The sequence below is a fragment of the Sinohyriopsis cumingii genome, chromosome 15, assembly GCF_028554795.1.
Source record: "Sinohyriopsis cumingii isolate HCF-2022 chromosome 15, ASM2855479v2, whole genome shotgun sequence".
Taxonomy (NCBI): domain Eukaryota; kingdom Metazoa; phylum Mollusca; class Bivalvia; order Unionida; family Unionidae; genus Sinohyriopsis; species Sinohyriopsis cumingii.
This window is the reverse complement of record NC_142975.1, coordinates 128,652,684-128,724,772: the sequence shown is the minus strand read 5'-3', so window position 1 is coordinate 128,724,772 and position 72,089 is coordinate 128,652,684. Positions and strand designations below refer to the sequence as shown.

Here is a 72,089-nt window from a genome sequence, read left to right as displayed (position 1 = left end):
TTTGCTATGTAATTCTTGATGAAGCTGTTGTGGTAGTAATAGACATGGCTTGTGATATGGTGCAGTGATGAGATCCATAACTGAGCACACGAACGTCATCGTTTTCAGTAGTAGAACGGCATAATCGTGCTGCATTGTGAATATTGCATGGCACATTAGCAGTCTAGTCGTAAGGTACAACATCACACTCGAGTTCAATCAGACAGTTGTTGTGTTGAAGTTATAATTATCTGTAACAGCTTGTACTCAACATTAAACCTCATTATTCTAGGTCGGCCTCGGTATTCATAATGACCTTTCCTATCTTAAGACTATCCGCTTTTTATACTAAAAAACAGTACCGTCCGCTCGGAAAGGTATTGTTATCAGTGAATGAATAATAGTGATAGCACGGAGATAATCTGGCATGTTCTAGGAAAGCTGAATCTTTAAGCTGAGACAGATCGTTAAACCACCACTGAAACAATATACTTCGCTTCCCTGTCCAACGTAGAAAAATCTTGCTCTGGTGAAAGAGTTGGGAGTGGGTAACCCAGTCATATGTTTAGGCCAAATCCTTTTTTGAACGCGTTCAATCGGCTGGAGCAATCACAATAGTCAGGTAAGACCACGGGAAATTTGTATTAACTGAGCTTTAGATCTGCAGTGGCTCCATCACACGGTTTCTCTGTTGAAGTCATCATCAGTCTTGGCATTTGTACTCAGAATGATCTTGGAACGTTTTTCTACTGGCGATAGGTTGATACTAAAGGTAATATGTTGTAGTCGGGAAGTCGCACTCGTTTCTAGTATATAATCTGAGAGTGTTTTTTAAGTGTCCGATGACGAATATATATATATATATATATATATATATATATATATATATATATATATATATATATATATATATATATATATATATATAAAATTTGTTATTGATGATTTTTTTTACCATGCACTGATTATGATATATTTACTTAATTACTTTAATAAATGCTTTGTTTTAATTTCAAATACAACACATTCACTTCTTAAATGTATAAATCGGACGACTATTTTTATCATGTTGCGTGCTCGACTCTCATCCGGACTGAGGGCTGTGGAACATTTGCCCACCTGACGTTTGTCATGATATTAAGTAGTAAGTAAGATGTTTTCATATGAATTGAGTACAAGGGTTAGTGGAATAATTTTTCATGGAAATGATTTGTTTCCAGAGTAATGCATTGGTAATTTGAATTTGGTCAAGTGAAATATGTATAAATAGAGATTTGATAAAGAATTATTCATTCTTGCTTTATGCAGTCTATGGGATCTCTCTCAGTGGTGTTGTGATATAATTTGATGAGAATTATTTTTCTTCAATTGATCATTGGAATTGCAGAGTGCTAATTGACGTTTTAGGCTAAAACACTAGGTTGAGATTACTGAAAACTCTTTCAAAGACATTGTCTCATTATGGTACATCAGAGCATTCAAGACTATTACAAATCAGCTGCAAATTTCACTGCTGTAGAACTTGTTAAAAAAATAAATGAGATTAAACCTTATCACTATACACTTGAAAGTGCCTCTGCAATTTATTTTTCCCATAACGTGCCTAATGTTAATGTTGAATTCCCGCAACAACAAACTCCACTTTAATAACCACTGATTTGTGTTTTTTATCTTGCCATTGAAAGGAAGGGGGTTGTGATCACTAAACACAATAATCAGAGAAAGAGCTGAACTAACACACACTGTATGGGACAGGTACAACTAAGCTGATTGCATTATTAACCTGGCTATCTATATCAACATGCTTCCTGAACATATTTATATGGCAAAGTTGATTTCATTTTCGCCCCCCTCCCCCGGGGGTATTGATGATATAATTTAAATCGCTTACTTTCGTTTCCGCTGAGTAAGGACCACAGTACTTAGCCTGGAGGAGATTATATGGTCCGGGCAAGAGAGCCAGAACTCTATCACTAGGCTGACAACTTGTTTCTTTGTATCTTCTATCATGCCTTAATTTCATATTTGAGTAGAGTGCCGATTAGTTCTTGCAATCTCACAAGCCTTTGACAACTTGTATTCAAAATTGGAAACATATTCGAGAAGATTAATTATGCAGCTTCATTTGAAAGAAGTCTCTATGTTAACAAGGTCAATGGTCCACGGTCAATGTGTCCAATAACTAGTTCAAAGGAAGAAAGATTCTTGAACTGATTCCATAACAGCAAATGAACACCTTCGTTACAAACTTTTCTAGTATCAAACTAATATGACAGAATCGTATTTTTCAAAGTTTGATTAACTCTTTTTAAAGCCCCTTGGCTCACATGGTAATAAACTTGAATTGCAGAATGCCTGATTCATGCATAACTTGCTGGAAAATTCCACACATAAAAATTGACCCATGACCAGATTGCACAGATTTTGAAAGGCCAAATGGAGTAAGAGAAACTTTATCAAAGCATTTACTATTGTTGTTGTTTTAATATTCCTCAAAGGAATCACCTCTGGAAATCTTGTAGATGCACACATTATGGTCAACAAGCATTGGTTGCCTAATTTGGTCTTAGGTAAGGGACCAACAACGTCTACCATTATCCTGCTGATTGTTTCGTCCAGTGCAGGAGTAAGTTGTAGATGGGCCTTATGTATCCTTAGATTCGGCTTTCCTACCATTTTACAAGTGTTACAGGATGTACAGTATTTGCAGACATCACATTTAATTTTTGGCTAATAGAAGTGATTCAAGGTATTGTTACAAGTCTTATTGTAACAGTTTAGACCTGAATCGATGCTTGAATCAAATGACAACACAACACAATGTGATCAAAGATGGAAGTTTATGATATGAATTAATACAAATATATACACTACAAATAAAATGATTCTTTCACGCTCTAAACATACGTCTCATTCAATTACTTTCTCCAAACTGTCACAAATAAGAAAACAAAACATGATTCATATATTCAAATGTATGACGATAAGATTCGTATAATCTCACGTAATGGAATTGAGATTCGCCTAATCTCATGCAATTTCATGAAATGAAAGTGAGATTCAAGTAATCCAATGGAATGAAAATAAGATTCAAACAATGTCATGTAATGAAAGTGAGATTCAAATAATCTCATGGAATGAAAATAAGATTCAAATAATCTCACGTAATGAAAATAAGATTCAAATAATCTCACGTAATGAAAATAAGATTCAAATAAACTCGTGTAATGTTATGTAATGAAAGTGAGATTCAAATAATCTCATGGAATATAAATAAGATTCAGATAATCTCATGTAATCAAAATGACCCAAATGTACTCAATTGAAACAACAATCAAATGAAACAAACATATGACTCGGTCATTTGTACAGACGTATGATTCAGAAATATATGTAAAAATGCAAATGTGTCCACTGACAAACAACACAGTTCTCCCGAATTCGATTTCTTCACTTTCTCCTTCCTTATGCGTCTGTATGTCCCTCTCCTCTTTATCGTTTTGCAGTTGCATCTCTCTCTCTCTCTCTCTCTCTCTCTCTCTCTCTCTCTCTCTCTACAATTGCGATTCTCTTCCTTCTTTCTGTAACTACAATTGTCGCCCTTTTTCCTCTTTCTCTTTCTGTAGCTGTAGGTGTATTGTCTCTCTTGAACCTCAAGCTTTCTTAACTTAATTTCATATTTGTATTTTAATTGTGATTCCATAACTTGCATGTTTGAGCCAAATGGGGATTCACTAGTTAAGTCCAAAGCACTTTGTTCCAAACAATTCTTTCCCGCCAAATATTTGAAATAATTAATCACCTCGGATGACAATAAGCAGTTTCTGAAATAAAATATTACCTAATGGAGAATACCCTTCTAGAAACTTCTTAATGTTTACAAAATAAACTGTTATTAGTAGAAAGTCTGTTACTAACATTATACTTTATAACTTGGACTATGTCAGGGACGCCAGATAAATCGTATGGGAATTACAATAACCTAGACCCAGACACAAATAAACATGCTTTCTTCCATTAATAATTATCCTGATATTAAACCCATAGATATAGAGAATATTTTAGTTATCTATTAGTTGTTTGTGGTATTTAAATAAACGATAACTCAGGTCAAGTAAAAAATAAGCTTGATTTTGGACCAGATTAAGTCCAACATACAATGTTACATTGCAATAACATATAATGAAATTAAAAAAAAAATAACAATAGAACTTGTTGTTGTAGGATTTAACGCCAGTTTGCAGCACAAGATAGACTATATATGGCGGCCAGCATTACTGGTGGAGGAAGAACCCTCGAAAACCCCGGGAAGAACCACCGACCCACGAGAACCTACTTGAAAGCTTTCTCACGTACCCACGCTAGCCGAGCCTGAGACTCGAACCCACGCAGACAGACGTGAGATAGCAGTGATCCGTGACGGTGAGCGCTTTAGACCACTCGGCCTCTCAGGGCCGCGAAAACAGAACTAAAAATGTGAAACAAATATGCATAAAAAAGTCAGCAGAATTTTGTCAACCGGGAGATCCCGTCTATATTGCACCCAATACCTGTCGATCACAGCTACAGTTATTGCCAGCAAACCATTCTGAGGATCAGGGTGCTACAAAACCGAAGAGTAGGATAATTATTAATAGTGACACTGACAGTCGGTAGGAAGAACGAAACATGGACAGTCATGACATGGATGCAACGTATTATGGATTAATTTGTTTCATTAACCATCGTTAATACTTATAAGTTTCTTGTTTGAATCGACATGCAACTCGATGCAAATGGCCTTGCTGTCACAGTTGATGACATGGAACGATGTTACATTTACATTATCCAAAACACTTCATTATATTTATTAACAAAAAACTCGCAACCTATAATAATTAATATGAATATAGTGGATATCATTGAAATGTACAAATCCTTTTATTTATTAAATACATGTACTCGGGTTTCAGTTTATGTGTACATCGATACCCGAGGGTGATTAATGTATATTGTACAAAGATTTCGAAATAGTGAGTTCGGGTACATCGATACCCGAGGGTGATTAATGTATATTGTACAAAGATTTCGAAATAGTGAGTTCGGGTCATCCTATGCCGCACAAGTTCTTTCGATGGGAAGAACGATGCATTGCGGCATCGTCTGTGTATAAATACTTCACTGTAGGTCAAAATCTTTACATTACGGAACGTCTTGTCAGTGAGCGGTCTACTATAAGAACTTGCACATCTTCAGCTATAGAGGTATATGAGTTATTAATTTTTTGTGTATAAGTTATAAATTTTGTAATACCACGTTTATTTTTGTATCTTTTCTATGTAGCTTCGGCTTACGCAGTATCATGGAAATATTTTCTATTCTTGTTTGTGACTTAGCAAGATTTTTATATTCGTGATATATAAAGTTGCATTTTTAAGAAACGTTTAGTACCATAGGATTCTTGTCGGGCACGGTTAGGTTCACATCTGAACTTGTGTATTGTTTGTAATTATTGTGCCGATAATGTAATCTGTGTAGCTTACCGTATATAACGCCATTATGTTTTATCGTATATGTCCGTGTCATGCATAGTACACGGTGTTAGATGCATTTTCAGCTGGCCAGAGTGACCAGAGTGACCGGAGTCGCAGTTGTATAGCTGATTGAAGTTATCAGAGTGATCAGAGTTATTGGAGTCATCGTAGTCGACGTGGTATCAGCTGCAGAGCTAACCATAGACGTTGAGCTTAGCAGCTGTGAAGCTGAACCATAGCAGCAGTAGAGCTGAGTAAACAGTGTTGCTGGTCGAGTAGTAGGTGATCGAGTGATGCTGACCAAGATTGGTGGTCGCTGATTGCTTGATTGACCAACCTGGAATATTGACTGTTTGATTGATAGTGGTGTAGTGGGTACGCCTGGCGACAATGGAAAATCCAATGTAAAAGGTGTCGCGGCACTATAGCGACAAGATTAATAGTGACAATGGGAATTAGCATTACAAAACCCCTTGGGCCTGTATAGCGACAAGTACGTTAAAATACACCCTGGGCCTGTATAGCGACAAGGGAACGATTGCGTCTGACGTCACGGTAGGGGAGATTGGTAACACTGTTGCAACTAGGGAAGGTGACGTCACAGTACTGAGCAAAGGCATAGATTGATATAACACATATACAACAGACAAAACACTGATATAACATTTAAAATAATTGAGGCAAGAAAGTCAATTTCTCTTCGAGGCAAATGAGGGGCCCTGAAAAGGACCTTTGGTTTTATGTTAACATCATACCGTTAACATAGAGGGCATCGCTTAGGTCTCCTTCTTTTCCTCAAACTTTGTCTGACTTCTAGTCCGTAAATCAAAACTCTCTTTAAACATCATTGTCTCTCCACGTAAATTCTTCTTTTCCAAACGCTTGTATCCGTCATCTTGATGATGGTCCACGATGATCTGACATATATGGGTAAGTCCGTACGGAACAGCATTGAAGATACGAGAGTAGAGAATTCTACGTCAGTACACATCTTTGTGACGAGAACAGGCGAAGAAATGCAGTGAACTGCGGTCATTTATAGGGGAAGGGAGGATCGAAACGGATTGAGTTGGTTGACCAATCCAAAAACGCGTTACAAAATTCAGTCACCACACGGAGTCATTTGTCCAATCCGAAGAGATCAGTCTGTGACGTCACATCCCCTATATTGAGTCACTAGCGCTTGTGCGCAGTCAATCCATGCGACACAGTTTTCAATCATGACGGAAACTAAGAAGACAATGAATTGGGGTGCACCGGTCGTGGAGACGAAAAGCGATAGAATAGCAGGGACTACCCAAGTCAACATGGACCTACTTACAGAAGAGGCAAATTTTAATTGGGATTTGGTCGATTTTCTTTCGCAAGAATTTGGTCCGGAACCAGTACCTAACCCACTTTCTCCTTCTTTGCCACACGTGGAGAATTTTAAACAGAGACAGAAAGAAGAATTGGAGAAATTTATACAGCAGCAAAAGGAAGCAGAACAAGCTTTTCTTCTTCAACAACAGCAAGAAGAAGAAATAAGAAGGAAACGACAGGAAGAAGAAGCAGCTAAGAAACAAGTTAGTGAAAGTCAAACGGTCACGATACTTTTATACATTTTAGCAGAGTTAAGAAGTCTGAAACAAATGTATCAGACTTCTTTATTACGACCGAATAGAAAAAGACCTTCCCGAGCTAAACAACCCAACCCTGTGACTACGCCTGCCGTACCACCCTTAGTGATTTCTACCAAATCATCATCGACAGGAGTCAGTTCAGAAATAGGCCTTGGCCGTGGCAAAGGCTTAAGGCAATTAAAGTTGATTGGTTCCCATTCCTAAGTTTGTTATTTAAACAAACAAATACCCAAAGGCCCTTTTCAGAGCCACCCATTTCTCTCGAAAAGAGATAGTATTTCAATTGCCAACATCAATTAAAACTCAAAAATCCCTTTTTACCCCTATTTTATATGTGTGTGAGTGAGTGGGTGTAGGTTCTTATTCTAAAAATCAAAACCAAGAGACACTTAAGTTTTATGCCTGCTACAAATTTTACAATCCAATTCACAACACAGCATAACACTTTATAATGTTCTTAGGCTTCGTCTTTGTCTGTCTTCACTCTCTCTGTTTTTTTTTTTAATTTCTTCACTTTCACAGTTTTTTCCTCCACTTCATCGTCACTTTCTCCCCTTCTTCGTTTCTTCTCCTGTTTCTCTTTCTGCACGTGTCTAGGTTCTTCCTTGTGGGAGGCTACCTCTTCTTCCTCTTCATAATCCCTCTCTTCTTCTTCTTCCTTCTGTTGTTTCTTAGGGCATTCTGAAGACCATTCTCCTTTTTCTTGATAATGATAACAGGTATCTTGACGTTTGTCTCTTCTAGCACCTGTTTTGCTTTTTTGACGGTCTGAACACTCTGAAGACCAATGCCCTTTCTTCTTACAGATATAGCAAGTATGTTGACTTTTATCTCGAAAGGAGTGTGAGTAGTCCGTCGGCTGGTCTGAAGAAAATTTTCTGATGGCCCCTCGCAAAGCTCTGATCAAAAGTTCGATCTGTGTAGGTTCTTCCATCGTTCTCATCGGTTTGAGAGTGAAATGAATATGGGAAGGCAAGACACACACAAACTTTATATATATGCTGGTCCGACATGAATATAAAGTGACCTATGGCGTTTAAAATGTACTCATTTGACTTTTCGCAGTCAAGATGAAACGATCGCATCAATCCGAGAAGAAAGGAGAAGAACGTAAGAGGCAGCAACGTGATTTATCGTCTCGTACAATAGCTGAAGTCTTGACACAAATTCATGCCAGTGATTTTGAAGATGACATGAGTGAACCAGAATCCAGACCCAGCGATTCTACACTCAGTCAAAGGTAGTACCGTTGTCCAGGAAGAAAAAAAGGAAGACTTCCAAACCTAGACATAAAAAAGGAACGATCTACAAGCTTGAGACTTCATTGCGACTAGTATAAAAAGGGACATTGTGCAAGATCGATAGTTCATTGTGACTACCAAGACCAAGCGAACAAGATGAATACTTTCAGAGAAACACAAAACAATTTCAGACAGGCACAATTCAAGTTTAGGGCCTCTGAAGTGGATTGCGATCCTGAACCTTGCGATGTGAGCGATGCTGTACGCTGCGACCTCAGTGATGCAGTAAAGCATCATGGGAACTTTGTTCTCACTACTACTACCACTACCCCTATCATGGAAAGTGATGCTGTACGTGTCAAACCTGATGGATGCGAAAGCGATGCCACTCGTCGTCGTGGACACTTTACTGGGTTTCATTGTGAATGTGGATGTCAACCTTCACGTCCACCACCCTACGGATGTCATTCAGCCCTGAACAAACTCCTATCGATGTCACCCTACCCTCATCGAGAACCTCTGAAAGACGAATATTCGTTCCCTGTACGTTTGCCTGAATACTGCGACTTTGAAAATCGTCTTCAATCGTTCAAAGGAAAATGGCTTAAGTATCTGGGAGGACCAACCCCTGAAGAATTAGCAAGAGCCGGATTTTTCTACTTGTTGCGGTGTGTCACTACACCAGTGGGAACAACAAGATTCAGCCTACGTGGAACATGCTCGATGGTCTCCGAAATGTCACTACCTACCTTTAGTGGGACCGAGTCATTGAAGTAACCTACCATGTCGTTGAAGAAATCAGATTGGCTAGGAGTCAAAAGTTGGACACCACTGAGACCAGTATTTAAACTCCATTTAAAAAATGATATTGAATCAATACCTAAAGAACTGCAAGAGAAGATCTACAAGGAAGTTTGGAAGGGACTAGTCAGAGCGAAATCTCAATGGATGACTGTAGAACTTTTATGTCGAAAAATTCACAAGAGGAAAGTTAAAGAAGTCAACAAATGTGTTAGATTTCTTTGGATCAAGGGTGAGTTCATCCTATTATTCCGCTTTACACCGTTTACATCAGAAGATTTCATTGACATTCTTGGGCGTTACCCTGAATGGCAGCGGCCAGAAATTACTCACTATGTTGATTACCTTCGCTCTAGGAGAAGATTGTAAATTCAATAATGCTGACTAATATGATCGTGGATAGTTTACAAGAGAACATTCGTGGTTTGCCAGTGGAGTTGAGAGAACGCAATTACCGAGAACTGGTCAAAATACAAGTGAAACGTAAAGAACAATTGCATCCGTTACGTCACCGGTGTTTGAACCACTGGTACCTGAATGCTATAAGAGGACTGATTCATGAGAAATTGTTCCAGTGGTCATACCTTGCTAAACACTTCGAGGTCGCGAATGATCAACATGTTCATGATTTTGGTTACTTCGAGATTCACCTACTGCAACGAATTGAGGAAGAAGAGTTGAAGGATTACCAAAATCTTTTATGCAACATCTGCTTAGTGGAAGAGGAAACTTCTGAACGAACTCTGAACTGTAGGTTAGTGTCTGAAGCATTTAGATTCCTTACTGGAGAACGAATATCTCTGGGCAGAAAGTACAATTATTGCTTCCGATAAAAAGAGGGTATAAAAACAGACTGCCATGCCAAGGCTTTTATCAAAAGTGTTTCAATAGATTCCGTGGAAGGAACTCAATGACACTTTTCAAACCGTGGATGATTACCATCACTTATTACAAGAACTGTTTCCGTTGAAATGGGGTCGACGTGTGGTGTGTGTCTTAGTGACTTGTTTTCTGGGATTTCATTTACCAGCCGATTCCTTGTGGGCTCTTTACGAACATTACTAACCTCCCAAATGACTTTAAATGGTCACGAGAGACTCATTTTGCTCAAAGCCTTGCCTTTTTCATCTGGATACTTCTCGACCTCTACGGGTAAAAAAGATTCGTCAACTTTTAGCTACCGAAGACGTGTATGACGATGTGTGTGTGGCTTGTGACATACACCCCCCATTGGTCAGTTGTACGTGACTGGCAAAAAAATGGGGTTTTGAGGCTTGGACCCAAGAAGTGGCCCAGTATGCTCGAGAGTTGTAATCCTTCCTTCCAACGTCCAAGGAAAAATGTCACTTTTCAACCTGTGTTAGTGACAGTACAAGAAGAACCCGTCACCGAGAACAGGACTGTCATGGACATTCCTCAAAGGCCCTTTCGGGAGGACACTTGTGTGACATTACCCCTTGTAGAACTTGTAAGAACATTACCCAAAACATGTTGTACAGAGTCTTGTTTCTATTCCACTTTGATCGTTTTAATGTGCATTTTATAGTTGTACTTAAGCCTTTGGCTTTTATGTATTTTTGTCTTTCGTGTTTATTTTTGAAACATCAATAAACGTGTCCTGAAAAAAGTATAAAAATTATTGTCTTGTCTGTTTTCGTGTCACAAGTGACATTCCTGACACTATGGCTACCTCTGCTGTCTCTGCTCCCTCTTCCTCCACTTTCAAAGTCATCGACAAACACTTAGATCGTGCCAGTTGGGAGGCTTTGTATCTTCGCCATCCCTTTAACATGCTCATTGATGGACCTAGTGGTTCAGGCAAAACCGAATTTGTCAAACGTTTGATCGAACATAAACGTTCATTTGATCGATCGACCACCTCAACGCATCGTGTGGTGTTACAAATAGTGGGAATCGGCGTACAGTCCCTTGCGAGAAAGTCAAGGCGATTCCGTCGTGTTTGTGGAAGGCATTCCTAACGAAGACGATGGAATCGTGTCTGACCACCGTCAAACCCATTTGGTCATTTTCGACGACATGTTAGGAGAAGACGAAGAAGAAATTAAACTGTGCTTTACGCGCAAAGGGCATCACCGTAATGCCAGTGTCATTTACATTTAGTCAAAATTTGTTTTGAACAAAGTAAAGCCCATCGCACCATCTCAATGCTCATTACGTGGTCTTGTTTTAAAGCCCTCGAGATAAATCGCAAGTGTAAGTCTTAGCCAAACAGCTAGGAATGCCTTGGCTAACTCAGGCGTACGACGATGCCACTCAAACTCCACACGCCTATTTACTCGTCGATTTGAAACCCACTACTCCCGATTATTTGCGATTTCGTACCCATTTGTTTCACCACTGGTGTCAAGACGGAGGGCCTGTCCTGTACATGTCTCTGTCCTCGACTTAACCCAAAAAATCTATAAAAACATCGGACACTTTTCCTCTGTCTCACACAGCGTCAACATGACGTCCCTGCAGTCTCATCTTCCCGTCAAATTGATTCGTGCCTTGTATGGCATCAGTCGAGAAAAAAATCCACAAATACGTGCTCGTGTCTTAGTCTCAAAGAAGTCTTACGATGGTTCATGGTGACAGCATGTCAATTACTGCAAGGCATCATTCAGATTCCTCATCAAACCAAACGCTTTTTTGATGGAAACAAAGTAGCTTTGATCCAACTGGCCGATCCCCTCATCAACACTCAAACCAAAAAGCAAATCATTTTAAAACCTAGAGGGAGCGGTACTCTAGGAGGTGTCATCATTCGCTCCCTCTTAAGATGGGATCCTAATGCTCTCAAAGTTCTCCCCAAGAAAAAAACCACTCCCATAAAAGCCAAACGAAGCCCCAAGAAGAAAAAGAGCAACGGTGTCAAGACCAGGTCACAACCCCAGAAAAAGAAAAGCCCCCCCAGAACAAGAAACAGAGGAGTCCTCAGAAAAAGGAAAGCCCACAGAAAACAGCTTCTACTAGCAAGAGAGGCACTTCAGCCAGGACGCAACCTTCCATTCGCAAACCACGACCTGCAACGACGGTGACCGCGTCTCCGGTAGCCTCAGGTTCATCCACTTCTCCGTTGATGACACCATGGAAGCCCGTGTCGCTAAGACCTTCTCCTCCAGCGGTGACACCCTCCTCCTCTTTAGCTACAGTGGCAGCTGCTCACAAAGTACCTGCTCCCAAAATCAAAGTCCAAGAGAGATCGGGCATGTTACAGAGTTTACTGGATTTGTCCAAGCAAGAACTGGTTCGATTTAGTCCGTTGAGAACCCCTTCACAACGTGTGATGCCTGTCATCAAGTTGCTACGACGTAAAGACAATCAGTAGCGACGCGTTCCAGCATAAAAAAGGCCTGAGACAAAGTATGGGTATCAGTGTTTTTGTGCTCCTGAAGACCCAAAGATGTCACCCACCAGAAAACATCCCTCTTCTAAACCCAAAGGAAAGAAAACGAAAGGACTGCCTCCTCGTTTAGTTAAACATGGGGACATGTTGTCTGTCCTGTCCAAAGCTTCTCCACCCATGCGATAAAAACTCATTTAAACGGCCTCCAAAGATAGCATCGATACCGTGTGCGAATGCTGTTCGAACGTCTTGAAAGGTACGATCACTTTGTCGACACACCATAAACAATGCTTAGGCAAACATCGTTACGTTCTTCGCCAAATGGTTCAAAAGAAAATCCCCATTCGTCAAAAGAAGAAGATGTTGGTCCAACACGGAGGAATTTTGCCTCTATTGTTAGGAACTTTGCTGAAAGGAGTCCTGGGAACCATGCTGGAAGGACTCGTGGGAGCAAGATAACAAGGACCTCTGGAGTCCCAAGATCTCAGGCGTGACCCTTGACATCGAATGGAAGGACGAAAACGAACTTTAGTGTCTTACAAACGATGGATGAAATACCATCGTTGGCAAAAACAATGAACCCCGCATTTGCCTCCCAATCCCAATCTGAGCGAGATGTCCCAGTTACAACACGATTTCCAGTCGTTGATGGATCGCCACGATTTGTCCGAAACAGAAAAATCACAAAAGTACGGTCAACTCTTGTAACGACTGCAACTCTTTCACCAGAAAGCTTTAGACGAAACAGCTCTACCCACTCTGAAAGATATTAAGACCTTGATGAAAAGACCATCCCCCACACCACCGCCACCACCACTACCATTCCATCAGGTCATGAGAGGCGCTACCACACGAAAGCCTGAGGAAGAAGATATACGAGAAGTCTTTCAAACACCGTCAGCAGTAGTAAGATTGCAGCGTCCTTGTTGACCCCTTCCCCCACACCCCAAAGAGAAGAAATAAAAGCTTGGGTTAAAAAGATGATGTTCACTCCTCCTTCGACAGAAGTGAAAAAGAAAGAAGGGAAACCAGAAGTGAAAAAAGAAAAGAAGACCAAAGCCATTCCATTACCACCTCCACCACTAGCTTCGACTTCTACTCCCGTGGCCCATCGGACACCTAAATCCATTACCAAACCACCCTTTCGCCCCATTCAAAGTATCATCCTCGAAGAGTGGGTAACTTATTAACAAACAAAAAATGGAGAAGGTGTTAACCAGCATTTACTACGATCCCTCCCATCCTGCAGGTTACGGAGGAGTTCAAAAATTGTATCGGGCTGTCAAAACTCGACTGAAAAGTCTCCGTTTACCTCAAGTGCAACGATGGTTACAAGAACAAGCTACCTACACTTTACACAAACCCATTCGACGCAAGTTTTCCAGAAGTCGCACCCAAGTGGAAGGCATCGATCAGCAATGTCAAGCCGATTTAGCCGATGTCTCTCATTTGGCCAACTACAATCGCGGCTACAAATATTTGTTTTGTGTCATCGACGTCTTTTCCAAATTTGCCTGGGTCGTGCCATTGACTTCCAAATCGAGCAACGAATTAGTACGAGCCCTGCAACGGGTGTTGAAACAAAGTGGTCGTCACCCTCTTCGATGGCAAACGGACAAAGGTACCTAATTTCTGAACCAAGCTTTCCAAAAAGAATTAAAGAAGCGAGACATTCATTATTTTGCCACCGAGAATCCTGAAACCAAAGCCAGCATCATGGAACGTTTTCAACGCACTTTGAAAGAACGCATGTGGAAATATTTTACGCATCACCACACTCTCAAGTACATCGACATCTTACCGCACCTGGTTCAAGCGTACAACCAATCTTACCATCGAAGCATTGGACGTGCCCCGCAAGATCTGACTCCCGACAACGAAGTGCTGGTTTCTGATCGCCTGTTTGGTACGTCCCCGACGGTGGCTCTCCCCAAGAAAGGTGAAGTGTTGACCGTAGGAGATTGGGTGCGCATTTGCAAAACCAAACGCACTTTCGGAATTGTTTGACATGTTGGGCGGGAACATGGAGATGAGGAAGAAAGTAGAACAAAAACTCGAATTACCAGTCATTTCCGACAACGATTCTTTTGCCAAGTTTTTTCGTTCCCCAGTAGAACTGAACCAAGGACTGAATTTGATCTTTGTGTACTCTGATGTGGTGGAGTATAACGTGGTGGGACACACCTCCGTACCGTTACTGCGTGTCATTCCTTTCAAAGTGGATTCTGATACGAACGCTGACGAGGAAGGTGGAAACACTTATCACGTTCACCGCGAATTTGTACATCCTCACTATCTGCCTGTCAGCAAGTCGTATTTGGACACGGTCAACATTGCTATAAAAGGAGATCTGGGACAAAATATTTCATTCACCAAAGGGAAAGTCACGGTAAAACTCCATTTTCGAAAACGGTTCTCTAACGACTCGTAAGTCATGTATCCAGTGTACCGAGGCGTTGCTCGACAGCGAGGACACGGCTTAGGAGATATGTTGAAATCAGCCTTTCGTTCGGTGGCCCCCGTGTTGAAACCGATGGTGACACGAGGATTGTATGCCTTGAAAGATGCGGCATTGACACACGGTAAAGAATTTCTCCAAAATGTCATCATTGACAAACAAAACCCTAAAGAAGCATTCTTGAGAGCAGGCAAAAATGTCTTGCTGCAACCGGGCAAAGACATTTTGGGCCGACGAGAAACTCCTATAAATGCCCTGTACGCTACTGGGTCAGGCATTCCTGTTTCCCTGACGCCACAGCAAGGACAAGGCAGAAATAGACGACGAAGAAAACATCACTTTACAAGACGTCACACTTCTAAAGCTAGAAAGACTAAGAAAAGAAGAATCGTCCGAGACTTAGACGTTTTTGATTATTAAATTATTGAGAAACAGAAAAATGGTGCACCGAGAGTCTTGCGCCTGTTCCAAGTCGGAACTAGATCTGTTTGCCATGCCACCCATCATGATGACGATGCAAGAATCCCAATGGGTCGAATTCCATCCCGTCTCCTCTCTGACGGATTCAGCTCCCATCGAGTTTGAAATCAAAGGACAGCCCGAGGATTACATTGATCTGAACAGCAGTTACTTGTATTTCAAAGTCAAAATTACAAATAAGAATGGAGGTAGTGTAACGCTGACGAGAAAGTAGCTACCATCAACAATTTCATGCATTCCTTGTTCAGTGGAGTGGACTTGTACTTGAATAACAAACTAGTCAGTAGCAGCATGGATACTTACCCTTACCGTGCCTACCTGGAAAATCCGTTGACGTACGGAATAGACGCTAAGGACACTCATCCAGATGTCTGCGTGCTATGGAAACCAGACGATGCGGAAAAGTTCGACACAATAGGGGATGAGAATGTTGGATTTGAACATCGACGAAACAAAATCAAAGAGGGTCAGAGTTTAGAACTGATAGATCGTTTGCATTTGGACATGTGGTTGCAAGAGATTGCAAGAGAAGTATTTGTTGAACGGACTGGATGTCCGCCTGAGACTGAATCGTAGCAGTACCGGTTTCCATTTAATGGCTGATGGTGCCGATTATAAAACCATCATCCAAGAAGCCAGACTCTACGTACGACGCGTGGAAGTGTTACCTAAAGTGGGAAACGACATTAGTCACACTTTGAGCAGAACGACCGCCAAGTATCCAATACGACGTGTGGAAGTGGAAACCTTCACCATTCCCAAGGGTCAGCGATCCATGATCGAAGATCATCTGTTCCAAGGACAGTTACCCAAACGATTAATCCTTGGCATCGTCGAGAATGCAGCCTTCAACGGAGCTTTGGAAAAAAATCCTTTCAACTTTCATCACTTTGGCGTATCCAAACTCGAAGTCAGTCGCGATGGCAAGATCTTGTGCACCAGGCCTTTCGAACCTGACTTTCACAAGAAGAATTACTTGAGATCGTACTTGTCCCTGTACGAAGCCACGGGACAGTTAGGAACCATCACCAGTCATGGCATTACGTTCGAAGAATATGATGGAGGCTACGCTTTGTGGGCTTTTGATTTCACTCCCGACCAAGGCAGCGACGAGGGACATTTCCACCCTATAAAATCAGGCCAGATTCGAGTGGAACTTCAGTTTTAAAAAGGGCTGGAGGAGACAGTGAACGTAATCGTGTATGCCGAATTCGACAATACCATAGAAATCAACAGTTTGAGAGAAGTCATTCTAGACTATTAGAAGCCATGGAAGAGTGTTATCCCTCTTTGCACAGTGGAGAATCTTTGGACATAAAATGTGAGGAGACCATGGAAGGAGAACCCCAAGACAAAGACGTAAGAAGTCATAATGATGAAGCCCCGATGGCCAGAACAAGAACAGCATTTAGTCTCCTGTTTTGCTACATTCCTGTCAGAAAAAATTAATGAATTGATCAAGAAAGATTGCTATGGATGTCAAAACGATCATCCCAGTCAAATTCAACACGATAAATGTCTGATGCTGAGTCAAGAAGAAAAATTGGACGAGTGTCTGGAAAAAGCTTGGAGTCTCATCTAGGAAGAAGACGTGTTTCATCAGTGGTATAAAGGCTTGAGTAAATATTCTTATCCTCCATTAACGCCTCTGGAGATCCTCGCATAGAAACTCTCTTGGACCAGGGTACGAAGTCGGGGCAATACCCGTTTACTTCTCAGACATTTTCCAAGAGAAAGTCAGGATCGAATTGATCACTTATTATCACCTGTGGAAAAAAAAACAAGAAAAAGAAAAACAACACAAAAATGGATACCTGGGAACTTTATTATCTTTTGAACCACAGTTCATACACTGCTTCTTGGAATCCTGTCGTATGTGCAAAAGATGAACTACCTCATCGCAAACATCAAGACCATCAAGCTTATGTGATCAACACGGACGACAGTCATCTCCCAGGAACCCACTGGATAGCCGTCTACTTTCCTCAAGAAGGATGTGTTGAGTATTTTGATTCGTATGGATTGCCCCCTTTGGAAGACGATATCATTGACTTTATGAGAAGAAATGCTCAGACAACACGATTCAATAATGTGAAATTACAAGGCACAGATTCATTGATGTGTGGACAATATTGTGTGTATTTTCTGTATCATCGCAGTCTGGGATATTCTTTAGAACATTTAGTGACTTATTTTGATCGTCATTCTTCTAGAAACGATGAGAAAGTAGATCGATGGTTCTGTGACCATTATGCTTATCTTTTGTCTTTAGCTAGGAAACGTAGTGTACATCAATGGCCCAATGACTTCCAACAGTGGAAATCTCAATTTAATTCACAACGTTGTAAACAATGTCAAAAATAGATAGTTATTGAAAAAATGTTTGTTAGTTGATTGAATTGTTAATTTTTAAAAAAAATTGTTAATTATTAGTGGTGAGTTATTTGAAATAAAAATGTTGTGTTTTGAAAAAAATGCGTTTGTCGTTTGTTTTTGCTATGGATATCATGAACCGTGCTCTTTGACTTCTCTCTATCCCTCACATCAAACTATTTAAGCTTTCAGACTCGAAACCGTGTAGGGATGTTTTCCTTCGCCTCCGCGCTTTTACCATAAAGTGGGGTAGTCTCCAGTCTGGCCATCCATTGTTGACTCATCCTCCTACGAAGATGTGTTCAAGATTTGCCAAGCTGAATGAAGCCTACGTGAATTTGCATCGGGTCAGACAAAGTCTGATACCAAAGTCTGAAGAGACAGAGAATGTCAGAATGTCACAAGTCAATGAAGACCTAATAGTAGAGCTCTTCAGAGAGGAAATTAACAGGGAAAAAGAAGAATGGACGGAGAAATGCAGACTTCAGAAACAGCAAAAACAGCAGCAGCAACAAGAGCAGCAGGAACCAGATAAAGGTTTTGTCGACTGCCGTGTCGACACCAAAGAGTTCTCCTTCTCTTTCCGAAGAAGCAGACCCTATCCTGTGGGAAAGCCTGTCGCCAGACGAGGTCGCAATCTTAGATCATAAAAGATTGCCATAGCTCCTCGTTCACAAAAAAACAGCCCTTTTCAGGGCTACCCCATACTCTTGAAAAGGAATAATCATTCCATTGCCTATGATATGTTAGTCAGTTAAAAAAAAAAACAAAAGTGCGTCTATAAACACATGATTCCTTTATCTTGGTTAGAAAGTGTGACTCTAAGTCCATCGTTTCCGTCGCTTGTCAAACATTTTTAAAATATTGATTGTCAGTACAAAAAAGTGAGTGAGTGTTTCTTTTAGGCTCGCGCGTTTTTAGTGATAATATAGGTAATGTAAGATTACGGTGACAAGGGATGTTTTCCTTCACGTCCGTGCTTCGGTAATATATACAAAAAAACTCGTCAGTCTGGCTCGACACCTTTTACACTGGATTTTCCATTGTCGCCAGGCGTACCCACTACACTACTATTGACCAATGTGACTGGTAGCAAAGAGTACTGATGATGGAGTGTGTAACTGCATGCATGTAATCTATTAGCCGTGGGATAATCTTTGGGGTTTGTAATACCCAGTGTGTTTTTGTGACTGTAAAGATATTTTGCACATCTGTCCCTTTGTTTTTATCATTTTCACTATTTGAAAATATACATTTTTAGTATTTGAGTAAATACCACAGTTTTACTATTTGAGTAAAACACATCATTCTTTCATTGTGAAATCACTGTGAGTTTATCACCCATTGTCCTTGTACTGTGTAAGGTCATTTATTTGTATTTTCATTATTTAGGTTGTGCGGATTATGATAATTGATCCAATATTTGGATATTATACGCACGTATTAATCATAATTATTTTCTCATTCAAGTCATTCGTCATTAAACATTGTATTTGTATCACCATCAAAAGGGTTCCGTTGTAAATCCGAAATCCCACTCCGTTATCTTGTTACAGTGGAAACAAAATTAAGTGTCATTAAAGAAATTCTTTTTGGGCGCACATATACGAGAGGGTCATGAAGAGTTCACTTTCTTCACATTGCAACGTTCATGGCCGTCAGTTTTACCTCTGATTAAAAGTGCAAAATACAAGCATAACTTGCATGCACTGCATCTTTGATAAACCACTCGAGGTAGACGTTTCTCATCAAAAGAAAACTCGACAAACGTTTCGTTAACGTTTGCTTGAAGACTGGATGAAGGCTCTTGATGAAAACATGTAGCGGCAATTCCGATGGATTTATCCAAGGCCCTTGTCTGCCTCCCTCGTGATATGCTTATTCTCAAGTTATGATTTAATGTTTCAAACACAATAAATACAATCTTAGATAATCAAATATATTAGGTGTCCCAAGAAATTAAACCTCAACATTTGGCTAAAAAACGTTTAGATATGCAGTTACTATTATATCGCGTGAGCTACCAAATCACTTTCCAGAGCAATCAAATTGTAATTCATTTAGATCTTTAATTCTATCCTGGAATGGTGACGACAGTTAATGTTTGTGTTAGCGGCTTTTTTATTTATCTGCCCGTGTCTTACGTACAATCAACTGCCCTACAAGTAGCACCTTTCACTTCAAATGAGGCGTGCTTTTTATTCCTAATTGTGTGCTTCTGCATTTAATTTAAATTTAAATTTTTACCAATAGTTATTTTTTGGAGTGTGAAATTAGCAGAAACTGTGGTTTTAATATATCCAGATACAAAATTTTCTTGTAATCACCGCCTTTTGAAATATTTTGCTTGAACATGTTTCAAGTTCTGCACTGTGTGTTTTGCCCAATTGTATGAAAGTGTTTTGCTGTCTTTTGTATTTCTTGCAAAGCATGCCTGTTGTGATGATTAATTCATTTGATGTAATGTCAGTAAAAAGCTCATGAGAGCTTATGTTGAATTGTTGTTTTAAATCATGCTGACGTTAAGAAATCTTATCATATCCTATCCTTTAACTTTTCTGTCCCATGATAACTCTCTCTCTCTCTCTCTCTCTCTCTCTCTCTCTCTCTCTCTCTCTCTCTCATGTATAGTATGTACGCTGTATCTTTGACATACCACAAGTTGTATAATAGTTATTTATGTTGTTTTGTGTGTGATATTTAAAAACTGGGTAAATTATTTATCGTTGTACAGTGTATCATTTGTAAAGACACGAGGTGCTTATTTTAGAAAGCAAGATACAAGGAGGCAGATTAATGTGCTGGTGGTCAGTATAAATGGGACATATTAAACTAAACTATTACGTTTACTTCTCAAATTTTACCTTGAACTTATTGTGATGGTACCAAGAAAGTGGTCACTCGTTTTTAAACTCAAGATTCATTAGTTTATAAAGTATTCTCAACTGAATTACGAACTGTGGAAAAACAGATAGTTCAGCATGTACAGAAAGACGTGTAGCAAACAATATGAATATTCGAGACTCTTCATTTTGAGGATCATCATAATGTTTGGAACTAATATCATGTACTTATTACCAAAATTATTGTCTTTATCATAAAATGACAAGTATGGCCAATATAGGCATTCGTACCTTTTATGACAACTACCATAAGTTTATTCAGGACTTACTAGAATCCATTTTATTTACAAAAAGTATGTGCAGAGAACAGCTGATATTCAATTTCTCCAAGTTTTATGCAAAATCCGCTTCTCCGTGCCGACTAATTCATAAGTTCAGTAGCATTTTCATTTTCACTACATATAGACTCCACGGTGATGTTCAGGTCAGTGCTTTGGACAATAAGGTAAGAGTCATTTTGATTATATGTTATTCTTTCACACAATCACTTCTAAATGTTGCATGATACTTAACTGAATAAAAAGGGACGTCAACGTTACCATAATGTTAAGGCATTTCTTCACAATCAGAGTACCATTAACCATCCACTGATGCTAAAGTGTACATTACCAATAGTCTTTAAAAACCAATATCGAACTAAAATTGTCTCTTCTCAGCTTGATTGTGCAAAATCATATTTGATGCCTCATTGTCTTTATCTTTTGATGAACATTCGACATTTTATTTACTTCCTTCAAAAGGAAGAGTATTGATTTTCATTAAGCTGAAACATTGCAATTCACATGAATGAACACATAGAAGGTCCAGCGAAATGAAAAGATAACCAATTTCACACATGACAATAAACCAATTTCACACATGACAATAAAGTTTAATTTCTTGACTGAACCGATAGAAGGCCCTGTCAAAAGAAAACCTAATCAATTCAAACACATTAGTTTCTTGTATGAATCTTCGGAATAGAGTAATTTCGTGTTTGGTGCAAGAAGATGACATATTCATTGTCGAGGCGCCTTGGCGGAAGCTGGACATAGCTATTATTTCAAATGGGTTTCTCTATGAAATTAAACAGGAAAATAATAATAATAATATATATATATATATATATATATATATATATATATATATATATATATATATATATATATATATATATATATATATATATATATATATAAGTAAACAAACACCAGAATACTGAATGTTATTGGAGACCAAAAAAAATAAATAATTGTGTGTATAATTTTAATTGTTTTATTTGTTTCCATAAAAAAAATCCTAAACATGGCAGATTAACCCAGAGGCTAATAAGGATTTAGCCTTAGGCCTTCATATTTTGTAGGTCTTCTTTTAGGATCCCCGGTCAACATTGAAGTATTGTTTGATGAATTTACCTCGAGTCGAATAAATTTGTTAATTTTGTAAAGGTAAGTAAATAATGTGTTTCATTGCGTTTCATAATTTTTGTAATGTGCAATACGTGTTTTGGCACCTCCCTCCTATTTCCCTTTGGCCCCTCGTGACCTTAATCCGGATCTGATCCTAAATCAATCAAGTGATGACAAATCACGTAACTGGTTTATAAAACATTTATATTTGAAAGAAAGAAGGGAACTTACAATGATACATTTAGAACGGTATATACGCGAATATTTTGCATAATAGCGAAGGTAAATATAAAACTGAAAAAGAAAATGTTTCTCAAATAGCACAAAAAATTCGTTACAAAAGAGTTCACACTTCAAACGAATCGGAACCAATCTTTTTACATTAAGGATGTTTTCCTAAACTAGAGGAACTTTGGTTTTCACACATTGTTCTGTAATCGAAGGCTACATGTTTGACAGTAATTGATAATTAACATTTTGGGACTGTTTACCAATATTCCCAAGTGTGCCTGACCTCAGACCTTGGAGGGCATCGTGAAATTAACATTTAATTCACATTTGGCTGCAAGAATAAATAAATCTTGGCAGAATCATGCATCATTCTGTCCATGAACTCTTGTATTTAAATTAAAGGGACTCAACTCATGATTAATTGGTTGTAATCCGGCATTCACAATTAGAATTTGCTGAAAGCTCAAATAATGATGATCCTTGTATAAGTGCACAAATGTGATAAATAAGACAACGATCTGGAACAGAAATAGGACTCATCTATTGTGAATAGAATCTGCTGCTATTGCTTGTGGAATATAAAAATTACTGACATTTGTACCATTAACGACTAAACCTTTCAATACCTTTGGACTTTTAAGTCGCATATGCTTGTACATTTTTTTAAAAATCCCCCTCGGAACTCTCCCAGGAGATTATCACACTTTCTGTCTCAAAACACATTAGAACTCTTCCATCTATCCTCGTGTATAAGTCATTTCCAACTGCAGTTGCACAGACCCAGATATGCTGTCGCGTACCTCACCGGCAGATTTGGGTCAATGCAGTATGTTACGATTAATCTGGGTATTAAAAGCATGGACCTGATCTGACTGCGCATTGCAATGACTGCTCGCTGGTCTATATTGTTTGCAGTTAGACGAAAATTATACGCCAAGTTAGACGGTAATTGGCAGTCAATAATAGTATGCACATATTATATGAGACGAACAGCTTACTGAAGAGAAAAGACTTTTTTAAAATTCGTGTCAGAGGTAACCTTCAGAAGAAAATACCGTACAGGCAAATTATCATCACAAATCAAACATGATTTCAGGAAGCCGGGTAGTTTCGCTCGTTCGCACCCCAAGTAAATTTTTACCAGTCGAGTCTCTCCTGTTTTTTAAGTCCTAAGTTTCGTATGTCCGGGCTTGTTGTTTTTTGGGTTTTTTTTATATTTCTGACAATGTTAATTTTCCATGCTTCTATCTTTCTTTCTCCGTTTTTGTGATTCTATAATGCTATTATCTTGCTCAAATACGAGCACCAAGGTTGCTTTAATCAAACTCTACTCTGTTTTCCACAGCCTCCAGCATTAATGTTAAATTAAAATATGTCCACGGTATTCACAGAATAAGCAAGATCAGGCAACAAAACTAAAAAGATAACAATTATTTCAGTGCGAAAATGATCAAAGGTGCCAGTACCATTGCAACTGTATCGAGGTATCGTCACAATGTTTTGTAAATGCAACTGTACTGATTGCCATGGCAACGAAAACATTTGCATGTATTTGTAAATAGTTGTCGTTACAATAGTGTTTATAATAGTCGCAACGGTAATCAAATAATGGTGTTATAGGAGTTCCTTCTTCTTGTTACTGCCGCAAGAGGATATTTTATATTTGCCACGGTTTATTTTAACGTTCCAAAACTAATGTCACTAATGAAGCAGTAAGTTTTATGACTTCAACTCTATCAATTACTACGCCGTAATGTATCGGAGCAATCTTGAGTAGTGTCCAAAAATCAACACCTACTATCAGGAGAATCTGGCGTGATGTAAAGAGAGATTAAGGTGCACAAACATGCTATCCAATACATCACCTATACTATAAAAACGTACTTTTTATTTTGTACTTTTGAACACCAACGTTCTATATCCTGTCCAAAACCACTTTTTAGAGACTGTCCAATGTAGAATTTGTATTACTATCCAACACGCTGTGAGAGTGATCAAGACCTCTACATTTACTAATACATCGAAAGGGTATGAGTGTTTAACACACACCATACTTATATGCTCAAACACCTAATATCACATAAGAGAGGTAGAATGTAAAAGAAGGGGATGAAATATACACACACAAGGGTGAATGGCAAACCTCATTATATGTGATAAGCACACGGACGCGAAGGAAAACATCCCCTGAGTTGGTACGCGGACATGAAGAAAAGCATTACCATGATACAAGCATATTCATTCAATTTTTTTTTTCTTTTCTATAAAAAAAAACAAGACAACACCATTTCTTTTTTTCTTCTTCAAAAATCAAAAATTTTAATAAGAAAAAGAACCGTCTCTAACACAAATACAAATTAACAATCCAACAAACACTATTTTAATATGAATGCACTTGCAAGATTCACAACTTTATGGAGTCAAACTTGACTTCCGATAATATTAGGTACTATCATTTCGCCATCGATGTAAACTGCATTTCTGAGCTATAGACAAGAAATTAACATAATATTCACAAAACCATCATTTTAGTTTATCATCATTTCCAGAGTATTCACGACCAAAACAAGTGACTAAATACTCTAAGGGACATCCAAGACTGCATTGACAGCATTGTTCACACACCGTGGAATTTTATCCTTGTAATCTCACGTTATTGAATCGAGTCGATACAGCATTCTTTGCACAAAGTCAATGATGTTATCTTCCAGAGATAATCAACATGAATGAAGATATTCAGCACAGTCATCGTTGGGAAAGAGACAGCTATCCTATGGGATGCTGAACGATGGTTCTTGTCTGTGTAAGTGACAATAACTTAGATGACTTTAGGTTTGCGGTGGGGAAATTCATCTTTAGCGCAAACAATATGATTCCAAAATGCGGTGTACGAACTATGTGTCAGAAGGTGAGGATATTCCCGGGTATTCATTTTATGCTGTGCTGTTTTTTCTTCTTTTTAACGTAGGCGATGATAATAGATCAATTCACAACTGATATTTTCCTTGAAAATTTCTGTCGTGTACGTCGATGAAACACGGTCCGTCTTTGTACTCTATTACAAGAGCACATCGATGCGTTTGATCTCCAGAGAAGTCATTGATGGTAAGGAATAGTCACGCAATTCTTTAAACCACTTTCCCTTAATCTCATCTTTGGATATGAGACTCCAGGCCTCTTACAGATACTCTTCAATCCTTTTTCTTGACTGATCATACATTTCGTCGTGTTGATTCTGACTAGGATGATCGACTTGACATCTATAAGATTGTTCTCTGGTAAAACAGTAATTCTTTCACTCAGATGCAAAAAACAAAATAGGAGACAAAATGTTGTTCTTGTTCTGACCATCGCAACATCATGACCGTATTTTTGTTCTTCTTCTTCTTCTTCTGGCACAAAAATATCTTCGTCGTCTATCTTCATAGGTTCCTCGTGTTCCATATTTGTTTCTAAAGGTCTAGAATCATCCACTTTTACTGCTGAATTACAGAGTATTGTCAAATGTTGCATGCAAGATTACTTTCACCATGTTGGCTAGAGCAATTGATATTCGCCTGATTTTATGATATGTAAGTCCCCTTCGTCGCCTCCTTAGTTTGGAGTAAAATCAAAGCCAGAGAAAGCATATCCCTCTGCATTAATACTCGTATGAAATGCTTTGGCTCATGTTGGTACCTAACTGTCAAGTGGCTTCGAAGAGTATCAAGTAAGATCTCACGTAATTTTCTTGGCAAAGTTAGTTTAGAAAGTCATATCATCGCGATTGACTTCTATCTTCGGCATTTTAAAGTATTGAAACTCTTAAGGATGTGATCGCTGGCTCCGTTGATGGTCCGCATTCCTAACGATGTCAATGAGTAAACATTTTGAAAAACATGATCTTCGATCTTGCATGGGAGTCCAGAGGCAAAGGTAAAGGCTTTCACTTCTTCTCGTAGTAACGGGTGAAATGCTGTCATTCTGCTTAAAGTTTGCACGATGTCGTTTCCCACTTGTGGTAAAATTTCTACACGGTGCACGTAAGTCGGTCTTCTTCGATGATAGTTTTGTAATCATTATCATTGGCAACCAAATGGAACACGGCACCTCTTCAGTTCAATCTCAGGCGTGCATTCACTCCGTTCAGTAGATAACTGTCACGCAAACACATAAGCATTTGCAACGAACCATCATTTCTAAACCGCGTCATGTTTGATTTTATTTCGACGTTTGTTAAATCCACCATTGTGAGGATCATAACCTTCGTCAACTCTGTGCTGTTGAACTTGTCCAATGTGTCGGGTTTCCATACCTCGGAAGCATCCAGGTGTGTGTTCATGGCTACTTTTCCGTTCGTCAAGTTGCTTTCCGGGTACGCTTTGTAAGGTTAAGTATTTATTCTGCATCTGACTATTTTGTTATTCAAGTACAAATCCAGGTCGCAGAATAATGAATGCTTGAAATTGTTAACGGGAGCTCCATTTGGCATTGACGCCTGGATTGCATTTGTCCACACTGAGAAATTTAACTTTCAGTTATTACTGACTGTTATTCAGATCGATGTAATTTTCGGTATGTCCTTTGATTTCAAATTTGATAGGGACTGAGTTAGTCCAAGAGGATACAGGATGAAATTCTACCCATTGAGCTCTTTGCATCGTTATCATGGTGGATGTCATGGCAAACATATCGAGTTCTGACTTTGAACATTCGTAAGATTCTCGGTGTGTCGTTTTTCAGTTAGTAATCAAATAAGTACAGTTCTCTCATTGTTCATCGTTTCTTATTCATTGTCTGAACATTTTTATGAGATCTGAAGGTGTTTCGACATCTCTTTCTGTCTCGTCTTTGCTGTGGTTTAGAAGATGAAGTATGTCTTGGCCAGAAGTGTAAAGCGCACTTAAAGGGGAGTCTCGGTGACCTAAAAGGTCTTTTCCAGATTGAAGTAACATATTTAGGTCTGCTATCATGAAGGCTTCATTGGCATTTTGGTACTTTGGTTGTCTATGATGACGTTTTGAAGATTTTGTTCTTCCGTCAAAGTGGATAATTTCAAAGTATGCAATCTTTGAGTCACCATCAGTTTTAAGAGTGGGTGATACCGTACGAAAAGCTCATTTTATCATATTTCCTGAACCATGTCCTCGTTGTCAAGCCACTCTTTGGTACACATATTACATTAGTTACAATTCACAGAAGTGACTCCTTGGCACACAATTTACATTGGTTATTCACTGAGAGATTTGTTTTCGAAAATGTAGTTTCATCGTAAAGTTTCCTTTCGAGAATATATTAATTTGTTCCATTTCTCCTTTTATACTAATGTTGACTCTGTCAGAATACGATTACTGACAGGAAGATAGCGAGGATGTACAAATTCACGGTGAAACGTTAAACGTGTTTCCACCTTCCTTGTAGGCAGCAATGGCATAATCTACTTCGAAAGGATTAACTGTGAGTAACGGAGCAGCCATGTTTCCTACCACGTTGTACTCCACTACATTGGAGTACACATGTAATAAATTTAGCCCTTCATTTATTTGCACAGCGTAAAGAAAATTCTTGTAGAATCTCTCGTTGCAGCCTTTCGTGGGAGCCAGAGCAGTTTATCCACTCAAAATGGAAATCAAATCAGGAGAAGATGTAATGGACATTATCCCGTCATCCGAAAAATGAATTTTAAGACGACGAGTAATTGTATAGTATTCGGTCAATATACTTTTGCGAGTTTTGTCCAGAGCTTAACAAAACTGATCGTTGAAAAAGGCGGCAATCATTTCGACCAGATGTTGAACATTAAAAGAATACCCTATATGAATATTTATGCTATATGTATTCAAAGGAGGATTTATGTAATACTTTTTTGGATTCGTAAATTAGAGGATCTGTTTTCTCCGACTGCTCTTGATCTCGTTCGTTCATGATATCGACAGCTATTTTTATTCCATTTTTGTTGATATTTAACACGTGCGTGGGATCAATGATTTCTACCAAAGTTACTTCCCAACGAGCTTCGCAATCCAATGGTATGGTCTGAGATAATTTGGTCGCGAAACAAATAAATTCGTTGATGGAAAACCCATTCATAGAAGTGCCACTCAGTAAAGTTAAATAAACTTGGTTATTCATAATTTGATCGTTCTAGTTTTCGATGAGTCACTCGATATCAAAGGAAAATGGTTTTTCAGATGTTTCAAAACTGGGCTGCTGATAATGTTGCCTTGACTGACGTTGGTCGCAAGGCTACCGTTGTTACTATCCTTTGAATATTTCAAGGAAGTATTGAGAAGAAGATAACCAATACAACTAGTGCGTAAAATTGTCCACAATATTTTGTCTCCTTTTTGCAAACTCAGATTAGAAATAGCTGCTCCGATAACACAATATACCACGAATACTTGGCAGAAAATGACGATCTGAATTGAAGGCACACGTTCTCCACTCACAGGGGTTGCTTATGTAGTTGTCAAAGACAAGAACTATAAGACGAGGAGGTTGCTATTGTGTTTAACGGCATGATTATTATTACTTCTATTTATAGTCAATGACCTGCGAAGCGGCAATCCAAGAATCAGAGCTATGTGGATAGAATTTGCACTTTCACTTCTTCGAGTCGGCGTTTGCCCACCTTACATGTTTTTAGATCTCGAATTCTTTTGATATCGTAAACTTCGTTATGTTTTTGGGGTTACTCGTTCTAATTCAGGAGAGTAAAAGGTTGATTTTTAAAACTTCGCTGTTCATGTCTTCCAATTATAGACGGGAGGATCTCGGCCAGGTATTTATTCAGTGAGACTAAACTATTCAATTGTCCAATTTTGTTAAATCAAAGGTACATTTTGTTTTTCCAATCTCCCATCTTTAATATTCCTTGCTTGCTTGGTGCAATAGGTTACTCTCCAAACAATCGATCAAACACCATCGTTAAGTTTTCTGGTGTAATTTAGTCGGATGCATATTCAATGCTACGATTGTACGATCGATTGTAAGCTTGTCGAGACGTGGTAACACGTTGATGTACATGAGAGTGTGTTCATGTGTAAAATATTTTCAATACATTCTAATTTATTCCATTCTAATTTATACTAGAATAGGTATTCACTGATTGTCGGCCTTAGTATCAACCTAATGATGGGCAGCACTGGACGGTGCTGCCATTGGACTAAATCGTGACAGTTCTGGTTTTCCTGGATATATCCAGTAAACTTTGCAGCACTCATGTTCTGTCTTTGACTTTCGTCTGGGAAATGCCACGTCTTTATGTGGAACAGCGATTAAAGAAAAAGAACAACTCGCCGTTGCTTCCACCGAAGACGTTCCTTCAGGAATGGATTACCATTTTTGTTTTCATCAAATTAGGAAATACTAGCGTTGAGTCAAGTTTGGCAGGCATCATGATGTACGACAAAATAGAAGTTGTTAGAGAAGGAAACACTGTCACCGAGCAAAGTGGTTTTCTGGAGTACGTTCGCGTTTTATAAGCAGTTTCCCTTCTCTTTCTAACAGGAAATATCTTTTCCTTGGGACATTTCTCTTCTTCCTGGGACTTTGGTTTTTTGTGTGAACTTTGTGTGGCACTACACTACTTCTTTTAACGCCTTATGGGAAGGTTTCGAATTTTATCTTTGATTTAACAAAACTGACACATACTAGAAAACCACTTCCATCGGGTTATAAAATGATTTGATAGTTTTTTTTGCTATGAGTATAGATTTGTGGATCTGCCACTTGTGCCACTTATGTTTTTCAAATTGGCATTTGGTTTGATGGGGTGTTTAAATGATGCTTTGAAGAAATTTACGTGTTGTAAAAGCAGTGTGAGTCATTGTACTTTACATTTGGAATGAATTTCTCCCTGTCTGTCTTGGTACTGGTATCCATAATTTTGTGGGCCACCTGTAGCAAAACTGATGATAGTGTAATATGGATGCTCGTCGGTCCATGCCTTCGATATTTTGGGCGATGATTGTACATACATCTGACGGTGTCAAAGTAAAACACTCGATCTGCTAAACGTTCCAAGACTTCGTACAATTTTAAACTGGCATTGGCTGTCACGTACGCAATCATGACATTTCCAAACGCGCAGTAGCTTCTTTGTAATTGACCAAGATCAAATCTTCACGGATAATTTTTTTATGTTCATGAGCTTCCCTTTGTCATCCACCAGTTGAAAGTTCCCTTCTCTGATCTCCCAAGTATTTCGTTTTAGGGAATGTAAAACGTTGTGGCAATTTTCCCAACAAACGATTTAACATGATTTTAGCAAGTGACATTCTTCCTTCGTTCTTTTCCACGTGCTCCAAAGTCTTGTCTTCAAAGGATCGGTACCGTTCCTTGAATTTGCCTTTGTCTTCTGGAGTCTGACATGAAGAGGAATATCCACTCTTTTTCTTGTTTTAGTTTAGGAAATGCGTTGAAGAAGCCGGAGAAACTTCCTGGACGCACGTCGTTGTCATTTTGGTATTGTTCTGCGGTAGGAAAGGACAATTTTCTAAAAATTGTAACAGTCGGTATTCAAGATCGAGATCACGAAACAATCTGACACCTTCGTTCGTTCAAAGCGCGCTTTTCCGCCTTGTACCAAACATGTTGGCCTGGATTATGTATTGCAGCACACGTACAGCATAAAGAAAAAGTCTGGTTTCCTTTGCAATCATGTGGTAAGACAGTTTGGTACAAATGAGTTGGAGGCAAGACTTTTTCTCTGATCAAATGTGTTCACGTTGATGTAAGCTGACAATATTTCAGGGTGTCCTGTGGGAAATCGAGCATATTTACAAATGCATGGATGTAATGAACACACATAGATGTATTTGATTTCTTCTCTACAATATTCGTCTACGTCGTACAGCAAGCGTGTCGCATTGGTTCGTCCTCCTAATAAGCTGTGTCGTGGTTTCCAAGGTTCGATGTCCACTACTTCATAATTTTATGCAATGCGTCTAGATTCGGGATCGGTTTTGTAACGTCAGTCGTACTCATGCTCCCATATTAACAACTCTTGGTATCTTTATTTTTCTTACCTCGGGAGTCACTGCTATGTTTGCTCGCACAACTCTTTCGTGGTGAACTCTGAGAAAGGAATGTTCAGGTTTCGTTGAGGGATACACTTTGGGGAGCCTTGAAAAACACTTTCCTGGAGTACGTAGATTTTTCTAAACCCCAACCATCCACAGAAAGGCATCCAAATTTCTTTTCTCCCCGGTTTATAGCATGTTGCATCCATATGTCTTCACTTTTGTACAAGTAAAGCAGCCAACGCAAAGATTTGGAAGAGTATCGACGGCTAATAGAAATGTAAATTGAAGTGGTATGATAACTAATTTGTTCTAGTGCATGGAGTCTTTCGGTACACTAATCCACTCTTTAGCGACGATAGACGCTTCCTTACAAGGATTGAGAAACTAAGTGATCCAGAAATAATTGCTGAAATTTTCCACAGCAAGTGCGTAAAATGTCCACATTGTATCGGAATTACTTTAACATTTCTTCCTTAGAGTTTGATTTGTAAGTTTTGTACCAAGTGTAGATTTTTTCGTTATTCACTGCACGTTATCGTAGTCGTAATAGTTCATGTCACAAAAATATGAGAGCACAACTTGTTGATTAGCTTCGCTATTTGAAATGGTGTGGAAAATAATCTTTGACCATTTCAGACATTCCAAACATTTTAGGCATTCTACTCAAAAGCATGGCCAAATAACTCACGGAATCTTTCAACTGATATTTGTCACTTTCTTGTAGATGAGTTTAGCTCCGTTCGTGGCGACTGTGGGATAGTCTGTGCCTTGGTCTGGATAATATTTCAGAAAAAAGTATCCGTCATATCCAGAGAAAATGTGTCTACACTGTAGCAAATCGATAGCAGTCTCCGTAATGCTGGATGTCCACTTCGCTCCAAGTGTCGTCGGCAGGTCTAAGATCGATTCAGCAAAATCGAGGAAGAGTGCGGGATCCCCAAAGATTTTTCACGGCCTCCTGGAATCTTGCTACAATAGGGACAATGATAAAATATAAATTATAATATATACTTCTCCCAAGCTCTATGAACTACGTAGAAATTAGGGACCTGAATGCCTTTCAAAGTCATAAAAGATATATCCGCTTGTTTCGGTATATTTTGTGCTGGTCTTTCTTCAAGTTTTCGTCAAGGTCATTCTCATATTTTTGGAGTAACACTGATGATTAAAGTCCACGATTTCGCGACAAAAACTGCATATTTTCTTTCCTGGACCAATGCTTTCCTTGGCGATATTAGTTCGAATATGATGTCAACAAGTGGAATACAATCTCAATAATTTGTAAACACTTTTATGCTACTGTTCAACTTGTTTTCATGAGATGTTCGTAACACGTAGGTCATACAAAGGTTCGCTTTCAGGTTAAGCAATGAATTCGTTCTTGCTCGTCAGGAATGCATGGTTTGGATTCTAAACCGCTCCGGCATCTCTCTCCGCAATAAATGTGTTGCTCGCTAGTGGTAAGTCCTCTGTGGAATTTCTCACAATAATAAGTGTATCCAAGAAATCCTGTGATAATGTAATGATGATATCGAAATGCTCTTGTTGATGATACACGTGAATGAACTTTCCGGCTGGCAAATCGGGTGTTCGAAACACGAAACTACTCCAACGACTTGAGAATACACTTTTAACGTATAGTGAGGAGCCAAGACGTCTTGAAGTTTTTGCATTTCAGGAATGCAACACACCGTCTCTTTAGATACGCCTGTATGCACTTACATGAGTTCTGATTCTCTTCGTTCTTTGGTTCTGTCCTATTTTCGAATTCTTTCCCACACTGTTTTCCAGTCTGCGGTCTCCTTCTTCTCGGCATACATTTAACCTACGAATATCGCCCGGGACTAAGCACATCTGGTCTTGTGAATTTCGGACGATAATGCGTTTGGTACTGCGAATGTCGTGCACCAACATTTTTCTGCGTGTTCAAGTACAACAAGTGAACGTGAGCCATGTGAAATGTAGCTTTTTCATCGGTCATGTTAAACTCGCAATTAGATTGTTGGATTTGTTGAATTTAGTCTATTACTTTAGACGGTGTTAATTCTGCGTGTGTACTAAACTCAACCCAGACAGGAGATTACAAACTGTCGTGAGTAATGTAGAGTCTACAATGATGTCCTCTTTAGCTTGGTATTGTCGTTTTCGTATCTCCAACAGGGAATCCCATAAATCTGTCATGAAACATTCTGTTTTCTTGAGTGGAATTTTTACGGTGTAGGTTGAAAGCCGTGGTTCTAAATTTTATGGAAGTTATATTTTGCGTCTCTCGAATGTGTTAAAATTTTCGGGAGCTACTGAACGGCTTTCCTGTTTCGTCGATCTGGACTGTCTCAGTCTTGTGGTAGAAGGTGAGGGTCTTGGTTCAGGCTCACTCATATCCTCTTGGAAATCACTATCATGTACTTGGGCTAACACTTCAGCTAGCACACAGAATGTCGTCGTTACTTCTTGTCTTTCTCAACTTCTTCTGCTTTCTGACTGGAACATTATGATCGTTTCATCTTGATCCCCAAAAATGTCATATGACTTTTACACATACTTGCTCCCCATACATAAAGCGAGCTTCTTACAAGAAGAGTAAATAGCATTCATTCAGCTTTCAAACTGTGAAGATGGAAACATGCGTGTAATGCATCATTTACTACTATGTTGCATCCTAATGCACAACTGATTCTATAGAGATTTGTGTTAGAACTGTACCTGATTATCAGTATATGAACATATAGTCAATGTTGGACTTATGCACACGTATGTGTCTTTTATAACTCATTGGATGGAAAATGCATATGATTGCTATTGATGATGATCGTTTACTATATGGAGGAGTGAAGAATTAGATAAATGCCTATCTTGTGCTAAATTCCCATAGATCCCTATAAGTGTTTTGATAGTAATCAAATTACGCGAGCTAAATTGTGTATTCTGTATGGTTGGATAGTAATCAAAAAGCGGACGCTGGATTGTGTATCTGATGAGTAATGTGTAATCAAAAGTGGGTATTGGACTGTATATGTTGGTTTTTTTTGGATTGTAATACATTTTCCTTTGCTGGATTTTAAGGCGTGTGCTTTGATTCTAATCAATAAGTGGGTATTGGATTATGTATGTGGTGTGCTGGATTGTAGTAAAACATCAGGTGTTGGATTGTATATGTGATATGTTGGATTGTAATAAAAAAAACTGTGTTGTACTATATATGTGGTGTGCTGGATTGTAATATTAGGGCGGGTGTTGCTTTTGTAAGGCGTGTGTTGGATTGTAATCAATAATTGGGTGTTTGGATTGTGGGCTGGATTGTAATAATGAGGCGGGTGCTGATTTTGTAAGGCGTGTGTTGGATTGTAATAAATAATTGGGTATTTGGATTGTGTGCTGGATTGTAATAATAAAGCGGGTGCTGGATTTGCAATGCGTGTATTGGATTGTAATCTAAAAGTGGGTGTTTGGATTGTATATGAAGTGTGCTAGATTGTAATACTGAAGCTGGTGCTGGATTGTAATGCGTGTGTTTGTATTGTAATAAAATAACGGGTGCTGAATAGTATTCTAAAAACATGTACTATACAGTGTGTAAAAAAATGTTTACATTTTCCGTAAGTCATCAGAAACGGCCTATAAATATTACAAAGTTATTATTACGTTTTCCCTTGCTGCTATAAACACCTTTGTCTCTATAAATAGTTTTGTCCCTATAATACCATTCCCTTGTTAAACCTATGGACAAATGTAACGTAGGATTTCCCTTCCGTACCCATAGTGGTAGATACTGAGGTCAACTGTTGCTATGTAACCCAAATTAAGTTTAGCCACTTGTAACAATAGTATCGTTTGTCCCCATCAACAAGTTTGTCCCTGTAAATATCTGTATCCCTATAATACAATTCCAATGTTAAACCTACAATCTGTGTAATTATTAGTTATTCCCCACAATGTCCCTGTATGTTAACCTTCGAGTGTCTGTATAAGTATGATATGTCCTTGAAGTGGCTCATACAACTACTGACTCGACCACTAAACTACGCACTTATAAAATTAATTTGTAAAATAAAAGAGTAGAATTGGATTAGCCACTAATGTCTGCAGAGCGCTAATATCTGTATAGATCTGAGAGAGAGAGAGAGAGAGAGAGAGAGAGAGAGCAGACGAGTACTGTATTTGTGTCAGCCATGAATCACACTAATATAAAAGTGTGTGTGTGTGTGTTTAAAACACAGCAACACTTGAAGGTTTTATCGTGCTGAGGCAAGCCGAGTCGAGTTCCTTGCCCAAGGACAAAATTCGGTAACAGGTGGTGGTAATAGAGCCCGCACTCTTTAAATTGTGGTAATGGAACCCGCACCCTTCAGGTCACGAGTCCAGCGTCTTATCCACTTTATACCCAATACTGAATAGAGGCGAAACGACTCGAGGCAAAGCTACTTCTGCCCGAGACCTGCACATAGGCACGATGTTTCAATACACACTTTACTTGGCTAATCCCTTCTTGGTCACGACTCACCTACCAGTTATTTCCTATCTACCTATCGGTCCATTGGGTTTGGAACAAAGGTCGCTTGCTTTTGCATACGTCTGAAGTTGAGGGTAAACAATCATATTCTTAGATGTTTCTTTCTTATTTATAGCAAGGAATTAAAGAAGGTATGGGAAATTAGAAAAATTCTTTGTTTTAATCGTTGGACATAATCGATAGTAATGAAGTGAATGTTTGAAACTTTTATTTTGGTGGCGTTGCTGAGATTCCTGAAAAGTTCTGAATTATCCAAGTCAAATAACATTTTATATAACGACGACGATCTGTCTTGAACGTGAAAATTGACAGCAGACGACTTGCAAGGTTAAATGTCATCTATTGTTTGATATAGACATTTTTGAGAATTCACATTTCATTAGGCAGATGTCCGCAAGTGTATTTGTCCCAATGAGATAAAATAATTTGCCAAAGAGGAAACTAGGAAGGTCATTGATTATTTGTTTTCTTGATTTAGTTAACGAGCATTTACCACAATTCCAAAGGAGGCAAGTCAAAACGTACCCAAGCCAAAACGTACCCAAGTCAAAACGTACCCAAGCCAAAACGTACCCAAACCAAAACATACTGAAGTCAAAACCTAACCAACTCCGCATGAGTCTGATGTTTTATCAATAAAGTAAGACGAAATGTCTGACAACATGAATTCACCTTATCGGTACTATAAATGAACATTCATTTTTAGTACCGATAAGGTGATTTCGTGTTGTAAGAGATTTCGTCGTACGTTATTGATAAAACGTCAGACTCCTGTGCCAACTCACAGTCAACACGTACCTAAATCAAAACGAACCCAAATTCACGCAAGTCCCAACACACTGAGGTTCGGTGATATACTGTTTTAGTTTTATATATTGAAAATTCTATATATAGTAGATACTACTTTTCCGTAAGTTGTGAATAGGCATGGCTGATTTTTTCGATTGATTTTGTTTGCTATTGTAGAAAAGATACATTGCATAGTGTAACAATATCTTAGCCTTTGAAATTTCCTTTGAAACTGGAGGCCCTTAAATAATTTAATTTGGAATAACTCTGCATCTCATTCTAAGATTTTTATTTTACAGATCAAATCAGTCCGTAAGGGATGCAAAAATTTAACAAGCCAAATTGGATAGACAGGTAGATAGATAAAACTTCGGCAATTTTACTTGGAAATTAGATCAGACTTATGAAAAGGTAAATTCAAATCAAAACTTTTATTGCATGAAACAGAAAAAGTGAATTTACAGCACAACGCAAACTACAACAATTCGGATTTGTACGAAAATGTACTTAATATAACACCAAAGGGTAAACAACTTTGACGGACACGTCATTTTGCTGTGAGTAATGAGTACGTTTTGACTTGGGCACGTTTCGGCATTCAAAGGTGCATTTTGACTCGAGTACGTTTTTACTTGGGGTACGTTTCGAGCTAGTCATGCTTTGCTGTTGATGTCGAGAGAAGTGTACGCTCTGAATTGTGGGACACATTTCGGAAATATGCTTTTCTTGCACGTCAAAGTGTATTCATGAAGGTTATGCTTACAAGATAAACAGCTATTGCAGCATATATGAAAATAACACCCGATTACAACAAGTCAAAACTTAGGTCGAACTGGAGGATTAAGGAAGTAAATAAGAGTCGGAATAAACAATATGGCGGCACAGGTTAGATTGTTGTCTCTGTCTCGTACTGTAATACAAGTTAATTACGTACATCTTAATTTCCTAACGATATCTGTTTGTATGTTAGGCCCAACAGTTTTTATATAAAATGTTTGAATTGATGCAGATCTGTGAAAAGGGTATTATTGTATCGTTTTTCCTTGTAAAGACTTGAATCTAAAAGTTGTCTGTGCACATTAAACCATACACGTCTATGTATGTATGTATGTATGTATGTATATATATGTATATATACATATATATATATATATATATATATATATATATATATATATAGATAGATAGATAGATAGATAGATAGATAGATATTCGTTCAGCAAATGTTTAAATGTCGCCGCTAACACGTTCACGTTGTAAAACTGTAAATGGTTTACGTGGTTATCTTACACGACGCTTGGTATTTTCTACCCGTTCCCCAAAGATACCAGTACATGTATATTCTTGTAGCCAAACATTCATGTTGTTTTTAACTAGTCCATCATTTGATCGATTAGCCGATAAATGGACTCTGTATGGACGTATATTTAATTTCACATTATCTAACCCTTAATTTCCTTTTTTATTGTCGATCTGACGATAGCATATATATATATATATATATATATATATATATATATATATATATGCATTGTGAAAATCCAGGAGAGCCCAGGTTGGCAGCAGTTGTGTTTCTGACCACTAAACAGTCTATCTTTCTTTATTAAATACCAACTAATCAGTTCAAAGAACAAGTCCAAATGTGTTCATGGAACACAGATGCCCCACCACAGTATCATGAATGACAAAATACTCAACCAATGTGTATCATATGCAAATACTGTAAGACTGAAATGTCACTAAATGATTATGTTGTTTTAGGGTTTACCATTTCTCAGCAAAAGATAGGCTGTATGTGGCACTCAGGATATATGAAGGTGGAAGAACCTGTGAAACCCCCAGTAAGAACTACTGACCCACAAAAAGATATAGGCAGCTTTCACACATACCCACATAGGCTGAGCCTGAGACTTGGTGAGATGGCAGTGATCAGTAAAGGCGAGTGCTTTAGACCACTCAGCCACCTGGGACCCCCAATGCTTTTGTAGTGGGGTATTAAAAAAATATGTCCATAACAACATTACTTCCTTAATGTGATCTTTCTAAGAGTGCATCAGGACTATTTAAAAGTTACTTTCTGTGTAAGAAACTCTTGTAAGAATTCAAGGTTTATAAAAAACATGAACAATTTCACATATATTTAACAGTGGCTTGTTTGGAGAAGTATAATGAAACTTGACCAAATTCTAATGTTCATAAGACAATTTATTTATAGTCTTATATTCAATAATCACTATCACCAATGTGATGAAAAATATAACTCTTCAAAGCCATGAGGATTGGAATCCATGGCCTATTATAGTCAATTTGATTACTATTCTAACGGTCTTTCCACTTTTTCTTATGATCTGCTAAGTGTATCTGTGACTTAATTCCAGGTGTGGTTGGTGTTTTAGGTGCATCTAACTACACAAAAATTAGGAATTTTTTCATATATTTAATTTGGGATTGGCCACCTGTATGTGTCAAAAAGTGTTTCATATAGATATAAGACAAGTCCACTTAAAAAAAAAATGCACCAAGTTAGATTTAATGCACATATCACTGTGTACTGTTCTGCATCTTTAACTTGTCTGTAAACTATTAAGGATATGCAACACTACCCTTGAACTTGTCCATCAGTACACACAATACATGGGTTGTATCAAAGGCAAATAAACTGCTGCAAATTTTAATTTGAATAGTGTTTCTTCTCCATCATAATCAAAAATGTACCTTAGTCCAATACACTAATTAAGGATCAGCCCAGAGCATAGGATATATCTGTATGAATTCCATACCTGTCACGCAACAGGACTCTATATATTTTTGTCATTATGTGTGGTCATACGTAACTCTGTGGATGCATTTACTTTGCAGGCTACTGCCATGAAAACTTCCAACAGCCATTCCACAACAAATACTGCTCCCAAAGTCATGAATCAGGACTGCATGGTCCATGGAGATAAACGGCATGTCTGCCAGTTCATTGTCAACAAACTGGCCCATAAGGGGCTTCTAAAGGGAAGTTCAAGAGTCAAGTTTTCCAATGACATTTGTGCTTGTAACGAACAGTTTGGTAAGGATGCTGATGTTGTCATCTTATCTTTTTTCCTTAAGCAGGTGCCTTATATAACTTGTTCAAGGAAACAGGACGACTTCATCGATTTTCTTCCACATTATAAAGATTTTGTCCTTGTTGCATGTGGATGCTTTAATATTCAGAATTACATCAATAGCTTCATATTGTCAAATCATGCAGTAATGGCTTAAACTTTCATTTCAGGATATATATATATAGCAACATATCATATTGCAATGTATTCACACAAACACACACACACACACACACACACACACACACACACACATATATATATATATATATATATATATATATATATATATATATACATACATACATGTATGCACTTGACTTTTTGTATTATTTCCACAAAAAAGTGGGGGGCTAATGGTTGTAATCTGTGTGATCAATCTGATGGGGAAAAAAATCGACAGAACCCTGATCCTTATATTGTACAATTTTAGTGAATAAAAAACATAACTTTCTTTTAACATGGTTAATACAGTGGAGATACAGAAACCTGAAAAAATATATTAAACACTTCACAAACGAAACACTGCTGAAAATAAAATGTTTGTCCTTGAGATCATGTCACACAAGTTATATGCTCCTAAACAGTGAGAACAGAAATTTCAGGAAAAGAAGCTTGAATACTCGAATGCACATTTGTTTTTGAAAACGACAAAATATTTTTTTAAACATTCTCATGTGCTGTTGATTTGTATAATGAGGTAGCAAAAAATACAACCTGCTCATCCTTATCACAATTAATTTAAGGTGACATTGGATGTTGTGCTTTTTCAGATCGCAGCCAGCTTTTTCAGGATGACGATGCTGTTAAGAACTATGTTGATGCAGCTAAACATGCAATTAACATATGGGAGGGCAAACCAAATACTATGAACAAAGTCCTTGCTGAGTTGGATAAAGACAAAAACAGAAGTGAAGCCATTCTTAGATTTGTGTATTATTTTAAAAAGGCATGTGATGGTGATTTTAAATCCAGTGCTTCTAGCACACAATCCCGTAAGGTCCGTAAAGCAAATGCAGCAAAAAAGGGAAATGAATGTTGAATGTTCTGCAACTTAAACTTATGAAAAACTTATTGATGAAAACTTTTGTTTCCTGTAGAGTTTTACAATGGTGTACAGGTACTAAACTGGGTCAAGAAAAGAGGACACAGTTCTGTCAAAACAGTGGGATAGTGCACATTCTTTTTTTTAAATGCACAGCTTTTATTGTGACTTCACAGCATGTGGCATTCAGTCTGATTTGTACTGGATCACACCTTTAGGTTGACTTCATAAATGTCCAAATACTTTAACATTAATTTTTGCCTTATGTATTTCGCAAGGATGTAAATATTGACCTTCCAAAGGAATATGGATGTATGACGATACTAATAAAGTGAATAATATCATTTTAAAGGTATGTCTAATTAAATTCTAGGAAATGGCACCTACAGAAATAGTCTGTACTGAATACCTATGTGACCTCTATGACTTGTAATATAATAATATCTTACCATAATGATGCAGATAGGTGCATTACATTAAAAAGCATAAGGTCAAACTTTAAAGTATATTGTACTTTGAAGTTTTAAGGTAGGCATATTATACCTTCGGAGTAGTATTTCTTTCAAAAGTACTTTGAAAGTATAACTTAGCTTTCTGAATCCTCTGAATGTTACATGTACCTTTGTAACTTCCTGACTCCTTTGAATGTATAATGTACCTACTTGAAGAGCAACCAAGCAAAAGCACTGGAAGAAAAAAATAATAGATATACTATGTCACATGACTAGCCGATAACTCCTGTTACTTAAAAGGTCAGCAAATAAAATTTTGTATCCTGATATCAACACTGTTGATTACTACATGTTCTGCTAGCTTTGAAAATTATCTTCAGTATAATGTGCTGTCTTGAAGAGCTTTACACAATTTTCATTCACCACACTCACTGAATAAGTAAAAAATCTTTGCTGTTGACAATCGAATAACAGTCCAGAATGAATATTTATCAACCAGACATTCTGGATGGTCAGGTTTGATTTATAAAGTTACAGTTTCAGAAGTTAACTTAAAAAACTTGTTTTATATTTTTTGTTTCACTTGTGTTTGATTTATGCCTCTTATGTTGTGGTACTTTTGACATTCTGTTGGAAGATATAATCATCAAGTCATTGTATTCAATTTGTTTATCCAAGCATACTCAATTTGTATAAATAGTAAGTAATATATTTCTTCTATCTGTAAAAAAAATACCATTGTAATTATACAAATATTTTACTCTTAGGAGTTCCAAAATAAACATTTTATAAATTGCATATATAGTTATCTTTGTTTTTCAACGAACCTTTGATCCAGCTTTATAAACTAAAAACATAAACAGCAAGCAGATTGAGTGTGAAGATCAAACACTGCTGTACATTGGTTTTTAATGGCTTTTCATCTATGGCAATTCATTGGACCATTGTATCAATAGGTCACAGAGACTATGTTATTATGTGCCATTCAATTTATGGTTCAGGATAGGCCACAGTATTATTTTTTTTTACATCTTGTTAAAGAGAACAAGAACCCTTGAAGGCTCTGACACTCAAAACAAATTTCCAAGTGATGAATATTGAAACCATCTCTGATATTTTTGAGCAACAGCAAGTTTCAAAGTATCCACTGTGGTAGCTATATAGTATTTAAGATAGGCACTATTTTCAAGTAGGAACAATTGGACATCATGAGAAGTCTTTTGGTGAAAATAGTATGTGAATATCACCATCATTTCAGAAGTGGTAGTGATAACAAAATATTTTTCGAGATGGCTGCTGTAGTTGCCAAATTGGCTGTGATATCATAATCATTTTCATTTAGGACCAAGTAAACATAAAAAGTTTGTTGATGAAAATCACACATCAATATCACCAGCCATCTAAATGGAGTAACTAACAAGATTTTCAAGGTGGTCATATCAGCACCCTTTTTTATTTGGGATCAACTGGACATCATATGAAATTGTTATTTGAAAATTCCATGTCAATATGACTTTCCATTCAGAAGGAGTAGGAGTAACAAGATTTTTAAGATGGCTGCTTTTGTGGCCATATTGGATATCAGACTGGTGCCATTTTCATTAAGAACTTAGAACCAACTCAACATCATAACAAGTCTTTCAGCGAAAATGCCATGGTGATATGACCATCCATTCAGGAAAAGTAGCAATGACAAGGTTTTCAAGCTGGCTTCTTTGATGGCCATATTGGATGTCTCAGAAGAACTATTTTCATTTAGGACCAACTAGACCTTGAGCTGAATGTGTGTGTAAAGTTTCAAAACAGTCCTCCAAGTAGTCTAGAAGAAGTATTGACAAAAATCATTTCCTAATTTACAGACATAGATGATGGACAAAAGGCCATCCCAAAAGCCATCTTTGTCTATGACGAGCAGAGCTAAAGTATAAAAGCATTCCTTTTCATCTGAGAGTCAGTGAAATTTTAAGACTGTACATATATGCATTGTAACATGATCCAGATCATGCCATTTCAGTCTTATTAAGAAACAAAAGTTGTTTTTCCAGCGCTGGAACAGTAGATATTTCCAATGTCACTTATTTTGTTAACACAAAATAAGCTGGACTTGAAGCTGGAGAAGAGGCTGTGGACAAAGATTCAAAAGTTTGATATGATAGAAGAAACAGTTCAATTCAACAACTGAAAATGAAGCATGACATTCTAAAACAAGTCTCCATTAGCTGATGGAAAATCTGCTAACTCGTTGTCTTAAAATCATCTATTTGTCAGGTATGGTGAAAGTGGAAAATAACCCCAAACCTTCAAACGAAACATTCATTTTTTACAATACATTTTATTGCTCTAAAGATTGACAATAATTGTTATCAACTAAATAATGAATATGTTCATTCAAAAGAAAGTTCAAGATAGGATCATTTAAAAGTCTACAAGTGGCCATTAAATTCATACTGTATGTATAACTTTGGGTACATCAAGGAGTCTCCTCAAAACTGAACCCTAAATATACAGGAATCCCTTCCAAGTTACAATTTATGTGGTGGTCATACCATCATTTTCCCTACATTAAAATCATTTTTTTCCAGTGAGCCCAAACCCACCAAAACATCTGAACCCAAATTTCATCTGTACACTAAAAAAATTCCCATAAAACCAAAGCTCACTTAAAATTCAGAAATATTTTTTGGCTGCTAAATTTCTGCCATACATGGTACCAGATAATTTATGGTTCACAAACACCAGTAGGCTTATCGTTTACAAAAATGTCTCATGGGCATGCAAGGTTAAAACAATAACTGACATGTACCAACACATGTTAGTTCTGACAATATGCTAATCTGAAATCATTACACCATAAAAAAGAGCCACTTCTTATTAATAACTAAATGTCTGTAAATTATCATTGGACTATAATCAGTTTGCAGTTAAATTATAAAAGTATCAAATTCTTTAAATGTTTCATGAGATGAGGACTGTATTCCTATGTGAAACAAGCCTTATTTATTAATGTGAAAGAATGATTTTTGGAAGGACGATACATTTTTCATCTCAGCTAATTTCAATTCAATGATAAAAAAATCCCCCAAAACAGCTTAATTTGTGCACTCTAAATTATGCATATTCAGATGTTCTCATAATTGCACAATCATCTCAAAATTGCTTATAAAATAGTATTGTTTTCACATCCATGAAGCACAATGTTAACAAAAGCCCAAAATCTCGTCCAAGGAAGCTTTCATTTTGAGGGGTTTCACTGTATAAGGTCATGCCACTAAACAGAAAACAGTAGTTTTCACATCTGTGAAACACAATGTTAACAAAACCCCAAAATCTCTTCCAAGGAAGCTTTCATTTTGATGGGTTTCACTGTATAAGGTCATGCCACTAAACAGAAAACAGTATTGTTTTCACATCTGTGAAACACAATGTTAACAAAACCCCAAAATCTCTTCCAAGGAAGCTTTCATTTTGAGGGGTTTCACTGTATAAGGTCATGCCACTAAACAGAAAACAGTATTGTTTTCACATCTGTGAAACACAATGTTAACAAAAACCCAAAATCTCTTCCAAGGAAGCTTTCATTTTCAGGGGTTTCATTGTATAAAGGTCATGCCAACAAACAGATACTATACATATATGCAGTCATGCTACTAAACAGGTACTCTAGTAGTTCAGGCCACTAAATGGGTACTAATATATATATATATATATATATATATATATATATATATATATATATATATATATATATATATATATATATATACATGTATATATATTCAGCCAAGTAAGACAATTACAGCAATGATTTTAAATTAAATTCAAACTTAGCAAAGATAATGTACATCCAGTCAAAAATGTATAAAGAAAAGATTATCTTGTATCTTACAAAATAAGTTCTCAAGTTAAATACTGCAGTTCTAACAAGATTCCCTCTGGAAAAGAAAATGTTACATTCACAAAAGAAAAGTTTGCAGTGAATACTACATCTTGATGCAACATTTTTCAGATTAATACATTTATGTAAATAAATGAAATATATATATATATATATATATATATATATATATATATATATATATATATATATATATATATATATATCGAGAGACAGATTTTTTGGAAGATTTGTTTTTGTTGGTTTTAATGTCACTTAAACATGCCATTGGCTATATCCTGCCAAGGAAATGGGAGATGGGCATCTTTTCCAAGGACACTTCAAGACAGCTGACCCTGGCTGGCCTGGATAGGTACTAAACTGATGTATTAACAATTCTTTATGACATACACTATAATCTGAACTGATCTGACCCTGCCTTTATTATACATGGTATAGTCTGAACAGTGTATCTGACCTTTTTCTGTGATATACAGCATAGTCTGAACAGTGTATTGGACTATGTTTTTAATGAAAGGCTGATCTATATTTTTATGATATATATAATCATCAGAACTGATGTATTTGACCTATAGTGTGATATACAGTGTAGTCCGTACTGACGTATTTGACTGTTAGTGTGATATACAGTGTAGTCCGTACTGATGCATTTGACCTTTAGTGTGATATACAGTGTAGTCTGTACTGATGCATTTGACCTTTAGTGTGATGTACAGTGTAGTCCGTACTGATGCATTTGACCTTTAGTGTGATGTACAGTGTAGTCCATACTGATGCATTTGACCTTTAGTGTGATGTACAGTGTAGTCCGTACTGATGCATTTGACCTTTAGTGTGATATACAGTGTAGTCCGTACTGATGCATTTGACCTTTAGAGTGATATACAGTGTAGTCCGTACTGATGCATTTGACCTTTAGTGTGATATACAGTGTAGTCTGTACTGATGCATTTGACCTTTAGTGTGATACACAGTGTAGTCCGTACTGATGCATTTGACCTTTAGTGTGATGTACAGTGTAGTCCGTACTGATGCATTTGACCTTTAGTGTGATGTACAGTGTAGTCCGTACTGATGCATTTGACCTTTAGTGTGATATACAGTGTAGTCTGTACTGATGCATTTGACCCTGTTTTTATGATTTACAGTATAGCAGGGCTCTAAACTGACCTGCTAATCATGGTTAGTGATTTTACTAATCAGTAAAACCCACCACTAATCAATTCGGGCAGCGAGAATTTGCACCATAAGAAATGGTTGTTAGTGGGCATGTCCTTTAATGGTTAATCGGTCTGTTTATTGCGCTAAATGTGTACCTAACAACTTCCTATAATTGATAAGGCACAATAAATGCTCGCAGCACAAATGAACAGGTGTTAAAGTCACTATCAGGTAATTTAGTGTGATTATTGTTAAAACTGTCTCGATGAACATGGAACTATGGTGTACTGTCCCTAGGCACTGATTTCATTACTTACGATAATAAAAGGTGCAGAATCGTGACCAATCAGAAAAGGCTGTGTGTGTTCAATGACTAGATAAATAGTCCAGAATATAGTGAACACTGTTTAATATTTATATTGTTGCTGATAAACATATGCTGTGACAACTGTAAACATGTGGAAGTATTTGCAAGATGTACAGCTGCAAGAGAAGCAGGTAGATAATGACAAGAGGAAGCACAATTACAAATATGATTAAAGGAAGAGATTATGTACTAAAAATGTTAAGAAACTGAATAAAAATAGCTTAATTATTACCCAGAAGAGGCTGAGGTGTTGTGCACATTTTGCGCTGAGAATGTGGAGAAATACTTAAGTGTGCTGGTTGCTTCATTCACTAGTCTTGCTGGTGAAATTACGTTGTTTTGGGGCTTTTTATGTTTAAGTTAATGTTAATGAATAATAGGTTTTGAAGTAGAAACTCAACTGGCTTCTGTTTGATATTAGCAGGATCAGTGAAATCTGGGCAGAATCAGTAAACATCTTATTTTGGCAATCCTATGGTTTAAAACAAAAAAATCCTTCTTTTCAGCCCTAGTATAGACTGGACTAATTTATTAGACTTTATAATATACAGCAAAGTTAAAAATACATATTTATCTCTCTTTTTTATGATACAGAACACAGTCTGAATTGATGCATTTCACCATGCTTTATTGCCTACACTGTAATCTGAACTGAAAATGCTTTTATTATATATACAGTAGTGCCCCTCTTATAAAGCCACCCCTAGTGCAGCAAGGAAGTGGCCTTATAATGAGAATGGCCTTTCTAGAGGGGGATGACAAATGTGAATAGTAAATACATATGAAAAAGTCACAACTAATTTAATTCTAAAACATTTAATATTTTCATTTAAAAATCACATGCATGTTGTGAAATCAATGTGAAAAAAACTTTTATCATTTTCAAAAGAATGTTATGAATAATCATTGATATAGATTTAAAATTACCTTTATAATAATGTTACAGATCACATCATCTGTCTCCAGTAGACACTTCAATACAATACATGTATATATGTTCCTATGATATATTAGGCTTGAAAACTTTATCCAGTGTCATTTGTCCCATGCTTTCTACAGCTTTTCTTTTATCTTTTTTAAGAATATCTCGTGTTTTCATAATTGTGTCCACAAGTTCAACATTGTTTGTTGCGAGGCCATAATCCATCAATTCTGTGGAATGTAACCATGCTGTATGCAGTATAATGCACTGTTTGCCTGGGTTTGGATTGTCACACGTGTCACTGTCACAGTCACTTTCCTCATTCTGGCATGTTTCACTAGAACTTCTGGCACCTTCTGTCATTAATGACTCCCAGTCATCACTAATTGTGTTCTCTGTAGCTAATGCATCATCACACTGAATACAATCCTTAAGGGTTGTTCCAGGTGGTATAAGGGAAAGATAGTCCTCTTCATCCCAGTGTTCCTCCTCTGCCTCTGCCACATTTCCGAAAGCACTTTTGAACCATCTCAGCTGTCAGGACATCTGATGCTGATGTCAGCCATTGGATTGCATCCAGCAGATTCACTTTTTGTGCTATCTCTGATGCAGCTGTTATATTATCCATCAGGAACAAAACATGTCTCAGCAGCTTTTTCCTGTAATTCAATTTGACCGTCTGGATTATCCCTGCACCCAGGGGCTCAAGTTTTGAAGTTGTATTTGGAAGAAAGTATGAAACCTTGACATTTGACAAATTCAGTTTTGGGTGTGTAACACAGTTGTCGAGAAAAATCAGGATCTTCCTGTTCTGCACTTTCATCTGCTGATTAAGTTTTTTGATCCAGGGCTCAAATATCTGTCCTGTCATCCATACTTTTCATTTGCCTCATATGTAACTCTCAAATGTGTCCGGCTATATCCCTTAAAGCACCTTGGATTTTGCACTTTTCCAATCACCAGTGGCTTCAGTTTCTCACCTGAACAACTGGTGCAGAGAAAAACTGTAAATCTCTCCTTTGCTTTTTTCCCACCTTTACATGCATCCGCTTTTTGTACGAGCGACTTTTGTTGGTAACAGTTGTAAAAAAACAAACCAGTCTCGTCACAATTAAAAATATCCTTGCTGTCATATCTCCTGCATATATCGTTCAGTCTTTTGTTCCAATCTTCGACAACTTCAATATTAACATCAGCAGATTCTCCACTAAGGACAGAACACTTAATATTGTGTCGGACTTGAAATCTGTGCAACCAACCGTTACTTGCGGTAAAGTCGTCATATCTCATTTCAACTGATAAAATTATTGCCTTTTCTTGGATCATTCAACCAGTGAGTGGAATTTTCTTAACACGCGCAGTGCAAAACCATTCAAAAATCTTGCCATTCAAATCAGGATACAAACATCTCCTGGCTCGAACAATCTTCCTTTCTCCATCCATTCCACATTCGCATTTCCGCAGAATTGTTTCCCTATCTTTCACAATGTTTTTTATCTGAGTCTTTCTGACATCAAATTTTTCTGCCAGGATTCTCGAACTCTCCCCCTTTTAGGTCAGTTGAATTACTTTTACTTTCTCTTCTAAACTGAGAATTTTTCTTTTCCTCAATGGCATGTTGAACTTTTTTTTAGCATTAACTTATTCCAATGTTGCCAACTACAAGACTGATAAAACAATTTTTCTGCATTTAAACAAATTGCCATGTGTTTTTAAAGGAAGTAATCGTGTCACGTGATTCGTTAGTCACAGTCTGGTACCCTATTGTTTTTATACATTTCTTTACACAATGCAAGAGAAACCAAAATGGCTTTGATATGTACCATTAATTAACATCACACAGATTTGACCTCGAGGCCATTAGGAGTTGTGATCTTGATTACTAATTATCAAAGGTGAACAAGCTCAACATCTTACTAAGGGAAGCCATAAAGGCTATCAAACTATCTTCCTGCTTACTTGTGTATGTACAGCGATACTGCCACTTCTCAACTATTACTACTGTTCAATAATTGTAATCTTAACAATTATTAGAGTGATTAAACTGGACATCTCATAATAACACAGCAGTATGGCTAATCGGTTGACATGTACTTACCCTTTTATATGGATTAAAATTTGAGTCTTTCTCGGTTTTATGGAATAAATGTGGCTTCTGGTGAGGCGTAAATGATATATTAACCATTAACCATAGCGGTACAGAAACAAAAACCTGACATCAGGAAACAGAAATCGGACTACTTAACACAAGTTATGAATAAAATACTGGTTCTGGATACATATTAAAATAAAATGCATCCGCTTGTGAGGGGTAAATTTTATATTATTGCACTAATATGCTGGCTACTGGTTGCGTTAGCCGTGTGGCCTTTCGTGAGGGGTACTATTGAACACAAAATCATTGGTGCTAACGGATTCCGGCCGTAAGGAGCGGGTGGCTGCTGGTCAGGGGGGTCGTTCAAGAGGGGACTACTGTGTGTGTGTGTGTGTGTGTATATATATATATATATATATATATATATATATATATATATATATATGTGCTGAACAGTCTGAACTAATGCATTTCACCATGCTTTAATGCCTACACTAATCTAAACAGTGTACTTGACCTGTTGTTAATGACATAGTGTAGGATGAACTTTTGTATGTTTCTTTGTGAGATATAGATAGGATCATCAGAACTGATGCATTCAACCCATATTATGATATACTGTACTGTCTGGTCCTTTTTTAATGATACACAGTATATTCAGAACTTCTGTATTTGAACCTGTTTTTCAGTCATATTCTGAACCAATGGTGATACTGATATCATTTCCAACATTAAGTGTTGCATGGAACCAGCTGTTTGTGTCCAGGACAACTGAAATTTACAGAGAAAAAATTTATTAAGTATATTTTATTGGTATAGTAGTGATATAATTTTGCAGATTCTGATCAGTAAAAGGTCACACATTTTTTAAAGTTATTTACTGGGACTGCACACAATCTTTATAGGTTACTGCATTTGTATGGGAAAATATGAACAAGTTTTTCAGATGGAATACTGCATGACCTTGGGAGCGTAGTATATCCATCCAACAAAATGAGTTCATATTTCTCCATACAAATGTAGTAAACTTTTTATTATATGCTCATTTTCTTATTCTACCTAATGCTTAATCAGATTAACAAAATACACTACAAGAAACAAAGTAACTGAATGTACGCCGTATTCCAAACTAAATACAAAGCGCAGATTCATCATTACACAACAAAAACATTATTAATGCACACATAACTCCACCCAGATAAGTTTGAACTTAGTCGCGCGCTAGACATAACTTTCGAAAGAAAATGGCATGTCTAGTTGAAATTTGGAGTCATATTGTGAATGAATGCGCATTGCAACAACATTTCTTTTTGATCTGGAATCAACAGTGAAAACAAGACTTCAATCAGGAGCTATAAACATATTGAAATGTATGCTTCATCAACTTCATTTCCATCAATGTAATATGACACTGCATGCTACAAAACTTAATTATATCTCAGCAGGTTTTTTATCCTCCATGATGGAAATGATTTATGACTAAATAAACATATGTGCTACACATACTGTAATTTATCCTATAGTTCAATGACTTCTACTCCGTTCACTTCTTTCAGTGTTCTGCAAGAACCTTGCAAATCACAAACTAACGATTTACATTTGCAATTAACATTCTGATTTAAACTTTTCAAATACTGTTTTTACATTGTAATTATATTTTTAAAACATTGAATTCATCTAGCTCTGGTCAAATATTCACCAAATCATTCAATGAATGTGTGAATTTCTGTATTAAAGTAAACTTATTTCTAAATGTTACATATCTGATGATGAGATTTAGGTCTAACTTACGCCTTGGGTCTAACGCAACAAGTTTATATAACATTGAACGAGGTCAACAGTGTGGAGCTTGATGATGAGGCCAAAATCTTAAGTCTAACACAACACAGTCTGTATGACACTAAATGAGCTGAACAGGGATGGTGATGATGAGGCCAAAATGTTAGATATAACATTACACAGTCTGTGTGACACTGAAAGAGGTAAACAGAGTGGAGCATGAAGAACTTAGGTGGTGGTGGTGTAATTACTTTTAATTTGTCTCTAATCTAGTTTTTTTTTCTTCTCATAAGTGAGTTCCTCTGCTATATACTAGTGTACTCACTTATCTCTCCTGGATATACAGTAGCTTGAATCCTTGCTGCACACTCAAAGTAGCATTCTGGTGGTGGTTCCAGTGTCCACTGCTTGGTACCTGTAATCTGTGCCTGCCATGAGGGGTGACCTACATTGTCAATCTGAAACATATGGCAAGTTTTTCTTTTGTTGGATCTTGATGACAATTTTGTGTGTGTCTGTGTGTGTGTGTGTGTGTGTGATTTGGATTTTTTGTATGTAGCTTTAACAATTTTACAGTCATATCTCTACGACGTCTGCAGGTTGGCATTATATAATGATATCTAGCACTGGAGCATCATGCCACAGACATGTAGCATGATGTCCCACCCAGTCGCATTATTCTGACACCAGGCCAACCAATCCTACTACTAAGCTCTTAATGCTAAGCGCCAGCTGTTAGTACCATTTGTATAAGTCTTTCGTATTACTCTGCTGGGGTTTGAACCTGCAACCTCCCGTATCTGTGGCAGATGCTCTAACCACAAGGCCACCAGAGTGGTGATGACAATTGTAACACTATATTGGCTATATCATACCAAAGAAATGGGATCTAAGTGCTTTTCTCAGGCACACAGGGGCAGGCAAAAAGGACTGACTTGGGTGGGTACTGAACCTGCAACCCTTGGACTACAAGTTCATTGCTCACCACATGAGCTACTGAGCCTCCCTGTAACATGTAACAAAAAGTGCAATAGAGTAAGACATGCAAAGGCTAAAAACAGCAGTACTATGTATAACTTTCTATGTGGGCACTAGTAAAGTATTAATATGTCTGGAGATTGTTGACCAACAGTTTCAATGGTCATTTGGTCAAGGTATACCACTTCGAACTAAACTTAATGTGTAGCAATCATTATGTTCTTATTAGACTTGTAACAGACATGACGTCTTACATTTAGACCCCAAAATCTATCGATTTCTTTATTACTCTTAAGTGTAAGGCATCCACAACCTTTGCTCAGGAAACTTCTTCTAGAAAATAAAGTAATCCTGCAAAACCCCATTTTTTCCAACTATATTAACCTCAACCATTGACCTTTTTGTCCTCCAAATCAATATACATCTTAAATACATTTAATGCAAGCCCTCCACAAACTTCAGTCAAGATAGGTAATATGGCACCAAAATTATTATGCAGAAACCAATTTTCTTCTTGTAGTCACAGTGACCTTGATGACTGACCTCCAAATCAACAAAGTGCAAGTAAATTTTTTGAAGAAACCATTTTTGCTCTTGCAGTCACAGTGAGTTTTAACTCTTCAACTGTCTTCTTCCTTTCCACTGCATGCCATCCACAAAGTTTGATCCAGGCTTTGATACAGAATTAATGTTTGTGTGTGGAAAAAAACATTTTTCTTATTTCAGTCAGAGTTGGGGCCCGGAGTGGCCGAGTGGTCTAAAGCACTCTCCATTATGAATCACTGCCATCTCACCTCTGTCTGCATGGGTTCGAGTCTCAGATTCGGCTAATGTGGGTATGTAAGAAAGCTTGCCAGTAGCTTCTCGTGAGTCGGTGGTTCTTTCCGGGGTTTTCCAGGGTTCTTCCTCCACCAATAATACTGGCCGCCATGTATAGCCTATCGTGTGCTGAAAAATGGCGTTAAACTATACAACAACAACATCAGTCAGAGTGGATTTTACCCATGACCTTTTGATCCCAAAATTGATAGGTTTATCCCTTACTATAAGTGCAAGTCATACAAATGGATTAGTAACTAAAGATGATGAAGAGATCAATTTATTATGTGGAACCGTTGTTCTTCTTTCAGTCATAGTGACCTTGACATTTGACATTTTGACCCTAAACTAAAGCCATTTACAAAGTTTGGCAACTGTAGATGATGGAGAATTTGTGCAGAAACAACACTGGTAACAGTTGGACAAATGGGTGGATAGCAGAATGATGAATGAAAATCATAGCAAATATGGCAGACATATACAAAAGTGGGAAGTAAAAAAATAACTTGTCGTGTTTGTTTTTTTTCTTTGCTGATACATTGTTACATATTCTCAAACGTGCTTTCCAATAACTTCAAGAAGTAATTTAAACTGCAAGAAATACTACACCAACTTGTTGATACCTTAGTAAATAAATACTCTTTATATTTTTAGACACTTTTTCCCTTTTGAAAATGAACAATTTAACATCTATAAATGTTTTATTAAAAAATGTTCTTCTGTCCCACTGACCAAATCAGCAGCCAAGCAGCATGTCCTCACATTTTTCTCTCTTCTTTCCCTCCACTACCTGCTGATGCTAACACCTAACCTGCCATTATAAGGTGGATCAAAACTGACTCTCTAATCCACAGCTATACTGGACAGAGGTATCATACGTTTGTGTAAATCTGCCAAAATGCATCCCAAGTTATGCATGGTAAAGAAGCTGCACACCAGTAAAAAAGGCATATAAGCACCAATAAGATTTTGTACATGCTTTTGTTTGTAACCTGCAGGAAACTGATGGCTTCTACCGTTGTGCAGAAGAAAGGCAATTTTTTGCAGATTGTTCTTCTCGACAAAGATTGTTCTGCCATTTTTAAAAATGCCTGAAACATTTCATTCTGTTGCCCTAGATTCTTTTCAATATTTATAACAATTATTTCTTTTTCATTTCTCCTGTAACCTGGCTTTGTTGTAGGGGTGCCACTGATGACTTTCTGACCATCTCTCTCTCTCTCCATTTTGGCCTGTTCACTACTACTCTTTGGGGCTTTGCAAAGTTCATACCTGTCCACTCTTTGATGTCATCTTCCCATCTCGTATTCTGTTTGCCTTGTTTTCTCATTCCTCTCACTGTGCCCTGTAGGATTGTCTGTGACATGCCAGATGAGCATAAAATGTGACCATACCATCTTAGCTTGTATTTCTTGATGGTGGTGAACAGATCTTCATATGGTCCAAGTGCACCTTGGATTCTAATGGGCACCTCCTCATTAGAGACATGGTCAAAGTTTGAGATTTTCAGGATCATTCGCTAACATCATGTCTCTAATGGATGAATTCCTCTCCCTAATTCTACTGTATGGGTCCATGTCTCAAATTCATACAGGAATATGGACATGAACATGAAATAAATAAGTGTAATATTACTGTACTTCCAAATAGGTTTCAGGCTAGCCAATGCAGTTGTTGTCTGTGCGATCCTGGAAAGAACCTCAGGTTTTTTAACCATAATCAGCGGTTACCTAGATACTTGAAGATTGTCATTGTGCCAAGCTTATAAATGTTCACTCTTATTTCGTTTTGGATACCACTTGGGTTGTTTGTCATTAGCTTGGTCTTTTTTTCAAAGCTGATCTCCATCCCATACTTTAGTTATGCTCTTCTTAATCTGTTGTTAATCTCCCATATTTTCTGCTCCTTCATGGTTTACTTGCTTCCTTCTTAGTTTTCTCGTCATATCACAGAGGTTGAGGACATCTGCTTTGATCCAGGACTTCTTTATCCTACAGTGCTTGCCAAGGATCATGCTGGCTATGCCTATTACTGCATTGTTCAAAGTGTCTAGGCTTATGTCTTCAGCACCCAAATTGTGAATGGTGCAAATTTGCCACCTACTCATGCTTCACGTGCTTGTGCCACCCTTGGATCATCACATTTTTCTAGTCCAAAACTAATCATTACCTGGCTTGGCTTCTTGGTCTTCCTCGGATGAAATCTGAGTCATGGTCACTTCCTATGTAAGCTCCTAGGAAGTTAAGTGTTCTGGCAATGTTAACGCTAGACCAGAAGCACTTCCTCACCAAGATGTAGTCAATCTGGTTGTGATGTTTTCTGTCTGGACTGTGTCAAGTCCCTCTTCTAGATAGTTTGCCAAGGGTGTTCATTAGCACCAGGTTATTGTAGATGGAAAATACAGGAGCTTGAGTCCTCTCTCACTGATCTGTTCATTAGAGTATGGACAGCAGACTTCTTGCCAGTCTGCCAGTGTATCTTTTCTTACCATGACATTCTAGTCTCCTTGAATAACTAGAATATCCTTCGTGATTTTGTGGTTAATGAGTTTGAACTGGTTGTAAAAGTCATCCAAGTCATCCACTCCTTAGTCATCATGTTTAGATGTCTGGTTGGAGATGTCATCCACTTCTCTGTCATCATGTTTAGAAGTCTGGTTATACAAGTCATCCACTTCTTTGTCATGTTTAGATGTTGGAGCATAAACCTCAATGATGAAATGATATATAAACAATTTAATGACACAAAAGCCCCATCCAGGCTATGTAAATATAAGATCAAGTAAACATAAGGTCCAAATATCATTAGTTTTAAAAAGAAAACGCAAAATCTCTACAAAGATAAGTGTGCACTATGTGATAAAAGAGGGAAGGTGAAAATGAGTTAAAAATTCTGCAAAATAGAGTTAAGAAAGGATAAAATCCTTCAATTATAAAGTAAATTTTTTGTATTCTTTAAGAAAAAACACTTTTTTTGTAGTTGTGACATTATCAAAAAGCTGCTAAAAGAGGATATACATAAATAATTGGCAGAAGTTTATACCCTCAATAAGAATGCGTTTAACTCCCAGTGTACACATGCAGGTGTTGTTCTTGTTGTTGTGGGGTTTAACGCGATTTTTCAGCATACGATAGGCTATACATGGTGGCCAGTATTAATGGTGGAGGAAGAACCCAGGAAAGCCCCGGAAAGAACCACCGACCCACGAGAAGCTACTGGCAAGCTTTCTCACATACCCACACTGGCCGAATCCGAGACTCGAACCCACGCAGACAGAGGTGAGATGGCAGTGATCTGTAACGACGAGCGCTTTAGACCACTCGGCCACTCGGGGCCCCACATGCAGGTGTACCATCTAGTTGAGGTTCACCTGTAGGAGGCAAGCATGTGTATCCTATATGCCAACAAGAAACTACTACGGTACCTCATCTTTGATGACAGTTCCATACGAGGAGGGAGCATACTCTAATATAATGTGTTCCATGTTATGAAGCTTCTTTGTTGAGTTTTCGTTGTGGAGTCTGCACTATTTGTAGAGTTTTTACTGTTTGCGGAATCTTCATTGTTTGTTGAGTTTTCAATGTGACTGTGAATTCTTCTTTGTAGAGTTTTTATTATTTTTGCTGTGGAAATTTCATCATTTGCAGAGTTTTCACTGCTTGTGGAGTTTTCATTCCATAAATATGTATCTGATAACTGATTCTAAATAAATAAAAAAATGAAAAAAAATTATACTACCTAAGAAAATGGAAAATTTAATCCAATTAGCACTGGAATGAATAACCTATGAAATTAGGAATGAGAACATATATGTATTATATACTATGCACAACCAATGCATGAATAAAGAAGTAAAATAATTTGGTATCTGAATTTTCTTCAGTATTTGTCTGGGCATTACAGTTGGATAATTATAATTTTATTAGATGTGTTTGATGGACTTACATGCATGTGTGCTCCATAACCAGGACTGCCCATGAAGATCCAATCTGTTCTACTGGACTCGGAAGTGACTGGCAGGAAATATGGTCGTTTGTAATGCTCACGGAGGATGTTAGCAGCCAAAAAGTCACAATTGCTCCTAGGGAAAAAAGATGCCATGATCATTTGATGTACATATTCATGGACACAGCAGAAAAAGAACCTTGTTTTGGTCCAGTTCTTGGGATTTGCGTGTGTGTGATTTTGGATTTTTTAAAACAGATTTAACAGATTTTCAGTCACACTGCTACAATGTCTGCTGTGTGACAGTTTATACTCTCTTGTACAGGGAATCATGCCACAGACTTGTAGCATCATGTCCCACTAGTCACATTATCCTGACACCAGTCCAATCAGTCATAACATTAACCATTTAATGCTGAGTGCCTATCAAGGCAGCTGCTTGTACCACTTTTTTAATAAGTCTCTGGTATGACTCAGCCGGGGTCTGAACCCACAACCTCCTGCATCCAAGGCAGACGCTTTAACCATTAGGCCACAGGAGCAGTCCAGTTCTTGAGAAATAACAGTCATACTCACACTGTTTCAAAATTTAACCAACATTTAGAAAGGAGGAAAAAAACTGCCTTTATAAAACTGAAGTTTTGAAAATCTATCTTTATGCCATTATCATTTTTACACTACATGATAATGTGGGTTCCATAAAGCATTGGTTTAACCTGTTGATTTTTTATTTTAGCCTCACGGTGTGAAGAAAGATGTTGTCCAGGAAACACAACTGTTTCTTTAACAAACATGAAGTTTATTTTAAAAATGAGATATTCTGTATAAGATGTCCATACCATTGATGTTGCAGAAATACACAGCAAGCGCTTGACCACCAAGGTATCTAAGTCCTGCAGTCAACTATCCATGTTACTACACTGTCGTGTGGATTTTGGAAAAGGATGTGATACATGACAGTTGTTTCTAGAACTCAAGTTTCAGTGATAATACCAGGTTTATTCTAAAGCTTAACATCTTGGGGGTGGAGGTGTTAGGGAATGGGAGAGAGTAATTCACAATACATTAAAAAATGAAGAAATTTTCTACCTATCAAGTGAATTTAATGAAGAAACAAAGGCTGGGATTGCAATAATTTTGGTGTGCAATTTAAGCATATCCTTTCAACCTTGTGGCACTGCTGTTAGGAATAAGATTGCATCCTACAAATGTGCATCTTAGGACAGATTTTGCAGTTGTAACAACAAATCATGCTTTTGAAAGAGAGCAAAGCTTGCCTAAACATACCCATATATAGTTATAACAAGAAATGAAGTTGTTGGAATAAAAGTAAATAGAACTATTGGAATAACAGTAAATGAAGCTTTTGGAATAAGAGTAAATAAAGCAATTGGATACTAGTAAATGGAGCAATCTGAATAATAGTAAAGGGAGCAATTGGATTAATAGTAAATGGAGCAGTTGGAATAATAGTAAATGGAGCTGTTGGAATAATAGTAAATGGAGCTATTGGAACAACTGTAAATGGAGCTTTTAAAATAACAGTAATGGAGCAATTGGAATATTAGTAAATGGAGCAATTGGAATAATAGTAAATGGAACAATTGGAATAACAGTAAACGCAGCTATTGGAATAACAATAAATGGAGCAACTGGAACAATAGTAAATGGAGCAATTGGAATAACAGTAAATGGAGCAATTGTAATAACAGTAAATGGATCAATTGGAATAATAGTAAATGGAGCAATTGGAATAATAGCAAATGGGGCTATTGGAATAACAATAAATGGAGCAATTGTAATAATCGTAGCTGGAACTATTGGAATAATAGTAAATGGAGCAATTGTAATAACAGTAAATGGAGCTATTGGAATAACAGTAAAAGGAGCTATTGGAATAATAGTAAATGGAACTGTTGGAATAACAGTAAATGGGGCTATTGGAATAATAGAAAATGGAGCTATTCGAATAATAGTAAATGGAGCAAATGTAAATACAGTAAATGGGACTACTGGAATAATAGTAAATGGAGCAATTGGAATAACAGTAAATGGAGCTAATGGAATAACAATAAATGGATCTATTGGAATAAGAATAAATGGAGCAATTGTAATAATAGTAAATGTAACAATTGGAATAATAGTAAATGGAGCAATTCAAATAACTGTAAATATAACTAGTGGAAAAATAGTAAATGCAGCAATTCTAATAACAGTAAATGGAGCAATTGGAATAATAGTAAATGGAACTACTGGAATGATAGTAAATGGAGCTATTGGAATAATAGCAAATGGAGCTATTGGAATAATAGTAAATGGAGCAATTGGATTAAGAGTAAATGGAGCAGTTGGAATAATAGTAAATGGAGCTATTGGAACAACTGTAAATGGAGCTTTTGGAATAACAGTAATGGAGCAATTGGAATATTAGTAAATGGAGCTATTGGAATAATACTAAATGGAGCAAATGGAATATTAGTAAATGGAGCTGTTGGAATAATAGTAAACGGAGCTTTTGGAATAACAATAAATGGAGCAATTGGAATAATAGTAAATAGAGCAATTGGAATAATAGTAAATGCAACAATTGGAATAACAGTAAATGGAGCTATTGGAATAATAGTAAATGGAGCAATTGGAATAACAGTAAATGGATCTATTGGAATAATAGTAAATGGAGCAATTGGAATAATAGTAAATGGAGCTGTTGGAATAACAATAAATGGATCTATTGGAATAATAATAAATGGAGCAATTGTAATAACAGTAAATACAGCAATTGGAATAATAGTAAATGGAGCAATTGGAATATTAGTAGATGGAACTATTGGAATAACAGCAAAGGGAGCAATTGTAATAACAGTAAATGGAGCTATTGGAAAAACAGTAAATGGAACTGTTGGAATAACAGTAAATGTAGCTATTGGAATAATAGAAAATAGAGGTATTGGAATAATAATAAATGGAGCAATTGTAATAACAGTAAATGGATCTATTGGAAATGGAGCTATTGTAATAACAGAAAATGGAGCAACTGTAATAACAGTAAATGGATCTATTGGAATAATAGTAAATGAAATGGAGCAAATGGAATATTAGTAAATGCAGCTATTGGAATAACAATGAATGGATCTATTGGAATAATAATAAATGGAGCAATTGTAATAACAGTAAATGTAGCAATTGGAATAATAGTAAACGGAGCAATTGGAATAATACTAAATAGAACTATTGGAATAATAGTAAATGGAGCAATTGTAATAACAGTAAATGGAGCTATTGGAATAACAGTAAATGAAGCTATTGGAATAATAGTAAATGGAACTACTGGAATAATAGTAAATGGCACTATTGGAATAATAGTAAATGGAGCAATTGGAATAATAGTAAATGGAACTATTGAAATAATGGTAAATGGGGTTATTGAAATAATAGTAAATGGAGCTATTGGAATAATAGTAAATGGAGCTATTGGAATAACAGTAAATGGAGCTATTGGAATAACAGTAAATGGAGCTATTGGAATAACAGTAACTGGAGCTATTGGAATAACAGTAAATGGAACTATTGGAATAATAGTAAATGGAGCTTTTGGAATAATAGCAAATGGAGCTATTGGAATAATAGAAAATGGAGCTATTGTAATAACTGTAAATGGAGCTATTGGAATAATAGTAAATGGAACTATTAGAATAATAGTAAAGAGAGCAATTGTAATAACAGTAAATGGAGCTATTTGAATAACAGTAAATGGAGCTATTGGAATAAATGAAAATGGAGCTAATGGAATAATAGCAAATGGAACTATTGGAATAGTAGTAAATGGAGCAATTGTAATAAGAGTAAATGGATCTATTGGAATAAAAGAAAATGGATCTATTGGAATAAAAGTAAATGGAACTATTGGAATAGTAGTAAATGGAGCAATTGTAATAACAATAAATGGAGCTATTGAAATAAAAGTAAATGGAGCTATTGGAATAATAGTAAATGGAACTATTGGAATAATAGTAAATGGAGCTGTTGCAATAATAGTAAATGGAACTATTGGAATAATATTAAATGGGGCAATTGTAATAACAGTTAATGGAGCTCTTGGAATAATAGTAAATGGAGCTATTGGAATAACAATAAATGCAGCAATTTGGAATAATAGTAAATGAAGCAATTGGAATAATAGTGAATGGAACTATTGGAATAATAGTATAATTGAGCAGTTGTAATAATAGTAAATGGAGCTATTGGAATAATAGCAAATGGAGCTACTGGAATATGGCAAAGCTTGACTACACATACCTATATGCAGATATACAATGGAAGAATTTTTTTTAAATCATTAATTAATACTTAAATATACGAATTCACAGAATTAATAGTTAAATATACGAATTCACAGAATTAATAGTTAAATATACGAATTCACAGATGAACAATATTTCATAAGGTACCAATTCTAGAGGATTTGTGGTTGATAGTGACTACAACCCTAAAATGAAGTACAAATACAGGCCCCATTCCCCACATCCATGCATTAAGTACCAAAGAAAATGTTATTTTTCACCAAAGCTAATTTATACACACAAAAACATATAAACTTATAGTACTTCTCATACTTTTTCTATTCTTATATTTTACAAATTAAAAGAAAAGTAAATCCTTATATTGTATATATTAAAAACAAACAAATCTTTATATTTTACATATTAAAATCATAAATTCTTATATTTTCTCACCAGAAAATTATCAATTATTCAATGATGCAGTACAGCATGGACACCAGCTACCACATTACAGCAGAGATCCCCTGCAATATTACACTAAAGTTTTAGTAGAGAATATGTGATTTTCGAAGACAATGGAGTCAGACTCTAACATTGTTCACCACAATACTTAAGCAGGCAAGACAGGCAAGACACAACATTCAAACATATAATGGCAATTTAGACACATTATTATTATCAAAAGATTCATCTGAATGTATCAATTGATGTGAAGGATATATATGTGACTTGCACAACTTTAGTGCAAAACTTCTTGAACATTATTCACTATAATGAGCCAAGATGTGTGGCAACACAGGCGAGACACATAGAGACAAGCTCCTGGTGTGTGTGTGTGTGATTTGGATTTTTAACATAGCTTTAAAAAAATTTAAGTCATATCACTACGATGTCTGCAGTGTGACAGTTTATAGTGATGTCTAGCATTGGGGCATCATGCCACAGACATGTAGCATGATGTCCCACCCAGTCACATTATCCTGACACTAGGCCGACCAGTCCTAACACTGACCTCTTAACACATTAACCCCTGAGCCAAACAGCTAGGCAGTCCCCTGAAGCATACTTGCAGAGATCACCTAGAGCAGTGTTAGCCTTTCCAGTGCCTGTATCCCTGAGACTAGCTGACAGCAATTGGATTGCAGATTTTTATAGAGGGGCTACTTACAATAAAATTGTTATTATTTTATTTGCATTCATTTAATTCAGCTCAAATTTGGCACGGCAGTTCTCAATAAACTTACATACATAATGGTATAAATTTCATGCCACATGCACAAATAAAACTAATGCATGATGGTGAAAACAAATGATGTACTTGCCAATTTGCTTCTCTTGCCGTGAATAATCGATAAAATCCATTATGAATTCACAAAGAATTATTAACACCATCAACACATGAAATAATTATATTTTATGTACACAAAAATTCCACTTGTCGTCTCTTGTAAACTAAACATCCTGTGAATACTGTACACAAATGGGCATATTTTATTTGCTCTTTACTTACCTTTCTTCGTAAGAATTCTCACTGAAATTTTTAAAACTAATAAAACACTTAACAAACCTTGAACTATGAACACTCATGTTAACAACGTATATTTCCCAAACATTTATTCAACGATTATTCAAAAGAAAAAAGAAGCTCCACGAAATCAAATGCATTTGCATCAGGGTCTAAATCCGTTGCTGGTCCTTGGTAAGTTGGTATAGCCTCTTGTCAATGTGTGTTTTATCATTTACGATCATCGATCAGCTCTACTTTCATTTTCTTCTTCTTCTTCAACATTCTCATTTTCGTCACTACCGCTGTTATTTTCAGTAGCTTTTTCGATGTCACTATCAATCTCGTCTGATTAAAATCCAGAAAATTATCCATCAGAATCCGTCAAGAAAAAGTCTGCTCCTAGAGGCTGATTCTCATCAATTTGCATCATTTTGAAATCGAAATATTTTCACTAAATCAACTGATATCGAAGTGAAAAAAATTTCCCGCTGTTCAGCAATGTGCGCTCTATCTATGTAAGCTAAAATTTGATTGGTTAAACTGCCTGCATTAGTAGGAAATGGCTTTAAATCGACCAATGGTTTGCGCCGAGTTAACTCGTCGTGCGGGAGAAAGGCCTTGCTAAATACTGCCTCTTAAACTCGGCGCTCGGGAGACAAGCTATGCAAACTCAGCCACTTTAGCGAGGCTCGCGGGAGATCAGGGGTGTAAAGTACGACGAGTATACTCGTCGCCAGGGGTTAATGTGTTAATGCTGAGTGCCAAGCAAGGGAGCTGTTAGTACCATTTCTGTAAGTCTTTGGTATGACTCAGACAGGGATAGAACCCACAACCTCCCACATCCGAGGCAGGAAGCTCCTGGTATATCGGTGTCTAAACTTTTCTATAAGCTCATAGTAATATTTTAATGTTCCAGTTGAATGAAGCTAAAACTGTTCTTGAAAATGTGTGGATCTATTGGAATAATAGTAAATGGAACTATTGGAATAATAGTAAATGGAACTACCGGAATAATAGAAAATGGAGCAATTGTAATGAAAGTAAATGGAGCTACTGGAATAATATTATAAAATTAATGCAAAAAAATATGACTACTACATTGCTCCATACTTAAACACATGTCAAAAAAATTGTCATTTTCTTAGTCATATTGGATTTGTTTTATTATTTGGTACAAAACATTTTCAATTATGCCTTTGCTACTTGTGACAGTAATACACTTTTGTACCACACAATCAAATGTATCTCCTACAAACTATAGAAAAGAAAATATCATCTGCTGGCATCTATATAAAATATTAATCACATATTAAGCTATAAAGTAAGCTATAAATCTATTGTGTCACAGTGACCTACTTTTGACCTAAACCTTAAAATATGCTTTTGTTGATGTCACTGATGATAATAAAAACATTGCCAATATGACCCGAGGGTACAGCATAAACACCCAGTGCCTGTATGCGGAACAGCTAACAAATGCATATATTATAGCAAATTCTATTACAACTCCGGTGGCCAAGTTGTTGCGGGTTCAAACCCTGGCCCAGTCATATCAAAGATTTATAAAAATGGTACTAACAGTTGCCTCACTAGGCACTAAGCATTAAGAGGTTAGTGTTAGGACTGGTCGGCCTGGTGTCAGGATAGTGTGACTGGGTGGGACATCAGGCTACATGTCTACAGCATGATGCCCCAGTGCTAGATATCATTATAAACTGTCACACTGTAGACATCATAGCGATATGACTGAAAAATTGTGAAAGCTACGTTAAAATTCCAAACCACACACACACACACACACAAATTCTATTATACATACCATCCAATATACCATGGATCTGAGCCATCTTTCATATGTGCTCTCTCCTCACTCATGCTAAAGACATCACGCAAATTTTTAAAGTTGGTCTTGTATGGGAAAAACTGACAATTGGCTTCTGTATTTTCCATCACAGGACTGTCATCTGTGTAAATCTCTTTAAAAAATTCAAAACTGAAGACTTCTGGTGCAGTCCATGATTCTGTACCATCTGTGATAATAACAGGATGACCTGAGTATGCATATTTATTTTCAAACCCTTCTGACGTAATGTTTGACACCCTATCTACCGCTGTTATTCCTCTGCATATTGCACAATCAACAGGTGGCCGGAATACATCGACTACAGTTTCCGGGAGATTTATGATACAAGGCTCTCTTTCAATGTCAGTATCATAAAAGTCAAACCACAAAGAAAGTACTCTCTCATTAGTAATTGGCCACTCTGTACAATACACAAAAAGAATACACACAATGAATGCTGCAAAGGTGCCAACAACTGCCTTGAAATATTTTATGAATGAAATCTCCTTCTTATTACAAGAATTAATAATTTCTTGCAAAGCATCCAGTTTTTCAAAATCCTCACCCTTTAAGCCAAGTTTGACAGCCTTTTGATATAATTTCTCAAATAGCTCTTTGGGATCTTCTGAGTCAATTGGCTCTTTGGGGTCTTTTGAATCAAATGGCATTGATTTCTTGACATCTGCTCCCGTGTCTTTGCTGTTCATTTTTGACATGAACCCTGAAAACATATTTGTAAAATTATGTTATAAATTACAGATCAGCAAGATATTGTTGTTTTTGTTGTTATTGTTGTTGTTGTTATAGGGTTTAATGCCATTTTCAGCACAAGATAGGTTATACATGTCGGCCAGTTTAAATAGTGGAGGGAGAACCCAGGAAAACCCTGAAAAGAATCATCAACCCATGAGAAGCTACTGGCAAGCTTTCTCACATAACCACATTGGCCGAGCCCTAGACTTGAACCCTCACAGACAGAGGTGAGATGGCGGTGATCCGTTCAACAAGATATAGCAGTATCCTCTGTTTATAGCTAAATCACCCAAAGGACATAGATTTTGCTTCCTGGTCCCGAAGCTGATTGGCCTACAATATAAAATTCTGAACTTTCCACTTACAAATCAAGGATGGACAAATTCAAGATATTTTACTTGCTCACAAATTTTCATAAAGCTGTACAAAAATCCAATATTATTCCATCATAATTTATACAGTGAAAATTATGAGCTAGTAACTGGAAACCTGTCTTGCCTATACAAATTTGTAACTTGGACTTGGCTGATAGACTTTTGATTATTCCAGCCAGGTGAAATTAAAACTTATTTGTATTTTCTTGCCGTGTACTGCTTGAAACATTTATAACTAAATCAGATTGTATAAACTTTCAAACTGGGCACAGTTAAAGTATTAATAATTGAGAACAGCATAATCTTACAAAAAATGTTGCCTTGTTTATAATCAAATAATTTTGCTTTATGAACATATTTCAGTTATCTCTTGGGATTTGTAATAGATGGGTTCCACCGAATGCATTTATCAAATTTGACCCATTTTAAATGATCTCTTAATGCGCTACAAATATTATATAAATTATCGAAAAACCTGATTTTTCTGCAGGAATATACACTGTTGCCAACATTAGGCCACACTCTATTAAGACAATTTGTCATTTCTTATGAAATCCCACATTAAAAAATGCTGGTAAAAAGAAAAACAATTAAAAAAATAAATCCCTCTAACATTTTGTCTGAACCCGTCCAATAATATGCATGGTGATTTATTTTTTTTAAATCCACAAAACAAATATCAGCACCTGGATACAAAGTACAGACTGAAAATTGATAGTACATAATTAATTTTGCTCTGAAATATTTCAGGTTATAAAAAAGACAATTTAAACATTTTCCCCTTCTCACCAAGTTTTCTAAAAATCCCAAAAAACTACCAATTATTTTGTTGTAGCCTTACCTACCGGAATTTATCCAAAGTCCTCTATCCTGTGTTCAAACTGAAGTAATGTTAGGAACACTAGTTGCCTGACAATTTATACACTCATTTACTCTGGCATATTCCCTAATCTGATGCAAGCTAACTAGGAGAAAAAAAATCAATATTCTATTAACCAAGAAATGTCAAGTCCATAATACCAAAAATGCAACTAAATTAACTTCAATCATGCGTTAAAGTTTCATTTAAACAAATCTCTCCATCTTAGGTAGAAGAAAAAACTTGAGGAGCCAAAGATAAATACTTTAAAATGCGAATATTAAAAGATTAAAAAAAATAAGTAAAAAAAATGCTTTCCCTCATTATAATGCTGTTTGTGGAAGTCTGAGCACAGCCCACATTATACTGAAACCGCCTTATAACGAAATACATTATACATATACTTTATATAATTTTACTGCTGTATAATGAAATGGGATCTATAACCATACTTACCTAATAAAAGGAACTGTAATATAATGAAGGGCTTTATGATGAGGGAGTGCTGTAATGGATTTCCAGTATTTTCAAAGCAAGCTATTATTTCTGAAATAACAACATAAACGCAAATAGTGGGATAAACTAGACACAGCTCAAGGAAACCCAAGAGCTTAATACCATATAGATCCTGAAAACTTAAACGAGAGCTATCTCTAATGGTAACTGGATATTTTTGTTTCCGTTTGGTACCAAACGTTTAACAGTCTGTCTAGACCCCATAGATCCGACAGGATCAAACGGTAGGTTCAGTGATCATTCATTCCCATCATCCAACCAGCTGCCTCCTCATTACCCTCCCAAGATTTATTACATACCAGGAATAAAAAGGGTGTGTCTCTTCAACAAACTGCTAATAAAAGCAAAAACAGAATTATCTGGAGATAGAAGGATGCTACTACAAACTTTTACACAATATATCACCTATTACAATTAGACCAGTAAGTAGTCATCCATCTTTTTTCTGACATTACTGGTGGTGGAGACCAACTGTACGAGGCACGATTTGTGCTGAAGTATTATAAACTGAAACTGCTGTGGAAGGCAGCATTATGATTACCCCAAGGTAAGAGTAACACATGGAAATCATCCAGACAGTGAGATATCACTAGGAACTGCCTTACCTTGGGGTGGTGCTGCCTTTCACAAATTCATCAAAAACCCGTCAATAACCAATGGATACACATGTTCTGTTCTGACAGGGATAAATACTAAAAAATAACAGTGAGTGTTCTGAAGGATTTAATACCATGGGCCAAAAGAAGTGAAATTTTACATACAATCTGCATACAAGAGTCAGTCAAATTAAATTTATTAATAACTTGCAGCCCAATTTTCTGAGAGTAAATTGTTAAAAACTCAAGCACAAATAGTGTCAAGCACTGTTGAAGTACACCACCTGTAATGTCAGGAAAAAAAAAAGAAAATACCAAATTGTTGATCTACTATTAAACTGACTTTTAGACATTCATATTGAACTTCATGTATTCAACAAGGTCAGCCTTGCCACCAATAATATAAAAAGCACTTTAAAACTTCAAAGGGTTAAAGTGTATGTAGCATTTGCTGTATACAATTACAAATTAGGTCAGCTTGACCTATATAGATGTAATAAACACTATCATTGTATAATAGCACCTCTAAGCGCGAAAGACAACGTTGCACCATGTTCATGAAACCTTTACGGAACTAAAGCCTCTTAAATCAAGAAATAATGAATGGCATTAAGTTTAACCATACACCGCGTCACCGACCCGTTATCTTTCAGTCAAAAATGCAGCAAACAAGCCAACATGAAGAACGCTTATCTATTGTTTGTAAACCTTTAGCTGTTAAAAATATATATAAAAATTACACTAGAATCCCTTCAAATAAATAAATTTAAAATAAATAAATACTGAATACCGAAACTTATTTCGGACGAGAAGTCAATGATGGGTACATTCGTTAGACTTAAACCGCCTACATGAAATGCGCGTGCGCTTCTTGGTCTTTAATATCCAGCAACAGTCAATAAATCGAAAACAGGTGATACTATTCAACGGCTATTTTCATTTACACTTCAATTTTAATTTTCAATGTTGTAAGGAACGAATGCATGCTGAATTGGACTATGACTATTGGACCAAATTACTGGCGAATTCAAAGCAAACACCAGGCTAATTCAAACCAGTTGAAATATTATATAGTATTTATAAAAATAAAAAAATTAAAAAATAAAAATTAAAAAATTAAAAAAAAATGAGCAAGAACATGAGACCTTTTTTCAGATACAACATTTATTTATAGTTATTGTAAACGTGACGATCATAGTGGTTGTTCCACCATATGTGTGTGTGTGTGTGTGTGTGTGTGTGTGTGTGTGTGTGTATATATATATATATATATATATATATATATATATATATATATATATATATATATATATATATATATTCCATTTACATAACCAGTTTGGTCGTTGGATATTATTTCGTTCGGTACTGACTTAATTCGTTTGCAACACATCCTAATGCTAATATTTATATAATATTAAGTAGAGAAATTGGACGCCAGTTCCTTGGGTGCAGTTTTGGAATTCTTCTCCTTGGGTATGCAAGTTATAATGCCTTGTCTCAAAACAACTGAGAATGACCCAGTTTCATATGCTTGATTAATTGTTCCAATTACAAATTCAGCAATGTCAATCCCAAAAACTTTCAAAAATTCATATGCGAAATCATTTGATCCTGAGCTTTTGCTATTTTTCATATTTTTCAAGCAATTAGATACTTCTACTTTGGTAACTGTTTCCTCTAGTCTTAACGATTGCTCTTGGTTAATCCTTGGAATTTTTTATAAGGTCTTATAAGTCCACAATTATACCTCTTTTTTTCTTAATATTCATGTTATTAGAATACTCTTTTATTTCCCCTAGAATATCAGACTGACTATTAATAGATTTATTTTCATCTTTAATTAAATTTGCATTTATTTGATTCACACAGTTTTTATTTTCTAGATAGCCAAAGTATCTTGTTGGTTTCTCCTCCTCTTCTGTCAATTTTACTCTGAATCTAATAAAACTTCTTCAAAGCTTTTCTTTTCCAATACTTTCAAATTCGTTTGTAGATTCCAGCATTTCTAAATCATGATATCCTATTGAACTATTCTCTTAGGACTGTATTTGCTGCACAAGCTTGTTTTCCTATTTTAATTTACATTTATTTGTATTTAAAATATATGAAATAGTATTTCCGGAACCTGAACATTCGGTAACATTAAGATAACATTTACCATCGAACACATTTGTTCTCATACATTTTAGAAAGAATGAGAATATTCCGTTATAATAAATGTTGTTTCAACGAGAATTGACTATACAGATTGTTATTTGTCAACGGTCTGAGAGAAGGTTATCCTTTTTCCACCGGACACTTTTGTGTGAAAGAACATAGAATATTGCCTTAGAATTCGATATAAAAAAATTGAAAAAAAAATCGATATATAACGCATGATTCAAAAGCATCATAAAACTGATAGAATTCAGTTGCACTGCTGACATGTCATCTGCTTCACCTTTGGCCCTGCATTAAAAGTTTTACCGCAGCTAGGAGTACATTGCCATGGAAAAGGCAGTTAACATTTTTGTGCTAACCAGGCCTTAATTTCGCTGAGTTTTGTTTTGTGAGAGTATATTTTCTGTATTTAAAAAAGCAACATACACTTTAAATAGTATTTTTTTAAATATAATGTAGCAAGCAATTTATATAAATAAAATTACTGACAAAATGAAATGCTCAATTTCCAGAGTTAAATATGGTAAAGACATAGCTTTGATGTGAGAGTATAAACATTAAATCCAAGATGAAATATAATGCATATTATTAAGCATGGAAATATCAGAGCTAAAAAGAAATTAAAACTATTATATAATCTTTGCATTCATTTCTCTTGGCGTTTTGGAGATAATTGTGGACGAGTATGATTTTCCCAGCAAACAGACCGCTCCGGTGGCCTAGTGGTTAGAGCGTCCGTCTCGAATGCGGGAGGTCGCGGGTTCGAACACCGGCCAAGTCATACCAAAGACCTAAAAGAATGGTACTAACAGCTGCCTCGCTAGGCGCTCAGCATTAAGAGTTTAGTGTTAGGACTGGTCGGCCTGGTGTCAGGATAATGTGACTAGGTGGGACATCATGCTATATGTCTGCGGCATGATGCACCAGTGCTGGACATAACTCTAAACTGTCACTACGTTAAAAATCCAACACACACATACACACACACACAATTTAACGTTGCAGCAACGATGTTTCATAGTTATACCAACGTTGTTATATTACGTTGTGGCAACAAGATTCGGTGAATTCGCTGGAATGTTGTTTTTTTTTTTTGGGGGGGGGGTTACAATAACAAAATTCACTAAATTGCATGTAATTTTTAGATCATCTAATTCTGAAAGGGGACATGCCTCCTGAACTTGATTGCAAAGATCAGGTAGTTTATATGTACATGTTTCAGTGCGGTTTTGCACGCTGTTTGCGTTTGATGTCACTAAAACCTTTAAAAAATAGAAGGTGTATATAAGGAGGGAACTGTTCCGTCGGGTTCATTCCTAGTTTTGGAGTCATTCACATTTCTTGTGTTCCTGTTGTAAGTCTACAAACGTGTTTTATGTTGTACTTAGATATTATTAGAGAGGAAAGACTTTTGTTTGGACTGTTCAGCGGAAACAGAAAGTGCTCATTATTTCGACTATAATATTATTTTGGAACTATTGTGAATTATTCAAAGGAGTTCTGGACAATGCTAACTTGACATCGTCACGATTCCTGGCACACCAGTCCATTTCCGGTTTTGAAATTTATATGGAAATTTTCTTTTGGACTTTCAAAGAACTTTATTAGGATTATTTTGGAATAATTTCATAATACGGTAAGTTCCTCTCACATTTTCATGTATGGCTTTGATAATTAAATTATTTTTTTACTTTTTACAAAACTTGTGATTTTCCTTCTTTCTGTTACTTTTTTTTAGGAATATAGAGTCGTAACAGAAATTGTGGGATTTCGTCTGGGATACGAATTTTAGAATATTTAACAGAAATTAGAATTTCTTTATTGAATTTTTTTTATATTTGTTTTTATTTTCTTAGTCCCTAGTCTTTACAGTTTACATGGTGAAACCATCATGCCTTCACAATGTCATCTAACGTGGAGAACTTTATTTTAAATCCTACCCAGGAACGGTTAGATGAAAGGATGAACTGCTCCAACTTGACAGAAAATGATCTTTCGGAGGA

The 72,089-nt window shown here is 36.7% G+C and overlaps 2 protein-coding genes across 3 annotated transcripts; one reads left to right on the top strand and one right to left on the bottom strand.

Annotated features, from left to right (window-relative positions):
* The first annotated feature begins 37,285 nt into the window (after positions 1–37,285).
* On the top strand, positions 37,286–42,032 carry LOC149782766 (uncharacterized). The gene is made up of 3 exons (XM_089934261.1): positions 37,286–37,527; positions 39,502–39,700; positions 40,511–42,032. Exons 1-3 carry the CDS (start codon positions 37,516–37,518, stop codon positions 40,777–40,779), a joined length of 480 nt encoding a protein of 159 aa, XP_089790387.1. The 5' UTR covers positions 37,286–37,515; the 3' UTR covers positions 40,780–42,032.
* Positions 42,033–43,546: 1,514 nt separating this feature from the next.
* On the bottom strand, positions 43,547–68,862 carry LOC149782765 (uncharacterized). Of its 2 annotated transcripts, none has more exons than XM_089934259.1 (5): positions 68,714–68,862; positions 64,802–65,546; positions 57,196–57,331; positions 51,779–51,911; positions 43,547–50,445 (listed from the first exon to the last, which is right to left on the bottom strand). In XM_089934259.1, the coding sequence occupies exons 2-5, from the start codon at positions 65,539–65,541 to the stop codon at positions 50,360–50,362; spliced, it is 1,095 nt and encodes a 364-aa protein (XP_089790385.1). In that variant the 5' UTR covers positions 65,542–65,546; positions 68,714–68,862; the 3' UTR covers positions 43,547–50,359. The 2 variants fall into 2 exon arrangements, with proteins under 2 accessions (XP_089790385.1, XP_089790386.1); XM_089934260.1 differs by lacking the exon at positions 68,714–68,862 and adding an exon at positions 67,268–68,660.
* Positions 68,863–72,089: the final 3,227 nt, after the last annotated feature.

Bases quoted from the DNA above. Each gene is read 5' to 3' on its own strand.
- LOC149782766 (XM_089934261.1), top strand. The intron at 39,701-40,510 runs GTAAGGATGCTG...GTGCTTTTTCAG, and splicing joins TGCTTGTAACGAACAGTTTG to ATCGCAGCCAGCTTTTTCAG.
- LOC149782765 (XM_089934259.1), bottom strand. From the start codon at position 65,541: ATGTCAAAAATGAACAGCAAAGACACGGGAGCAGATGTCAAGAAATCA. The intron at 51,912-57,195 runs GTAAGTCCATCA...CATATGTTTCAG, and splicing joins GTTATGGAGCACACATGCAT to ATTGACAATGTAGGTCACCC. The intron at 50,446-51,778 runs GTGAGTACACTA...TGTAAATTTCAG, and splicing joins TGTATATCCAGGAGAGATAA to TTGTCCTGGACACAAACAGC.